The following is a 72,089-nucleotide window of genomic DNA, read 5'->3' on the forward strand; positions in this document are numbered from 1 at the left end:
ATTATTATTGAAAGATATACTCAGGCTATATATTAAAGGTGATGGTGCAGATTTGGCAAATTCTCTTTTAAAAGCTCATGGTTCACTTTATTAAGTTTTCAACAGTTATCAAGAAAAATAGCTCCGGAAGATTGGTCTGAAATTAAACACACAGTTTTTCAAGGGGCAAGTTGAGCTTAGCAACAAAATGATTTATGAAAACCATTCTGTCCCGGAACCAAGAGCAAGGTGGTTTCAGGAAACATGTTGAACTGAGATGATGGCACGTGTTCAAGCATCTTACAAAAGCTGCTTGTTGGTATAATGTCGGTGTAATTGGACAAGTGCCTGTCATCAGGTGTGGAGATACATCGCGTCTCTGATCATCAAGTTTTTAAAAAACGATTTTGAAGGAAATGCTAAAAATTTTTTGAAGGGGTGAGCAGCAGAGGACATTACTTTATGAAAGTCTCCAGTTTTATTAGGTTAGCACAGAGGCTTGCAGGTATGTGAAATGAGCATGGTCGCTTGAGTAACACCTCAGAGGTCAATAATTATTGGGTTGACAGCAAGGTATGCATGAAACAGGATTATGCAAAGTGCAGAACTAGAAGTAATAATGTTGTCGAGAAAACTTTGTTAACAGTACATTTACAGGCTTCATGCAGAATTTGGTTTCTAGCAGGGTGGATTTACTTTTGCTGATGCTTCCGATGGCATTATTGTAATCCATAAGCTCTGGTTTTATGCACTGCGCGTGACGATCTTGTTTTTTAAGGTTTATGTACTGATTAAAAAGTATAGCATAAAAAAACCTACATGCTGTCTTAAGGCTTGATCAGACTCATCATAGAGGTAATTGGTGACATTTTAGTGAGTTATATGTGGGAGGTCTGTGTACAGAACATCATAGTAATCTTTCAATGTTGTAGCTTTATTTGTGTAACGATTGAGGCTTCTTTTTCTGTTGAGAACTTCTGCCAAGCAAACAAGTTCCAACAGCCAGATTGGCCCTTGGGTAAAGCAGGTGGTGTGAGTGAGCTTATTCGCAAGCCCTTCAAGAGCACCCACTGAAGGAACTAGTACCTATAGGGCGAAAATCATCTCTTACCCTGGCGTGGTTTCTATGCTATTGAACTTGAAAACGAAATCTTCATGTGGTCCTGACAACCTTCCTAACATGTTTCTGAAGCGATATGCTGAGTCTATTGCAAAGTTTCTTGTTATAATTTACCGTAATTCTTTACTTCATGGTAAACTACCGGATGACTGGAGGGTAGCCAGAGTCGTTCCCATACACAAGAAAGGTGATCGATCTTTATTAGAAAATTATCGACCGATATCACTTACATCATCCTGTTGTAAACTTCTTGAGCACATTATCGCCAATCAAATTAATGAATTCTTAGATGAACATTCAGTTCTCTCTAATCATCAACATGGGTTTAGAAAAGGCTACTCGACAGTTACACAATTAGTTACCGTTATTCATTCACTCGCTTCATGTTTTGATAAAAATGGTCAAATCGATGCAATATTTCTAGATTTCAGCAAAGCCTTTGATAGGGTTCCGCATGACAAACTGATCTTAAAACTCAGAAAAATCAAACTTCCGGAAATTTTAATTTCATGGATTAGGAGTTATTTGACTAATCGATCCCAGTGTGTGGAAGTTAATGGGCGGCGGTCTGGCTATCTTCCGGTTGGTTCCGGGGTTCCTCAAGGGAGTGTATTAGGGCCATTGTTGTTCTTGATATACATTAATGATATCGTTACAGTCATTGATCCTAGCATTGAAATTAGATTGTTTGCAGATGACTGCGTGTTGTTCCATGAAATCACTTCACCTAACGATCAGCACCTCCTTAACACTGCTCTTGCTAACATTTCCGAATGGTGTAACACATGGGACATGAAACTTAATATTGGTAAGACAGTATATCTTCGTTTCTCTCGCAGAAAAGCTCCACTTTCCTTTGAATATAGGCTAGGCTCATTACCATTGCATGAGGAAACGGCATACAAGTACTTAGGTGTAACTCTTACTAATACTTTGTCGTGGAATACACATATAAATAGCATTTGTTCTTCTGCATACCGCAAGTTATATTTTTTAAGACATAAGCTCAAACAGTCTCCTCCAGCTGTTAAATTACTTGCTTATAACACACTAATTAGGCCAAAACTCGAATATGCATGTGTAGTATGGGACCCCTTTACTAAAACCAACATTAATCACCTAGAAAATGTGCAAAGAAAAGCAGTCAGGTTTATTTATTCCAAATTTTCACCGTATGACTCACCCACTGAACTGATGCAGGCTAACAACATTCCATACCTTGCACTGAGACGGAAAGCTGCACGTTTGGAATTTCTTTACCTCCTTTGGAATCATAAACTAGCGATTAACCCCTCACCATATCTTTCATCTTCTACATCAAGACTTACTCGCCACCATCATCCTAATTCTTTGACACCTTATTTTTCGAGAACAGATTTATTCAAATTTTCTTTTTTTCCCCGCACCGTAACAGACTGGAATGATTCATTGTAGCATTTAAGCGCATTGGGATCATTGCTCATTGCTAATTGCATGACTATACTTGTTTGCCCCGTTTTGTTGTTGTTTTATTCTTCCCCCACCCTGCTTGGATCTGTACAAGGTCTGCAGTATTGAATAAAGAAAAAAGAAAGAAAAGAAAGAAAATTCCAGCGCACCAAGAAGGGCAAGGGAGGACGGTGCAGATTAACATTTCAGGCGGGTATCTTCTAGACATCATCCTTCTCTAGCCACAAGCTTGTATGGCCAATGTTTAGCAGGTATAAATGTTGCTTCTCTATTGCAAGATGATGCATCATATACCTTTTGAGAGTCTCCTCACCACAAGCCCTTACATTAGCCTAAAGATATTTTTTTTCCGCGGTTCCCTTTTTTTGTCCCAAACAGTTGTCTCAAGCAGCAATATGAACATTGCGACAGTCTAGCTGGTGCCCACACAGATGGCTCCAGCCATCACGATGTATACTCCACTCAAAATGTAAGACACTGTAAAATCATAGTCGGTGTGCGTGCATAGGACCTTGAAAATGTAAGCAGTGACCACTTCTCTTGTGTTCTCTGCTCTGGCTCATGCTTGTAACCCACCTGTTCAAGATTGTGACAGAGAAATCAGTTCTGGCAGTGCTGTCTCAGAGGTAAAACTGTGTATACCCACAGGAACACCATGGTTGAGCGAGCAGAGGTTCATATAGAACGTAGTAATAAACTGGCAACACCATTGTGATATAAGCAGACTTTCAATAATTTACTGCATTATTTATTGCATTAATTTATTGAGGCAGACATCGCACCGTTAAGCCCAGCTGTGATCTTTTTTCGTTATTGTCTACATAGTTTGTCTGTTGGTCACAGCACAGGAAGAAAAAATTATTTGTGGGAGCACCATAGTTTAAGCTTGCATGACTCCAATGAAGCATTGTGCGAACAGATATAGTGAAAATATCAGTACTTTTTGTCCTATAAATGGTGAACTGGTTGTCACTTTCAGCCGCTCATCTTGCAAGAGATCTAAGATATACTCTAAGGTCATTTTGCATCATCAATGCGACATACAATAGTTTGACAATGTTGGTTAATGGGCGAGAGGGTGCATAGCTTCAGGGAGGTAATTAAGCTAAGGGGAAAAATTCTAGATGCCTAAGCACCACAGGAAAAATGAAAAAGCACAGGGAAAGAGCGTCACTTGCAGCTGAACTACAGAAAATACACCACGCCATACATTCGCATCGTCTATAATTTCCCCTAATAATATTATACCAACCAGCCCAGCAACAAGCACTTCCAAAGTATAAAAATGGAAAATGACACTCGCATAAGACAAGAAACACAGGACGCGAGTTAACTGCCGTATATCTTTATTTGTGGCTTTGGTAGAAAACATATAAGAAAACAGACAGATGTGCAGTGTAACAGTGTGCAATGTCACAGTCATCAAAAAACATCACTTACCATTGCCTGCTCAAGAAACTTTTCTGGTTTTCAAAGTTTCAACAGATGTGTCACTAATAAATACGGCACTTCTTTTCCAACTTGAACTGCTTCCAACAGTCCACATCTATCAGGACTGCTGCCTGTGACCTTTGTCTGGTATTTATTCTGAACTGACAAGCCCTAATACTAGCGCAAAAATCAGCCAGATTAGTCTATCTACCCTTAACAGCCTGTAAGTCAACGTCTAACAACACCTGCCCCACCCTTTCTGTGGTCATTGTCTATACAGGTCATTATGTCATTCCATTTGCTGCCGAACTATACTTTCATTCATTCATTCACTTCATATTTCTTGAAAATAAAGGTATGTGAACCCTATAACTGTTTTGCAAAAAACAAATGAAGTACAAGTATAACACTTGCTATGATGGCATAATTAAAAAAATTATTTCACGAAGATGGCCCAGAAGCTTTCTCTAGAAAACATGTAAAGCCCACATGGAGAAGTGTATGTGTTCCAGGGAAATTCTGAAAGTGCCAAATTCAAACCGTGTGCAAATATTCTACGATTTCACATACCAAATGGAGTACTGTTCTATTCAATTCAGTTGCTAATATTCATAGAACTGAATAATTTTTATAATTTAAGAATATTTAAATTGTTAAGTGCACAGAAGTAAATCACAAATTTGTAAAAGTATCATAAATTTCATCCCTGCTGGCAGATAATACGCACTAAACATGACAGCTTATCTAGTGTAGCTGGCTGCTTTGCTTTAAGAAAGCGATTTTGCTACCTATACAATAGTCACTTACCATTTCTTAACATTTATATAGATTTTAGGGCTTGGTTTTTTCTCCAGATACTCAATTCCTGTTTTAAAATTGCTAGGAGTCCGTATCATAACTGCAAAAGGAGATACAGCCAGTATTTTAGGTACTTGTTTTTATATTGCAATGGAAATAATACATCAACTGGGGAATAGCAATGAAACATTTTGTAATAAAATTTATTTCAAATTCAGTTTGCTGCACAACACGTGTACCAAACAGTGGCCGACAACCATTGGGTGTACTTGCACCACGCTCTGCCATAACAAAGTACATGCATCAAACCTGAGAGACACGAGCTCATGTATGCAGGTGCAATTGTTATGTAGTTGTCACTTGAAAAATTTTTGGTAATATCAAATACTTGGCTAGGCAGATGTCTGTTAGGTTCTTCTCGGATTGTCAGATTGAATACAAAATGAGCAATGGTAATAATGTTGTTGGCTTGTGCCACAAATTTTTTACCACTCATTCTTTAAAACTGTTTCCTTACGCTGTCATTGTGCGACCAAACAAAAATATGTGCATGCTCTTTAGCATAATGTTATTCACAAACTAAATGCCAATTTATTAAAACTCAAGATGAATAAACATTCATCTTTCATAATTACCATCAAACTGCAGGTGAGTTACCGCAACAGCCAATCTTGCACTTATGTCACTATATTATCATTATAAATTTACTAATTTGCATGCTTACTTCTTCTTCACAAGTTATGCATACCATTATACAATACACCACAACTAACTCAGTTTTAACTTCAGTATTTTATCACTTTCAATCAACCATCATATTGCAAAGCCTTGAAACAAGTCACTTTTAGGACCCACAAGTTTTCTTGTGCCCTTACAGTGCATCGAAGGCCCTGAAGTGTCAAACAGGCCAAAAGTCATTGGTAAGGCTTGTTCATGGGCATTGGACAAATCTGTTTACAAAACGTGTTAAAGGCACATGCGTGCATGTGTTTTGGTTTGGTTGTATGTAAACAATAAGAAAGAAAGGAGTGGTGCGACATTTCTGGCACAAGCGAAACATGTGGTTAGCATTGCTAACTTTATAGTTAGTATGAAAGTTTCAGAATAATTCAAGCCTACTTTTCCTTAGCAACATATCTATAACACGTGGTACAAATAGTCTCTGTTAGTAAATACACAAATGACAACACCAATATCAGCAAATTATGACGAAATTTATATGATAGCAAGGAAGGGGCCTCGGCAGTTCAATTGAGAAATAAGCTGGGCTTAGCTGAGCACAAAGTGAGTTCAATTTCATGCGAAGCGTCTAAAGTACTAAAGTTTGTTAGTGCAAAGGTCCAGATGACTTAATTTTAAAGTAGATGTTTATGACTGACATTGTCAGATGTGTTAGAAAATTCTAAACAATTCAGTCTTTGAATCACTGCATCAAGAGAATGGCACAATTTATGACTAAATAAGTGGAGTCTGACTTTGAAACGTATTTTTAAATCTATACTGTGTAGTGTAGTTTGAAATGTAAGGCGATGTAGATGTACTCAACTGCTGAATAGCTTTGTTAGAATATAATACTATAAGAGGTATTACAACATATGTGCAAGTTACATTGAGTGAAAAAAGTGATAAATTTTCTTAATTCCAGAAGAACAAAAAACTTTTAAAAAATCACAGCATATTCATGGAGTGATTGAGGATGGGTGGGATGAAGCATCCAACCGTGCATGCGTCTATGCGTCCGATCGTGTTCGAGAATGCATATGGCGCACGGGTAACACCAATGAGACGCGTGCCAAGGAGGCCGAGCGCAAGTGTCTTCAACGTGCCCGCCACTCTGCTTCGTCCATGCCCTACCAGCGATCCACCATGTACGGTGACTATCCAGAAGACTGAGAGATGCACTCGTTCTATGCATACCCAGGCACAGCTTGCACATGCAGTCAATCGGAGAGTAGGGGTACAGCACCATCTAGAATATCTTTACCCAACTGCAGTTTCTATGCACTTTTTAAGAAACCACCGTTTATTATACTGTTCCGCTAATACTACCTTCTTTTCTTGCGCGTCTCTCCTTCTCTCGGTTACGTGTGACATTTGTATCATACCTAAGGACACAGTGAAAGATGAGGGGTTATTACCAGAAGGACTTATTTGGTTTGCGGGAGGTATAAATATTTATAGCAATTTGATTTGGGAGTGTATTTAATAGGTGTTTGTTAGTGCCTGTAGTGTGTTAACTTAAAACCGAAAAAAAGTAGTTTTGACGTATCGATGTTTATGTCACTATGAATTGATTGGAACAATAACTTTGGTCTTGCTATTTCGCCCTACCTTGTAGTATTAGTGACACTTGTATCATACCTAAGGACACAGTGAAAAATGAGGGGTTATTACCAGAAGGACTTATTTGGTTTGCGGGAGGTATAAATATTTATAGCAATTTGATTTGGAAGTGTATTTAATAGGTGTTTGTTAGTGCCTGTAGTGTGTTAATTTAAAACCGAAAAAAAGTAGTTTTGACGTATCGATGTTTATGTCACTATGAATTGATTGGAACAATAACTTTGGTCTTGCTATTTCGCCCTACCTTGTAGTGTTAATAGACCTGCTTTGGTTTGCAACTCAATAGGAGAATTCGTTAGATTGCATTTGTTATCAATAAACCTCACTGCCTTCCTGTGCGCCCCCTTTTAATCCTCATGATTAGTTACATTTACACAGAAACCAAACAATACTATTATAAGTATATTAGTAAGAAAATTATTATTATTATTATTATTATTATTTTTATTACCATTGCATCGATAACATCGCACTTTATTTGCATTTTACTCATGAAATCTGTGTTCCACTCTCACACTGTTATAAGTGTAGTGGGGAATTCGCAAGGCACTGCCTAGTGGGACCATCTCTCTCTTAGTGCGAAGCGCGAGTGGGTGCACGGGCTGTAGACGCTGGACTGCTCGAGCATTTCTGTCTGTACCGGCTGCCTGCCTACTACCTGGCGTCGCTAATAAACTCCCTTGCAAAGTGATGGAAGTGTGCTGGGTACGCAAACCTGGAACTTCGAAGCCGGAAGCTGCCCACTGCATCAGCAATGCCTGATTAGACGACCGAGCAAGGTACCACCCTGCAAAGCACGGCGCAATCTCAACTGGTCATCGTACCTACCACCCTGTGCCAACGGGATCCCGCCTTCTTCAGCGGCACTGTGGACCAAGATGTGGAAGACTGGTTGCAGCTGTTTGAAAAGGTGAGTGCCGCCAACAAGTGGCACGACCCCTCTAAATTGAAGTACGTCCCATTTTATCTCAAAGATGTCGGTAGCCTGTGGTTCACAAAGCACCATACTGAATTTACCACTTGGACTGCTTTCAAGACCACCCTTGCAGCTGTGTTTAATCGCCCTGCAGTGCGCAAGGTGCGTGCTGAACAGCGCCTACGCGGACGAGCACAAAGGCAGGGTGAAAACTTCACTAGCTACATTGAAGATGTCTATAATTTATGCCGATGTTTTAACTCTGAGATGACTGAACAAGACAAGAGCCGGCATATTTTGAAAGGAATAGACGATGATGCCTTTCAAATGTCACTGGCAAAGGACCCAAGTACCGTATCTGAACTTGTTACCTTGTGCCAGAGCTTGGAAGAGAGTCGCAAGCAACGTGCATCAGTTCGGAGGTCGACGACAGCAGACGACTCTCTCGCTGCCCTGGCCATCGCCGGTGACAGCACCCTGCTAGAGCAGATAAAAGATTATGTTCGCGAAGAGGTCGCACGACAGCTTTCGTGTCTCTCGTATCTGCCGACTACCGAAGCACCAACAAACCGCCTAACGCCGACAATCAGACAGGCTATTCAGGAGCAGGTCTTCGAGGCGTTGCCATTATCTACGCCTGCCTCTCCGCCAACACCTGTTGCCGCGCCACTGACTTACGCGGCCGTCACTGCAAAGCCTCCGCCTCGTCCGCCATTGTATGCGCCACAACCTGTGTGACCTTCTACCGCGCCGTTTCCAGCTACACAGCAGCGCGCCGGAAATCCTTGGCGCACTGCTGACAACCGGCCGATATGTTATTCTTGCGGGGTTCCAGGTCACGTTGCACGTCTATGTCGTCGGCGATTCGCAGATAATGCACCAGGATACCCTGATTACTCGTTTAGGCCTCCATACCACGCGCCTCACGTGCCACCTGAAGTTCACGAACGCGATGCGCAAGCTGCTTCTGGTACCCGAACCTACGCTACTCGACGTTCTACTTCCCGCTCGCCTTCCCCTTCAACAAGTCGTCGTTCTGTGTCACCTATGCGTCGACGACCCACCTCCATTGAGACGGAAAACTAACTGCCGCAGCTCCGGAGGCAAGAGCTGCGTCATCGCCTAATCGTTTAAGTCCTCACCTGTCTCCCCCCAATCTTATCGATGTAATCATCGAAGGTGTACGAACACTTGCACTCATCGATACCGGTGCCGCGGTACCTGTGATTAATCAAAGACTCTGCCGCTCTCTTCGTAAAGTGACGATGCTTTCTCCCGTAGTTTCTCTTAGCACTACGAGCACCCAAAAAATTGAGCCCATCGCGGCATGTACTGCAAACGCGGTTATTCGAGACGTGTTGTACATCATTGAATTTCATGTGTTGGCTTTATGTTCCCACGATGTCATCCTAGGATGGGATTTCTTATCACGTCATCACGCCATCGTGGACTGTGCTCGGGCCGAAGTGGAGCTGTTACCGTTTCGTGATGCGCCTTCTCTTGATGCGGCCGTATCTAGTGTGGCTAAGCTTGTCGTCGCGACGGACATAGACATTCCTCCTTTCAGGGCCCAGTTTGTCCATGCCTGCGGCACTTCACTTTCTGACGCTACCGTCTTATTCGCGCCATCTGACATTTTTGGCAGCCACCACCAGACATCGCTGCCATTCGCCGTTCTTGCGCTTTGTCAAGACACTACCGGAATATTTATTTCCAATCCGAACTCGTGCGCCCTCAATTTGCGCCGCAATGAGACACTCGGCCACATTCAGCTTATCGATAAAGGTACTATTGTGCCTGCCCATTTCTTCGACACCAAGCCGAATATGAAGCTTAACGCGTTGGTTCCTCACTTTGCCTTGAACAGCGTGTCGTCCGATGCATTTCACAGTTCTATTGACCGCCATCTCGTTCCGGCTCAACGAGAGCAGCTTGTTACCCTGTTGCACGAATTCAGGCATTCGTTTGACTTTCCCCAAGCGGTGCTAGGAAGAACGAACACCGTTGTACACACGATTGACACAGGGAAGAGTACTCCTTTGTGCCAGCGCCCCTATCGCGTATCCCCGGCGGAGCGTCGCGTAATCGCAGAACAAGTAGACGACATGCTAATGCGTGGAGTCAACAAGCCTTCTTGTAGTTCTTGGTCTTCACCAGTTGTACTCGTCCAAAAAAAGGATGGTTCGATCCGGTTCTGCGTAGACTACAGGCGCCTAAACAACATTACGAGGAAAGATGTTTACCCTCTTTCCCGCATGGACGACGCTCTCAATTGTCTCCAAGGTGCAGAATCGTTTTCCTCGCTTGACCTTCGCTCAGGTTGTTGGCAGGTTCCAATGGCTGAGTCTGATCGTCCAAAAACGACGTTCGTCACACCGGATGGTCTCTATGAATTTACCGTAATGCCATTCTGACCCTGCAATGCGCCAGCCACATTCGAGCCAATGACGGACAGCGTTTTACGCGGCCTAAAATGGAACATATGCTTGTGCTATCTTGATGACGTTGTGGTCTTTCCACCCGATTTCACTTCGCATCTCACTCGTCTGCGTAAAATTCTACAGTGCCTTACAGACGCCAGGTTTCAGCTTAACCTGAAGAAATGTCACTTCGGGGCTAAACAACTCACCATACTTGGTCATGTCGTCTCGAAAGCCGGCATTCTTCCCGATCCTGACAAGCTTCGTGCTGTTGCCGAATTTCCTAAGCTGACTACAGTTAAAGAATTACGGAACTTTGTGGGCCTGTGCTCCTATTTTCGTCGGTTAGCCCGGAACTTTGCTTCCATCATCGCTCCGCTCACCAAACTCCTTGCTGGCACTGCAGATCTTTCGAATTGGACTGCAGCCTGTGACAAATCCTTCGCAACACTGCGCCAACTCCTTACCTCACCACCCGTACTGCGTCACTACGACCCTACTGCACCGACCGAAGTACACACGGATGCAAGTGGCGTCGGCCTTGGTGCAGTGCTCGCGCAATGCAAACCAGGTTTTACGGAGTATGTCGTCGCCTATGCCAGCCACGCCCTCACTAAGGCAGAAGCCATCTATTCTGTTACGGAAAAAGAGTGCCTGGTGATAGTGTGGGCGTTTCGCCCCTATTTGTATGGCCAAACGTTTGATGTGGTAACTGACCATCACGCACTCTGTTGGTTGGCTTCACTGAAACATCCTTCTGGTCGCCTCGGACGTTGGGCACTACGCCTCCAGTAATTCGACATACACGTCGTCTACCGATCGGGGCGAAAGCACTCTGACGCAGATGCGCTTTCACGATCACCCGTGAAATCTGATAATACGGAAATATCAGCCCTTGACCTTCCCCTCTGTGTCATCAGCGTTACAGACATGTCATTCGAACAGTGGAAAGACCCTTGGATTGTCTCACTCTTGAATATGCTTTCTGACGCATCAACTTCCGGTTACCCGCGTCTCGTCGCCGCCAAGCAACGCATTTCGCCTTACGGGATGGCCTCTTATACCGTCGCAACTACCAAGTGGTGGGTCGTAAATGGCTGCTAGTCATACCAGCCATATGCGGTCTGATATCTGCGAATATTTTCATGCTGAGTCGCAATACACTCACGCCGGTGCGCTAAAGACGTATGAGCGGATCCGCCAACGTTGCTACTGGCGGGGTATGTACACGTTTGTACGCAAATACATTCGCTCATGTTCCCTGTGTCAGCAGCGCAAGACATTTCCTCATTCACCCGGTCAACTGCAGCCTTTACCATGTCCTGCACGCCCATTTGGCCGTGTTGGGATTGACCTATACGGCCCGCTACCGTGCTCTGTTGGTGGTAATCGATGGGTGATTGTGGCTGCCAACCATCTGACAAAGCACGCTGAAACGGCAGCGCTACCTTCGGCTGGTGCTCGTGACGTTGCAACCTTCATCTTTCATCAGTTTGTTCTTCATCATGGTGCACCACGGGAGCTCCTGAGTGACAGGGGCCGCATATTTTTGTCCGAAGTTCTGCAGCAGCTCTTACATTCATGGCGTACAGTACACCGCACATCAACAGCCTACCACCCTCAGACGAACGGCCTAACGGAACGTTTGAATAGAACTTTCGGAGACATGCTCACTATGTATATTGATTCCGACCACTCGAATTTGGACGTTGTCCTTCCTTTCGTGACGTATGCCTACAATACGGCGATTCAATCAACAACGGGCTTTTCTCCATTTTTTCTTTTATATGGTCGTGACCCTTGCAGCACACTCGACACAATTCTGCCATACAATCCTGATGCCTCCGAGTTCAGCCCAGTCTCTGAAATGGCCGAACATGCCAAAGAGTGTCGTCAGCTTGCACGGTCCTTCACAACCGATAATCAAGCCCTCCAAAAAAATCGCCACGACCGTGATCTTGTTCAGGACACTTTCCCCGTCAGTTCTCTCGTGTGGCTCCAACTGCCTTTCCACTCTCCTGGCCTGACTCCCAAGTTTGCACCGAAGTGTACTGGCCCTTTCCGCGTCATACAGCACCCTTCTTCTGGTACCTATGTGATTGAACTGCTCAAGCCGTCCACGGACAAGCGCCGCCTTGGTCGTGAGACGGTCCATGTCAGTCGCCTCAAGCCCTGCTACGACCCTCCTGTTCTCTCGTCACCTTGAGTCGCCAGGATGGCTCGTCTTCGTCGCTGGGGTATTGTAGTGGGAAATTCGCAAGGCACTGCCTAGTGGGACCATCTCTCTCTGAGCGCGAAGTGCGAGTGGGTGCACGAGCTGTAGACGCTAGACATCTCGAGCATTTCTGTCCGTACCGGCTGCCTGCCTAGTACCTGGCGTCGCTATTAAACTCCCTTGCAAAAGCAGTATTTATAATGTCCTTACAGAGGCCTACATATTTTACCTGCATTTAATGGATTCAAATATATCAGCCAGTCCTGTGATTGTCCACAGCACATTCTTTCAGGAAATCTTGAGGGCGTTTCGGATTTTCGAAGTAGGTTTGTATTAGGGAATGACTGATACATGGCTACCTGTTCTTCATGCAGCCTTACTTTATCTCCAAAAGATAAGGAGATGGCAGTTTGAGGCAGAGCAGTTATACCTTTTCAGAGAAGCTTTATGCCTTTCTATAAATTTCAGTTCCTTGTCCTCCTCTGGCAGAGAGGTTTAAGGCAATATGAGGGAAGGGAGTGCCAGCCCCTTTAAACGTCGATGCAGTACACATAAATATTTGGTTGTGGATATGTCCTGTGCTTTATGCAAACTGTTTTTTAGTTGTATGCACTGATTGAAGTACCCTGTGCCTTTTTCAAATGAAACTTGTACTCGCATACAACGAACTGTTACTGCTGTCAGCATTAGATGTACAAAAAAAAATCATCGTGAAGGCGGTGAGCACTTATCACATATTTGCTTGGCACTACAGGTATTCTGGGATGAAGTGAATGACCATAATTAGGATAATAATAATAATATTAATAATAATAATAATAATAATAATAATAATAATAATACCAACAGTTCATTTTATTCTAATGCTACCCCGCTCCTTCAGGCTAACTGTATTCTTACTGTGTCTGGCTTATTTAATTTTCACTTAATCATATTGTTATATAAACAACTTAACAAACAGCTTGTGTTTAATTTTATCGATGCTAGTTTACTGACTAACATCAATAGCACTAGATTCGCCCACAGTCTCAACTTCCTTTTACCTAAATGTAACACCAATTATGGCAAAATGACGTCCTCCTTCATTAAATTGTGGAATTACCTGCCCTATACACTAAAATCATCATCATATTTTCATGCATTCAAACGTGAACTTAAAAACTTCATCTTGCATAACTAGGTTGACAACGATGATTACTTTATGATTGTTATGTATCCGGGAATGAAATTGGTAAGCCTTTGCAAATTTAGATTATTGCTTTATGGCGTGATTATGTTTTACTTGTATAACTTATTACTATTGTTCTTGTGTCGCATTCTGACTGCTTTTATGTTTACTTGATGTTATTTTATGTAAGTTCACTGTTTAATTTTCACTTATGTTGCGTATTTTACGTGTTGTTATAATTATTATTTTATTGTTATTGTTAACCGAGGGTCCCACTGCAGTCGCTTGACTTTGGGACTCTCGTCTGCATACTACATTCTACAAATTTTGTATTTTGAATAATGAATAAAATGAAACTGAAACTGAAACTGAATATTATTATTATTATTATTATTATTATTATTATTATTATTATTTCACACCAACTGGTTTCATTATAAGAAATGATTCCAGCTGGTTCCATTTTCAGTCTGCAGTGGTTCTTGCTGGAACCAACTGGATCATCTTGCTAAACTGTTGGTTTCCACTTTGTGCCAGCTGTATACAGCCATGGTTCCAGGTAAAGTGAACTGAAGCCATGGAGTATTTTCACCTAAAAACGAAAAAATGAAGAAATTGATGCATCGAAAGACAGGAAAAAATAACAAAGAAAAGATAAAACAGAGAAAATAACAAAAAAGACGAGCTTTCAATAAGAAAGAGAGAGGAAAAGAGAGAAAGAAGGAGGCACACGCACACCAAACTTCTCTCGCCCCCATTTTAGAGGGCTCCTCGTTTTTCTTTTCTCTATGCGTCACTTTTAAAAATACTATTACCTGGCTAAATTTTCGCTCCTAAGCACAGATCGACTGAATTGATGGCGCCCTCAGATTTAGCCTGATTGCTCGTTGTAACATCCTGTCCCAAACTTTTCATGCCTGTTGTGCCAGAAAACAGCTTTGCGATGCAAATCATTATCGTGCGGGTGAGGAGCTGGATCTTGCACAGATCATAATGACAGCCTTATCCACGAAGTAACGGTAATAACTTAGTAGAACGCCATGCATATTAGAAGCGTTGAGTGGGCCCTTGAGTTATCTCGTGTTAACTGCAGAAGTGGAAGGTGTGCTTTGCCAGCATATTCTTCAACTATGAGCCATGCATTACAGCTGTGTTTTGTATGAATATAAAAGAGAGTACCGCTTGAAATGTTAAGTACAGTGACTATACGATTCAAAATATGGTAATCGGCATTGCTAAGATTTACATTTTTTGTAGAAAACTGACACATACCTATGTCAAGATTCGTGTCGAAAGTACGTCTTGCCCAAGAATATTTTCGAAAAATTCAGCAGATTCCACGTAGCTTAGAAATTGACGTTATGCGAAGCATGCCTCTGGATGCTTAGAATGACAGTGTTGTAATTTTTATAGTGACTCGTCATGAAATTACACCAAATATACGTCCAAATGTTGCATGCACAGACATACATTGAAGAGTTCCAAGTGTTTATGTAACCAGTTGTTTGTACTTGTGCGATGATGAAAACATGAACTTGAGCATTAGGAACACCAGAAACAATAAGCTGATATGAAGCGCTGGTGCTAGCGAGGATGGTAGCCCTGGACGCTGCTACATAAGTCGAATTCACCGCATGAACCAGGGAACAATTGACGTTAACCCCACATCGTAGCTGCATCATAGGTGTGCATATGTAATATTTATAAAATTGGAAAGTCAGCATGGCGACCCTTCTCACCACAATTGACATTTCATGAGCATATTAGGGTATTAAGCTATTTGAAAAGTAGGCCAGAGATCTGGCGTGGCTTTGGGTTGAACATGCTTGATTGCCACGCAGAATGCTTAGGTTCGATTACTGTTGGGACCTTGACATTTAATCTTGGAATTCATCGGGTTAGCGCTGCCAATGTAAGGTATTTTAGATGCTAAGCATCTCTTTGACTCACGTGTGTAACGCTGTACGTACGTCCGTGCAAATCCACCGCGGCGCATTTTCCTCGCCGCAGGTATTGGAGCGGTGCCAAGTAGGTCAAATCGCAGCTGCGCGTTAACGTCTCGCCCGCAGCAGCTTCCGGCTCCTCCACCCACTCGCAACACACATCGCTCTTGCTTCACCTTTTCCACCGCCCACAACGCTCGACCGTACGTCAAGCCGAAACACTCTTCCAGCTCGTTATCTGCGATGAAACTTACATGAAGCCCAACCCACCTCCCATGTTTTTGCGTTTCGAGCAAGCGTTTACTCGAGTAAATGTTACACCGAGTTCGCTTCAAGCCGTTCTTCTAGCACCCGCGTCGATGCCCGTTTCAACTAGGTCAACGCCGTGCGCACAACTGCTGCTTCACATCACAGCAGGAAAATTATTCATAATTTCGTAATGCTCACGCGTCAAAATTTTCCACGTGTGTTCTCGTCATTCCTGGGTAGGTGCAAAAAAATTAAGTGTCAATTACTTGTGGCACATACCCGCACGTGGATATGTGTCACAATTTGGCAGGAAGTGTTTGACGACGCACATGACAGGAATGTGACCTTATTCATGTCTTAACGAGCGCGTCGTATTCGTAAAACTATGGAACCCTCCCATACTAATTTTGGTTCACACGAAGTTAAGGAGGTGATCTTAAGAGCACCCAGACGTAAGCGACTAGATAGATAGATAGATAGATAGATAGATAGATAGATAGATAGATAGATAGATAGATAGATAGATAGATAGATAGATAGATAGAGAGATAGATAGATAGATAGATAGATAGATAGATAGATAGATAGATAGATAGATAGATAGATAGATAGATAGATAGATAGATAGATTAACAGTGCATTATGTTTGGTTAGTTGGTACATATTAGGCTAAAATACGTGGCGCAAGGTTGACAAAGAGAAAAAGACGAGACAGAAAGAGCGCCAACTCACAACTAAGTTTAGTTTCATGTAGCATTCGCAATATATAGGCTTTTGGAGGACATGCGCAGACCGTTTCATTCACCGCACGTGCAGGCATGAACATTTTTATGACGTAATTACCGATTAATTGCAATCATGAAATCTGAGAACCACCAACAAAGCGATATGCCTAATGTAAAGACGTCGAAAAAAGCAAACGCACCCAAGCCTGCGCAAAAAATTGCGAGGAAAAGCCACCAAAAAGGACTGACAGACACTTGTAGCACCCAACTAAAGTACATCTAGATCCTACAGCTCAAATCCACTGTTATGCAACACAACTGAAGGCACGCTGACGCACGAGTCACCTTTCTTCATTATGTGAAAGGCTTCGAGTAACTCCCGCGCCAGCGCATCCCCGCTCCTCCCAAGTACTCGCGTGCGTTCGAACTCCGGCGTGCAGTCACACGAAGCACAGTGAAAGGGCAAATGAGACCCTGTTCTATTCCTAATTGATAAGGCATGCTCCCTTAGATGATCATTTGTACAGCGCCCTGTCTGGCCTATATAGACCTGCGGGTCAGCAGCCGAGTACCTTAGCCACTAGACCACCGCGGCGGAGCAATATTCATGAAAATAAACTTAGTTGTGAGTTGGCGCTCTTCATGTCTCGTCTTTTTCTCTTTGTCAACCTTGCGCCATGTATTTCAGCCTAATATGTACCAACTAGCCCAACATAACGTACTGTTAAGCTTCATTTCTTCTATAAGGGGCTCTTTACAGTCTGGTTTACCTTCTACTCAGGCTCAGGATTACGTGCACTTGATCGCTTCTGCTTTTTGCCGTGCTAGGTTTATTGGTTATTGCTTAAGAAAAGGTCTAATACCCAACTACGTCACATTGCTTTTTGGTCCTGTTCAACCCTCGTTTGGCCACGATACACGCATCTGAAAAATTCTTAAGTCGGAGCTTTGGTGGCAGGTACGCCTATACCGTGACCTGCTTCGACTGTGGTGTTTCTCGAGTTTCCCGGGAATAATAGCTGAAGAACAACTGCGGTTCTTTCGTCGCTCAGCAAAAGACAAAACAGAGTACTGGTGGCAGTGCGTCCTAATTCGACTTCCCAAGCTCCAGACCAAGCGACCAATGCCGGACAATTTAAGAGTTCTTGGGAACGTGGTTCTTCCTGAGAAGATTGCTTTGGGGCTCAAGAATGCACCAAAGTTCAGCGTTGTTCCTAAGGTATCAGCCCACGAATTGTTTGTCCTGAACCAACGCATTTCCCGCATGGCTGACGAGGAAAATCATGAGTGCTGCCTGCTTGAGGGTGTGGACTCACTTTTGCGGAACCGTAGAAACGACCGTCCCAAGTTGACCAAAGGCGGAGTTGTCTCGTACTTCAAGGAGCATGAACTTTCCCTTCTTCAGACAGACAAAGAAGGCGGATTTGTGGTGATGTCTACTTCCAGTTTCCAGGACAAAGCCAGTTCTGCTATTATGAAGAATTTTGAGTCTACAACTGTAAAAGCGTCAAAGGCAAAACGGCGGGCTGTGTAATTGTGCAAGAGTTTTAATTTAGCCAATCTGGCTAAAACAGCTTTTGAATGCAAGAAAATTTCCTTTGAAGTGTTTTTCAATGTAAAAACGCACAAAGTTGACATGCCGTTTAAGGCAATTGTGACCGAAAATGGTACCTGGCAGCTGAAAGTGAGTCGCTGTCTGTTAAAGTTTAAATACGTTAGCCTTTGTAGATCATTTTGCAACAAAAAGCTCCTATGACGTCATAGATTTCTTGAAAAGTAGAAGTGACATCAGTTATCTTTTTTCAGTTGACTTTGAGGATCTTTTCTATTCAGTGCCTCATAATGAACTTTTATCTTGTGTAAGGGACTGTATCGAGAAACATGGGGGCACAAATTTTATCAATACCTCTGGCGTATCAATTTCCAACTTCATGTCACTTTTAGAATTGTACCTTCGTAGCATCTTTGTCTCTTTTATTAATGGGTTGTTTATTCAACGAAAGGGCATTTGTATTGGCTCCTGCGTTGCACCTGTCCATTGTAGCATTTTTTGGCGTCTATTGATCGTGCTTTAGAAAATGCCGTTGATCCAGGAAAAGTCGCTAAAGTTTTTAGATATGTGGACGATTTCCTCGTGGTGTCAACTTCTACTAACCCTGTAACGCACTCTAGCGAGGTAGACTTGGTTTTGAACCTGTTCCGACCACATGGAAAAGGCTTGATTTTTACGTATGAACTGCGCATTGACGAAAGCTTGCAGTTTTTGGATAATAACCTGACTCTGGGCGAGGGAAGTTCAGCCCTAGAACGCGAAAAGGACTCCTTTCTTATAATTCTGTACATTCTAAGGTGAAGAGGTCTATAGCTGCTATGTGTTTTCGTTCTGCGCTGTCCAAGTCATGCCTGCACACAGTGTTTGATAGTTTTTACATTCAGGTATCGCGGCTCACTGCAGCCGGGTTTCCTTATTCGGTCTTAGTCAGTGTGTCTGAAACATCGCTGTAGAGGCTCAAGGGGGAACTCAGGAGGCCAGAGCCATTGCAAGGACAGAAGAAAAGACCGCATGTTGTACCATACATGCACAAAATCTCCCACAACCTGAAAAAGGTTGCAAATCGGCACCTTGTGCCAGTGGTTTTCTCTGCTCCCAATAAGCTTTCAAGGCTCTGTGCTCGCATTTCTTCAAGAGCTGCCAAGGTGGTGGCGATAAGAAGCACGTAAAGCTGTTCCTGCGTTGTGCTGTGGGCACTGTTTATGAAATTCCCCTGAGCTGTGGCAAGGTCTATATAGGGCAGACAGGGCGCTGTACAAATGACCGTCTAAGGGAGCATGCCTTATCAATTAGGAATGGAACAGGGTCTCATTGGCCCTTTCACTGTGCTTTGTGTGGCTGCACGCCACAGTTCAAATGCACGCGAGTACTTGGAAGGAGCCGGGATGCGCTGGCGCGGGAGTTGCTCGAAGCCTTTCACATAATGAAGAAAGGTGACTCGTGCGTCAGCGTGCCTTCAGTTGTGTTACTAAAATACAACTAAAATACATTGGCCTCCCCTCTTTCATCATTAATTGGATTTCCGCCTATTTAAGCAATCGCACCCAATCCGTTTCTATTGATAGTCACCACTCGCGTAGTTTGCCAGTTACTTCGGGGGTACCACAAGGTAGTGTACTGGGACCACTCCTGTTCTTGATTTTTATTAATGACATCGTTAATGTTATAAAAGAGCCGGTTCAAATTCGCTTATTTGCAGATGACTGCATATTGTATCATGAGGTTGTTTGTCAAGAAGATCAGGAACTTTTGAATACTAACCTCCATAACGTTCATTCATGGTGTAAAGAATGGGACATGAAGCTTAATGAAACGAAAACAGTATACATGCATATAACAAAGAAAATACATAAACGGCAGTTTTCTTACAGTCTTCCATCTAATCCCCTAATTCAGGTAAATGAATACAAATATTTGGGGGTGACCATTACTAACAACCTCAGTTGGAATTCTCATATCGCTAACATTTGTGCTTCTTCTTTTTTCAAGCTTTGTATTCTGCGACACAAACTTAAACAGGCGCCCCCCGAAACCAAGCTTCATGCATATACATCGCTAATTAGGCCTAGGTTAGAATACGCTTGCACCGTCTGGGATCCTCACACCAACCACAATACTAACGCACTTGAAATGGTTCAGCGCAAAGCTGTTAGATTTATTTTTTCTAAATTCCGTTCCACCGATTCGCCAACAGCGCTCATGCAAACTCATAGAATAAAAACATTGAAATTAAGACTTAAAATACTCAGGCTGAAATCTCTTTTTCTTCTGAAGAATAACAAACTCTCTTTTCATCCTGGACCATATCTGCGCCCGTCATCAACTAGAATAACCAGACATCAGCACCCTCAATCTTTAATTCCATATCATACAAGAACTAACATCTTCAAATTTTCCTTTTTTCCTCGCACTATTAACGAATGCAACTCACTGCGATTATCATTGATTGATTCAGTTGAGTCAATTGACCTGATCGATTTCTCATAACGTAACATTGAAATTGAAATGTAAGCGTTTGTTTTGTTTGTTTTTCGCCTTTTGAAATGCTGTGTTTTTGTTTTGCAATTTACCTCTCCTGCCTGGGCCCATGTGGGCCTGCAATATGTTGTAAATAAATAAATAAATAACAGTGAATTACAACTGTTGGATCTAGATGTACTTTAGTTTGGTGCTACGAAGTGTCTGTCAGTCCTTTTTTGCTGGTTTTTTTCTCGCATTTTTTTGCGCAGGCTTGGGTCTGTTTGGTTTTTTCGACGTTTTTACATTAGGCATATCTGTTTGTTGGTGGTTCCCAGATTTTATGATTGCAGTTATCGGTTATTACATCGTAAAAATGTTCATTCCTTCACGTGTGGTGAATGAAATGGTCTGCGCATGTCCTCCAAGAGCCTATATATTGCGAATGCTTCATGAAAATAAACTTAGTTGTGAGTGGCCGCTCTTTCTGTCTCGTCTTTTTCTCTTTGTCCACCTTGCGCACGTATTTCAGCAGTTAGATAGATAGATAGATAGATAGATAGATAGATAGATCGATAGATAGGTAGATAGATAGATAGATAGATAGATAGATAGATAGATAGATAGATAGATAGATAGATAGATAGATAGATAGATAGATAGATAGATAGATAGATAGATAGATAGATAGATAGATAGATAGATAGATAGATAGATAGATAGATAGATAGATAGATAGATAGATAGATAGATAGATAGATAGATACGCTCAAAGTCGTGAACGTTCGCTAAAAAGTGCTTCGAATTTCAAACTGAAAAGCAACATCTGCCTCCACAGGGGTGCGCGCACACGCACGTTTTAATGCTGGGTACCCCCTAGCAGCGCACGCTGTCGCGTTTCTTTGTACTCACCGCCGCACCTGTGGAGAATACAGAAGAACGCAAGGGCTCACGTACGCAAGCAGCTTGGAGCCCCCGCACTGAAACTGTATTGATAGCCTATTTCGCTCCTGCAAGGGCAGTGCGCTGCAAGGAAAACATGAAGGTGCAAACGTCCTTCGGCTAGCTCTTACTTGAAATTTTCAGTGACACCCAATGCAACGCTGCCTTTTATTTAATGCTGACGCCGCATCGATACCAGAATTCGCCATGAAAAATTACCAAGGAAGCACCGAACGACCCATCCCAGCTGCACAGCCATTCCCGTTTAAGGAGTTGTTTAACACTCAATTAGGAACCAAATATACTGCATTCTGTCTATGGTCGGTGGAGCTATCGGTATGTGTACAATGCGTGCTCACAAACCCGCGTTAGTCTTGCAACAACGCGTTCGCATGCACGTGCTACAACAGCGCAATACGCTCCCACACGCTGCAAGCAAGAGTGCAAGTCGAGCAGACGAAACTTCGGCGGCCGCAGCCCCGCAGCGGTTTGTGCTGCGCCTTCCCATACTGCCTTGCGCCCGCCTTTGGCGCGTGCGCACAAAGCATAGCGGCAAAAGCTCTCATTTCGAAACTTTGCTGCCTAGCACTGTGCCCTCGTTGTTCAGTGGTGGTCAGTTGTGCGGTTCACTGTGGGACAATTCTAACCATTGACAGCCGGCGAATTCTGCTACCGTATCGTGTTGGAGTTGACATGTGATCTTCCAGTTGTGCCTGTCAATTCTGTTGCACTTTTTGCATTGTAGTTTGTTCGCATTTATTTGTCTGTCTAAGTGTGCTTGAAGTGTTCGTGTGCGGCTGCTGAAAAGTCAATCCAACATGACCCGTGCACTCGTTGCCGGAGACTCAATGTTGAAGGACCTCGTAGAAACTGTCGCATTGAGCTCCAGGACACATTTCGAGGCTCGCTGATTCAGCGGTGTGCGGATCGAGAAATTGTTCTTCTTAATTGCTCATTCTCTGGCAGATGTGCACATGGTCGTTCTTCACGTTGGCACTAACAATGTCGGCAATGAACCCTTCACGCTGATTGCTAGGTTACGATCGCTGATCTCCAGAATTCTCGATGTCAATCCGTCAATCCGTGTGGTAGTGTGTGCAATTCTGCCGAGACAAGCGAGTTTGCGTAAGTGCCAGTGGGCTCTGTCTGTCGGAGAATCGGAGGCGTTCAACACGGATGCCGGGGAGTCGAATGTCATTTTGCAGGTACTGTGCCACAACAACGGCTACGGTTTCGTGGACGGCACACGCGAGTTGATGGGGATGCTGAAGCCTGACGGCATGCTCCCGACGAAACATGGTAGCCAGGTAAGCAATTAATGTGGATGTTACATAGGCGCTAGCTGCCTGGTCGGTAGCAGCTGCGGACGTTAAAAGTTACGGGTTAGCAACGAGTCAACGACACATATTGCAATTGTTGCGTTTAGAAACCCAAAATGAATCCTCCAAAAAAACGCATGCAGGCATGCTTGCAGCGCTACAGTGCACGTGCTTCATCGCAGGTACCCGCGCGAGATGAAATTAGGCGAAATTAGGGATGTGTAGCTGTGATAGCCGTCCTACGTATAATTTCCGTGCAGTTTGATACCGCGCGGCGAAGGCCACGTAGACGTCGACGTTTGAAAATTTTGTTGGCGGCATTTTGCCACGGCCTTTTTTGTTTTTTCCCGAGTTAAATCGTCATGTAGGCACTGCAAATCCACGGACGACCTTTGAACATAAGTTGCATGCTTAGATAGTAGGAATCGAGTGGCTGCCTGTTGGTCATGTTTTGCACGTGTAAAGCCCTCCGAAATGATTTGATTAGAGCGAAATGACGCGTACAGTGAGACTGTTTGCGACTTTGGCAACCAACGATGTAAGCGGGTTTTACTGTGTGTTCATTACCACGGTATATTTGAGAGGCGCCAACAGGTAAGCTTACTGGTGCAGCCATTGTTTCTGGTGCACAGCCCTTATGCAACAGCAGCTCCCTTACTCAGAAGCGCAGAATAAGCAAGCAGACAAGAACTACTAAAGAGGCCAGTGAGGTTACCTCCCTTATGTGCATTACCTCTTCCATGAGTTGACAAGCGTCTAGTGTAAATGTGAATTCCCTATTGTGCGTCACAGGAAATATTAATACTACGCTTACTGTTATTGGTCATACTGTTATTGGTCATACAAAGATCATATTGAGCAAACCCATTTTAGCCCATTTTATACTCTTAATTGGAATACTGAAAATTAGATGTCTGATATGTCTTGCTTTTTTCCAAAACGGGGCAGTAATTTCTGATAAATTGAAAATTCTGCAAGTCATCCTTGTAAGTGGGTCATCTAGGTAAGTCATTCATACACCGAACGTCCCCGCCATTTCGGCGACCATCTCAAATGTATTCGAAAAAAAAATCTTGCTGATTGACTGCATTGAAAACAATGAACTGCTAGAATTTTTCTGAGACAAAAAAATTTTCGGTCACGTGGCTGCCTTATGAGTTTCCTGAAAATGTTTCTAGGGGGCTGTTTGTGATTTTTTTTAATGTACCACTTCTGCTTTTTCTACCAAATTCGGTCTACATGTTAAACAAAGGTGCTTGTGCATGATGTTTGAAGCTCAGTAATATGATTGCAATTTTTTTAACGCATACGCCTCCAAGAATTTAGCCGAAATGTCTTATTCTTGCTGTTTTTTATTGCAATACTGAAGTTTCCCTCATGCGGATAAAACTTAATAGATGAAGCTATAAATTTCACAAAATTCTCAATTTTGTCTATATTCAGATGCACTTTCCACCTTGCGGTGGTCGAATTGAAAGTAACCTTTATATTTAAATCAAAAGCAAATAATCACTTCTTATCAAATGCCAAAGCTGATCAATATATTTTTTGTTTCAAGGAAGAAAATAATTTTGGAACTTTCCTATTGACGACAATGTGGAATTTCAATGCGGCAGCTGTCGTATGACCAGATGGGTAGATGGGCTCCAATGGGACAGTTCAAAAATTACTTTCTTCCCTAAAACAAAAAATGTAATGATGAAATTTGCATATAAAAATAACTGCTTATTCACATTTGATTTAGGTATAAAGGTGACCTAAACATAGCACCAGAAGGTGCAAATCGACTTTCAATATGGACAAAATGGACGACTTGCAAAACTTGTGATTTTTTTCTCGTAAAGTTTATCTGCTTGAGAGGATTGAAAATAATTTTTCCTAAAAATATACTTTTGTCGAGAAAGTATTCACTACTCAGGTATTCATACAAACTGCAGTATTGCAATAAAAAACTGCAGACATAACACATTTCGGCTAAATTCTTGTAAGCGTACGCGCCAGTAACCTTGTACTAACATTACTGTGCTTCAAACACCTTACACAGGCATCTTTGCTTAACATGTAGACCAATGTTGGTATAAAAAGGAGCGGTAATTTCAAAATAAACTTTTCAACAAACAACACCCAAATCGCATTCCAGGAAACTCAGAAAGCAGCCACGTGACTAAAAATTTTTACTCTCAGAAAGTTTTAGCAGTTCACTGTTTTCAACGCAGTGAGTGAGCACAATTTTTATTTCAAATACATTTGAGATGGTCGCCAAAATGGCTGGGACGTTTGGCATAGAATGACCCCATTGCAATTCTTTGATTTTTTCTGCATGCATAGTGTTTCGGCACTAGATATAACATCTGTAAGAGGTATGCTTACTTATGCTTAAAGGTGTAATAATGGCAATATGCTGAAGAGAAAGTCAAATTAGCCCAACAACAGGAAAGGGACTGCTATTTTTATTTATTTATTTATTAATACTGTAACCCTCACTTGAGGGTCATTACAGGGAGGAATATAAACACAAAACAAAAACAATACACAATGACAAAACAGACATTACGTTTCATGTTGCCGGTAGTACAATTCTAGCGAACACTCAAACTCTTTGACATTTGCGCTAATTACAGCGTACTCTGGAAGTCTATTCCACACTTCTATACTATACGGAAAAAAAGAATTTTTAAAGCCATCCAGACGCGCCCAAAAAGGCCTTATTGGGTGACTATGGTTCAACCGAGCTCCTCGTTTGGGTGCAGGTTGTATGTATGTGTCTTTGTTTATTTTGATTTCGCCTCTTATAATTTGAAACAGGAGTTTTAACCTTTGCTTTTCGCGGCGCACTTGCAGGGGTTCTAGCGCACATGATTTTAACAAATTTGTGACGGAATCTGTCCTCCGGTACCGCGAGCAAATGAAGCGCACTGCTAGCCTTTGAATTTTTTCTATTTTATCTCTCAGTGACTGCTGATGAGGACTCCATACAGAACACGCATACTCCAAAATAGGGCGAACAAATGTCTTATATGAAAGTAATTTGACATCTCTAGGGGCATCTTCGAGTTTTTTCCTCGAGTAAAACAACTTCCTGTAGGCCTTTGAACACACCTCCTCAACATGAGTACGCCACCCCAAATCGCTGGTAATAGTCACCCCCAGGTATTTAAAGCTGTGTGTTCTGGTCAGAAGGCTATTTCCGATCTTATAATCATATGCGAGTACGGATTTTTTCTTGGTTATATGGGTGAACGTAGTCTTTGAAAAGTTAATTTCCATCCCCCACTGGGTGCACCAATTATGCAAGGCTTGCAGACAGCGATTAATATTGATTTGGTCGTTTGCGTTAGTTACAGGAGCGTAAATTAAACAATCGTCTGCAAAAAGTTTGATTTTAACTGGGCTTTCGACAACTACGGAAATATCATTTATAAAAATTAAAAACAACAAAGGACCCAGCACAGACCCCTGTGGGACACCAGACAGTACTTTCAATGAACTAGATGTGCAATCATCTACACGTACTTTTTGTTGACGGTTCTCCAAATACGCGGCTATCCAATTTAGTATATCTGAGCTAAGTCCCAGTTGCTGAAGCTTAAAATTTAATTTGCTATGAGGAACTTTATCAAATGCTTTGGCGAAATCTACACAAATGACGTCCATTTGTTGTCGACCTTGGAGAGATAAATAAAACTCATGAACTGTTTCTACCAGTTGAGTAACAGTCGACAACGCCTTCCTGAATCTGTGTTGATGGGGATAAAAAAACTCTTTTGACTCAAGAAAAATAATAATGTGCCTTGCTATGAAGTGTTGTATGATTTTGCAACACACAGAGGTCAGTGAAACGGGGCGATAATCGTTCACATGAAGTCGATTGCCAGCTTTTTATATAGGCTTTACAATTGCAGTGCGCCAGTCTTGCGGTAATGAGGACGTTTCAAGAGATTTTCTGAAAATGATTGTTAAATAAAAGGACGACCATTCGGCATACCGTCGTAACAATTCACTGGGAATTTCGTCTGGTCCAGTTGCCTTTTTATTGTCAAGCCCTAGCAAGTGACTGAACACCCCTTCCTGCATGATAGCTAAGGGCTCCATTGCGCAGGCGCGCGGGCAGGCCTGGTCAGCATCCACCTGATCGGTTTCATCTCTAGTGAAGACCGACTGAAAGAACTGGTTGAAATAATTTGCTATCTGCGGTTTTTGCCTCACTGTCTCGGGTCCAATTTTTATCTGTTCAATTTCTTCTTTTTTATTCTTCAAGTGAAGCCAAAATTTTTGAGGGGAAGATTTAATGAAGTCAGCAAGGGTTTCGGTATAAAACTTTCGTTTGGATTCTTTTAATGCTGTCTTTAACTGTCCACGCAATTGTACGATTGCTACCGAGTTCGTTTTGTTTTTCCGCATGCGTTTTATTTTTTGTTTGATATGGAGGATTTCCCGGGTTATCCACGGACTGCGCTGTTTCGTTTTCTTTTTACGAGTTGGAACAAATTTATTCGTACAATGCTTTACAATGACTTTGAAACGTTGCCATAACTCTTCTACAGATTCTGAGACAGAAGCAAGTTCAAACTCATGAAGGGACAATTCTAGATAGTCAAGTATAGACGTGTCATCGGCCCGTGCAAAATTTTTAATCTGAACCGGAATAAATGGCCGCTTCTGCGGCTTTGCGTCTAGTTGGATATTAACAGTTATCAGCTTGTGGTGCGATATTCCCTCTTCGACCGATAAAGTGCTATGTGTCACTCTGCGTGATAGGAACACTAAATGAAGCAATGTTTCTGAATTAGCAGTTACTCGCGTATTTTCTTTTACAATCTGTGTTAAGTTATGAGAGAACATCATTTCCAACATTTTATCACCACTCAGATTATCTATATGTCCAGGTGTGACACTTTCCCAATTTATATGCGGTAAATTAAAATCGCCAGTCAGTATCAACCTCGTGTTGCCATTCTGAAATTTGCACAAGAAACTGTTCAGTTGGTCTACGAAATCAGGCGTGGTACCAGGGGGCCTGTAAATTGCTCAGACAATAAAAACCACTTTTTCAACGAATAATTTGCACCAAACCGTTTCAGAGAGGGAGGAATCAATTCTTTCTGTCGTAATAGGCGACTTCACAAGAATGGCCACTCCACCACCCCGTGAATCCCTATCCCACCTGTGTACAACATATCCGGGGGGAATAATACAATCGTCGGGAATTAAAGGACTCAACCATGTTTCGGTTATGACAGCAATTTGTGGGCTATGCGACAGCAACAAGAATTCGAGTTCCGTGACCTCATTTACAATGCTACGAGCATTTAGTACAAGCAGGCGTAGCTACGATTTTGTCGCAGAAGTGGAAGGGGAAGTGTTTGACGTAGATGCGGCATTCGAGCGGGTAGCAGGGGCAGCTCTGCCCTCCCTCTTGCCTTTGCTGTTCGAAATCGCACAACGCTCATTCTTGTTCTGATCCCAAGTGTAGAGCTTATCGTTTATTTTGAGCTTATCGTGATTCAGGTAAACCTTCATACCGCTATCATGCTCAGCAGCCGCACTTTGCCATGACTTCCTCCGCACTTCCACTGTTTCACTCGCATAGTCATTACTAATACTTATGGGACTTCCCTTCAGCTTCGGACAATTTTTCAACACACGCTCCTTTTCCCGGTAGTCATAGAATCTCATGATAACTGGCCTAACCTTCCCGGGCTGTACCTTTCCCATGCGATGTATTCTCTCGATCGTCTTAACTTCTACATCAAGTTTTTCCTTAAATATCTTGTCCACGACCGAAACCATTAAATCAGATTCTGATTCTATACTCTTTTCAGCGAGACCAAATACCAAAAGATTGTTTCTCCGGCTTTTGTTTTCGTATTCTACCAGCCTCTCCGCCTGCTTCCGGACAGTAGCTTCCAAAATATCAATTCTCAGGTTCATTTCATGGATTAAAGCAAGAGAACTGGTTAGCTTATCTGTTTTAACGTTTACTTCAGATATTTGGTCTCTAATAGCATTCAAATCACGTTCAGACTTGGCCTGGTTTTCCAAGATCGTTTGCAAGAGCTCTTGCGTCGTAGCAGGCCCGGGGTTTCCTCGACATCTCCCGACATAACAAGCATCATCACAGCAGACCAACAGTCAACTATAATACAGTAACATCTTCGAGGGCACGGAAGGATTAACAAGCATAAACCATCACTACGACAAGAAGCTATTTCATTGCGGTAACCAACCTGCAAAAGGAGCAGCAGCGGTTTAGCCATGCTGTCCGCAGGCCGGGTGCCGTGCCCTCTGAGGCGGCTCATGTCTCGTTGCTCCTTATATTCCGTTGCTGCAGGTGACGTCACTCGGGTCGGTAGATTATCGGTCTTTCCAGGTTCCAGGATTCCTTGAGGTGGCAGGAAGTATGCACTTCCATCGTCGCAGTTCGTCGTCATTGCAGTCAGACCAAAAAAACACGGCGCAACCTGCAAACGCCGCAGCAGCGGTTTAGCCATGCTGTCCGCAGGCCGGGTGCCGTGCCCTCTGAGGCGGCTCATGTCTCGTTGCTCCTTATATTCCGTTGCTGCAGGTGACGTCACTCGGGTCGGTAGATTATCGGTCTTTCTAGGTTCCAGGATTCCGTGAGGTGGCAGGAAGTATGCACTTCCGTCGTCGCAGTTCGTCGTCATTGCAGTCAGACCAAAAAAACACGGCGCAACCTGCAAAAGCTGCAGCAGCGGTTTAGCCATGCTGTTCGCAGGCCGGGTGCCGTGCCCTCTGAGGCGGCTCATGTCTCGTTGCTCCTTATATTCCGTTGCTGCAGGTGACGTCACTCGGGTCGGTAGATTATCGGTCTTTCCAGATTCCAGGATTCCGTGAGGTGGCAGGAAGTATGCATTTCCATCGTCGCAGTTCGTCGTCATTGCAGTCAGACCAAAAAAACACGGCGCAACCTGCAAAAGCCGCAGCAGCGGTTTAGCCATGCTGTCCGCAGGCCGGGTGCCGTGCCCTCTGAGGCGGCTCATGTCTCGTTGCTCCTTATATTCCGTTGCTGCAGGTGACGTCACTCGGGTCGGTAGATTATCGGTCTTTCCAGGTTCCAGGATTCCGTGAGGTGGCAGGAAGTATGCACTTCCATCGTCGCAGTTCGTCGTCATTGTAGTCAGACCAAAAAAACACGGCGCAACCTGCAAAAGCCGCAGCAGCGGTTTAGCCATGCTGTCCGCAGGCCGGGTGCCGTGCCCTCTGAGGCGGCTCATGTCTCGTTGCTCCTTATATTCCGTTGCTGCAGGTGACGTCACTCGGGTCGGTAGATTATCGGTCTTTCCAGGTTCCAGGATTCCGTGAGGTGGCAGGAAGTATGCACTTCCATCGTCGCAGTTCGTCGTCATTGCAGTCAGACCAAAAAAACATGGCGCAACCTGCAAAAGCCGCAGCAGCGGTTTAGCCATGCTGTCCGCAGGCCGGGTGCCGTGCCCTCTGAGGCGGCTCATGTCTCGTTGCTCCTTATATTCCGTTGCTGCAGGTGACGTCACTCGGGTCGGTAGATTATCGGTCTTTCCAGGTTCCAGGATTCCGTGAGGCGGCAGGAAGTATGCATTTCCATCGTCGCAGTTCGTCGTCATTGCAGTCAGACCAAAAAAACACGGCGCAACCTGCAAAAGCCGCAGCAGCGGTTTAGCCATGCTGTCCGCAGGCCGGGTGCCGTGCCCTATGAGGCGGCTCATGTCTCGTTGCTCCTTATATTCCGTTGCTGCAGGTGACGTCACTCGGGTCGGTAGATTATCGGTCTTTCCAGGTTCCAGGATTCCGTGAGGCGGCAGGAAGTATGCATTTCCATCGTCGCAGTTCGTCGTCATTGCAGTCAGACCAAAAAAAACACGACGCAACCTGCAAAAGCCGCAGCAGCGGTTTAGCCATGCTGTCCGCAGGCCGGGTGCCGCGCCCTATGAGGCGGCTCATGTCTCGTTGCTCCTTATATTCCGTTGCTGCAGGTGACGTCACTCGGGTCGGTAGATTATCGGTCTTTCCAGGTTCCAGGATTCCGTGAGGCGGCAGGAAGTATGCATTTCCATCGTCGCAGTTCGTCGTCATTGCAGTCAGACCAAAAAAACACGGCGCAACCTGCAAAAGCCGCAGCAGCGGTTTAGCCATGCTGTCCGCAGGCCGGGTGCCGTGCCCTCTGAGGCGGCTCATGTCTCGTTGCTCCTTATATTCCGTTGCTGCAGGTGACGTCACTCGGGTCGGTAGATTATCGGTCTTTCCAGGTTCCAGGATTCCGTGAGGCGGCAGGAAGTATGCATTTCCATCGTCGCAGTTCGTCGTCATTGCAGTCAGACCAAAAAAACACGGCGCAACCTGCAAAAGCCGCAGCAGCGGTTTAGCCATGCTGTCCGCAGGCCGGGTGCCGTGCCCTCTGAGGCGGCTCATGTCTCGTTGCTCCTTATATTCCGTTGCTGCAGGTGACGTCACTCGGGTCGGTAGATTATCGGTCTTTCCAGGTTCCAGGATTCCGTGAGGCGGCAGGAAGTATGCATTTCCATCGTCGCAGTTCGTCGTCATTGCAGTCAGACCAAAAAAACACGGCGCAACCTGCAAAAGCAGCAGCAGCGGTTTAGCCATGCTGTCCGCAGGCCGGGTGCCGTGCCCTCTGATTTATTTGAAGAAAGCGTGTAAGAATGGGTTACAAGAAATTTCTGTTGTGGGACGCTGTGTGACACATTACAAGAAACTAATACTGGGGAGTCCACATAGCCCCAAATTTAGATGATGAGAATCAGATAGATGAATCAACTTTTATTGAGCCCAACTATGTTGGTGGTGCACACGGGCACCAGACGAGGTGGTTCAGTGGTTAGAGGACCCATGTGTTCTCAGCAGATCCTGGCCCTTGTTCGTCCGTGCAAGCCGAGCTGGTAGGAGGGGGCTGGATATCAAGGTCTCTCATGCCAAAGAGGTTAGGTATTCAGGGTGTTTGGGGAAAGGGAAAAAAGGGGGGCCTTGAGCTCTGAGCACTCTGCCAAGATATGTGGCAGGAAGTCTTTTCTGTTTTGCAAAACGGACGGAGCATGGCATGTTTCGCAGGGCACATGCGGTTCATTTCAATAATTTAAGCTCAGGGCGCATAAAGGCTTTACAGAAGGAGTAGGGTTATTCAAAAACAAAAAAGGCAACAAACACAACATAGCACTACAACATAATAATGAAAACACATGCTGAAAATTACAATAGGCTGAATACGTAATTCGTTAGTGCCGCCTTGAATGATGACGCATTCTCCATATAGGCGATAGAGGGCGAAAGGCAGTTCCACTCAGTGCTCCTTTTGCTAAAAAAGAGTCTGAAAAAATTAGTGCAGCAATAAGGAATGAAAACGTATGAAGATGCCGAGATGAGTTCCTGTTTAAGTGAACATTTATGGTAGCTGATCTTTTGAAAATGAAATACATGAGAAAAATCTTTTAAAGTTTCAAATTTGTTAGTCCAAGGTCTGATTTCGTCAGTAAAATACTAAGTGAGAGGAAATGGTATGAGTGTGTGAAACACGCTGAATGTTTCTGAACTGATTCAATTATAGTTGTTAATACTTTTTAACCAGATCCCTAAGGTAAGCAGCATATTGCAGCTGGTTTTACTTATAGTTTTGTAGAGTACTATTTAAATGACATGAAGCCTCGGAACAACTTCTGCAAATGTACCAGAGAGAAGAAGGCGTACCAGCCGAGGGGGGGGGGGCAAGGGGGGCGCGAGCCCCACCATTAAGAAAACGTGGGGGGCCGAGCCCCCCTACTTTCAACAGTGGTCACTCATGACTGCACGCTGGCGAAACGAACAAGTAAGGTGTAATTTCTCATCACAACAGCAATTACTCAATTGTGTTTCTATAGGAGAATGAAATTGTTACGAGGATATGGTACAACATAGTGTAATTTTGCCTGCGTTGCCGCTTTGTTGATTTTACTTGTGGGTTCTTACATTATATATATATATATATATATATATATATATATATATATATATATATATATATATAAGGGGAAAAAGTGTATACTTAAGGGCTCGTTTTTTCGTGTTTTAACACAATAATAATGAGATATAACAAACAGTAATGCCAAGGAATGTACAGGGGAAGTTATTAGAACCAATGGAATGTAAATAAGAAGAAAGAAAAGTGGATGAAAAAATAACCAACAGTGAGCAGGAATCGAACCTACGACCATCGAATAACGCGTTCGATGCTCTAACCACTGAGCTACCACAGCGTCCTTCCCTCCATCCACTTTTTTTTGTTTATATGTGAATTTAGAAGTAGGAGTGACAGCCAGCGCAATCTATAAGCCAAACGACGAGTGTGAAAACACACTTATGTGCATGTTTGGCGTCACGTAGCACGTCAACCTATTATGAGCGGGAAGCTGATTAATTGTCCCTTTTTAAACAACCTAAACACACCAAGTCTGCCAATACGAGACCCTCGTTCAATGAAATAATGGACAGAAGTGTATACCTAAGGACTCGTTTTTCCGTGTTTTAACACAATAATAATGAGATATAACAGACAGTAATGCAAGGAATGTACAGGGGAAGTTATTAGAACCAATGGAATGTAAATAAGAAGAAAGAAAAGTGGATTGCAAAATAACCAGCCGTGAGCAGGAATCGAACCTACGACCTTCGAAAAACACGTTCGATGCTCTAACCACTGAGCTACCACAGCGGCCTTCCCTCCATCCACTTTTTTGGTTTTATATGTGAATTTAGAAGTAGGAGTGACAGTCAGCGCCATCTATAAGCCAAATGACGAGTGTGAAAACACACTTATGTGCATGTTTGGCGTCACGTAGCACGTCAACCTATTATGAGCGGGAAGCTGATTAATTGTCCCTCTTTATACAACCTAAACACACCAAGTCTGCCAATACGAGACCCTCGTTCAATGAAATAATGGACAGAAGTGTATACCAAAGAACTCGTTTTTCCGTGTTTTAACACAATATTAATGAGATATAACAGACAGTAATGCCAAGGAATGTACAGGGGAAGTTATTAGAACCAATGGAATGTAAATAAAAAGAAAGAAAAGTGGATGAAAAAATAACCAGCCATATATATATATATATATATATAATAATGAGATATAACAGACAGTAATGCCAAGGAATGTACAGGGGAAGTTATTAACATTAATGGAATGTAAATAAGAAGAAAGAAAAGTGGATGAAAAAATTTTAAGCAGGAATCGAACCTACGACCTTCGAATTACGCGTTCGATGCTCTAACCACTGAGCTATTACAGCGGCACTCCCTCCATCCACTTTTCTGGGGTTATCTGTGAATTTTAGAAGTAGGAGCGACAGTCAGCGCCATCTATAAGCCAAACAACGAGTGTGAAAACACTCTTATGCGCATGTTTGGCGTCACGTAGCACGTGAACTTATTATGAGCGGGCAGCTGAATAATTGTCCCTCTTTATACAACCTAAACACACCAAGTCTGCCAGTACGAGACCCTCGTTCAATGAAATAAGGGCAAGAAGTGTATACCTAAGGGCTCGTTTTCCGTGTTTTTAACACAATAATAATGAGATATAACAGACAGTAATGCCAAGGAATGTACAGGGAAAGTTATTAACATTAATGGAATGTAAATAAGAAGAAAGAAAAGTGGATGAAAAAATTACCAACTGTAAGCAGGAATCGAACCTACGACCTTCGAATTACGCGTTCGATGCTCTAACCACTGAGCTATTACAGCGGCACTCCCTCCATCCACTTTTTTGGGTTTATCTGTGAATTTTAGAAGTAGGAGCGACAGTCAGCGCCATCTATAAGCCAAACAACGAGTGTGAAAACACTCTTATGCGCATGTTTGGCGTCACGTAGCACGTGAACTTATTATGAGCGGGCAGCTGATTAATTGTCCCTCTTTATACAACCTAAACACACCAAGTCTGCCAGTACGAGACCCTCGTTCAATGAAATAAGGGAAAGAAGTGTATACCTAAGGGCTCGTTTTCCGTGTTTTTAACACAATAATAATGAGATATAACAGACAGTAATGCCAAGGAATGTACAGGGGAAGTTATTAACATTAATGGAATGTAAATAAGAAGAAAGAAAAGTGGATGAAAAAATTACCAACTGTAAGCAGGAATCGAACCTACGACCTTCGAATTACGCGTTCGATGCTCTAACCACTGAGCTATTACAGCGGCACTCCCTCCATCCACTTTTTTGGGTTTATCTGTGAATTTTAGAAGTAGGAGCGACAGTCAGCGCCATCTATAAGCCAAACAACGAGTGTGAAAACACTCTTATGCGCATGTTTGGCGTCACGTAGCACGTGAACTTATTATGAGCGGGCAGCTGATTAATTGTCCCTCTTTATACAACCTAAACACACCAAGTCTGCCAGTACGAGACCCTCGTTCAATGAAATAAGGGAAAGAAGTGTATACCTAAGGGCTCGTTTTCCGTGTTTTTAACACAATAATAATGAGATATAACAGACAGTAATGCCAAGGAATGTACAGGGGAAGTTATTAACATTAATGGAATGTAAATAAGAAGAAAGAAAAGTGGATGAGAAAATTACCAACTGTAAGCAGGAATCGAACCTACGAGCTTCGAATTACGCGTTCGATGCTCTAACCACTGAGCTATTACAGCGGCACTCCCTCCATCCACTTTTTTGGGTTTATCTGTGAATTTTAGAAGTAGGAGCGACAGTCAGCGCCATCTATAAGCCAAACAACGAGTGTGAAAACACTCTTATGCGCATGTTTGGCGTCACGTAGCACTTGAACTTATTATGAGCGGGCAGCTGATTAATTGTCCCTCTTTATACAACCTAAACACACCAAGTCTGCCAGTACGAGACCCTCGTTCAATGAAATAAGGGAAAGAAGTGTATACCTAAGGGCTCGTTTTCCGTGTTTTTAACACAATAATAATGAGATATAACAGACAGTAATGCCAAGGAATGTACAGGGGAAGTTATTAACATTAATGGAATGTAAATAAGAAGAAAGAAAAGTGGATGAAAAAATTACCAACTGTAAGCAGGAATCGAACCTACGACCTTCGAATTACGCGTTCGATGCTCTAACCACTGAGCTATTACAGCGGCACTCCCTCCATCCACTTTTTTGGGTTTATCTGTGAATTTTAGAAGTAGGAGCGACAGTCAGCGCCATCTATAAGCCAAACAACGAGTGTGAAAACACTCTTATGCGCATGTTTGGCGTCACGTAGCACGTGAACTTATTATGAGCGGGCAGCTGATTAATTGTCCCTCTTTATACAACCTAAACACACCAAGTCTGCCAGTACGAGACCCTCGTTCAATGAAATAAGGGAAAGAAGTGTATACCTAAGGGCTCGTTTTCCGTGTTTTTAACACAATAATAATGAGATATAACAGACAGTAATGCCAAGGAATGTACAGGGGAAGTTATTAACATTAATGGAATGTAAATAAGAAGAAAGAAAAGTGGATGAGAAAATTACCAACTGTAAGCAGGAATCGAACCTACGAGCTTCGAATTACGCGTTCGATGCTCTAACCACTGAGCTATTACAGCGGCACTCCCTCCATCCACTTTTTTGGGTTTATCTGTGAATTTTAGAAGTAGGAGCGACAGTCAGCGCCATCTATAAGCCAAACAACGAGTGTGAAAACACTCTTATGCGCATGTTTGGCGTCACGTAGCACGTGAACTTATTATGAGCAGGCAGCTGATTAATTGTCCCTCTTTATACAACCTAAACACACCAAGTCTGCCAGTACGAGACCCTCGTTCAATGAAATAAGGGAAAGAAGTGTATACCTAAGGGCTCGTTTTCGTGTTTTTAACACAATAATAATGAGATATAACAGACAGTAATGCCAAGGAATGTACAGGGGAAGTTATTAACATTAATGGAATGTAAATAAGAAGAAAGAAAAGTGGATGAAAAAATTACCAACTGTAAGCAGGAATCGAAACTACGACCTTCGAATTACGCGTTCGATGCTCTAACCACTGAGCTATTACAGCGGCACTCCCTCCATCCACTTTTTTGGGTTTATCTGTGAATTTTAGAAGTAGGAGCGACAGTCAGCGCCATCTATAAGCCAAACAACGAGTGTGAAAACACTCTTATGCGCATGTTTGGCGTCACGTAGCACGTGAACTTATTATGAGCGGGCAGCTGATTAATTGTCCCTCTTTATACAACCTAAACACACCAAGTCTGCCAGTACGAGACCCTCGTTCAATGAAATAAGGGAAAGAAGTGTATACCTAAGGGCTCGTTTTCCGTGTTTTTAACACAATAATAATGAGATATAACAGACAGTAATGCCAAGGAATGTACAGGGAAAGTTATTAACATTAATGGAATGTAAATAAGAAGAAAGAAAAGTGGATGAAAAAATTACCAACTGTAAGCAGGAATCGAACCTACGACCTTCGAATTACGCGTTCGATGCTCTAACCACTGAGCTATTACAGCGGCACTCCCTCCATCCACTTTTTTGGGTTTATCTGTGAATTTTAGAAGTAGGAGCGACAGTCAGCGCCATCTATAAGCCAAACAACGAGTGTGAAAACACTTTTATGCGCATGTTTGGCGTCACGTAGCACGTGAACTTATTATGAGCGGGCAGCTGATTAATTGTCCCTCTTTATACAACCTAAACACACCAAGTCTGCCAGTACGAGACCCTCGTTCAATGAAATAATGGACAGAAGTGTATACCAAAGAACTCGTTTTTCCGTGTTTTAACACAATATTAATGAGATATAACAGACAGTAATGCCAAGGAATGTACAGGGGAAGTTATTAGAACCAATGGAATGTAAATAAAAAGAAAGAAAAGTGGATGAAAAAATAACCAGCCATATATATATATAAATATATATATATATATATATATATATATATAATAATGAGATATAACAGACAGTAATGCCAAGGAATGTACAGGGGAAGTTATTAACATTAATGGAATGTAAATAAGAAGAAAGAAAAGTGGATGAAAAAATTTTAAGCAGGAATCGAACCTACGACCTTCGAATTACGCGTTCGATGCTCTAACCACTGAGCTATTACAGCGGCACTCCCTCCATCCACTTTTCTGGGGTTATCTGTGAATTTTAGAAGTAGGAGCGACAGTCAGCGCCATCTATAAGCCAAACAACGAGTGTGAAAACACTCTTATGCGCATGTTTGGCGTCACGTAGCACGTGAACTTATTATGAGCGGGCAGCTGATTAATTGTCCCTCTTTATACAACCTAAACACACCAAGTCTGCCAGTACGAGACCCTCGTTCAATGAAATAAGGGAAAGAAGTGTATACCTAAGGGCTCGTTTTCCGTGTTTTTAACACAATAATAATGAGATATAACAGACAGTAATGCCAAGGAATGTACAGGGAAAGTTATTAACATTAATGGAATGTAAATAAGAAGAAAGAAAAGTGGATGAAAAAATTACCAACTGTAAGCAGGAATCGAACCTACGACCTTCGAATTACGCGTTCGATGCTCTAACCACTGAGCTATTACAGCGGCACTCCCTCCATCCACTTTTTTGGGTTTATCTGTGAATTTTAGAAGTAGGAGCGACAGTCAGCGCCATCTATAAGCCAAACAACGAGTGTGAAAACACTCTTATGCGCATGTTTGGCGTCACGTAGCACGTGAACTTATTATGAGCGGGCAGCTGATTAATTGTCCCTCTTTATACAACCTAAACACACCAAGTCTGCCAGTACGAGACCCTCGTTCAATGAAATAAGGGAAAGAAGTGTATACCTAAGGGCTCGTTTTCCGTGTTTTTAACACAATAATAATGAGATATAACAGACAGTAATGCCAAGGAATGTACAGGGGAAGTTATTAACATTAATGGAATGTAAATAAGAAGAAAGAAAAGTGGATGAAAAAATTACCAACTGTAAGCAGGAATCGAACCTACGACCTTCGAATTACGCGTTCGATGCTCTAACCACTGAGCTATTACAGCGGCACTCCCTCCATCCACTTTTTTGGGTTTATCTGTGAATTTTAGAAGTAGGAGCGACAGTCAGCGCCATCTATAAGCCAAACAACGAGTGTGAAAACACTCTTATGCGCATGTTTGGCGTCACGTAGCACGTGAACTTATTATGAGCGGGCAGCTGATTAATTGTCCCTCTTTATACAACCTAAACACACCAAGTCTGCCAGTACGAGACCCTCGTTCAATGAAATAAGGGAAAGAAGTGTATACCTAAGGGCTCGTTTTCCGTGTTTTTAACACAATAATAATGAGATATAACAGACAGTAATGCCAAGGAATGTACAGGGGAAGTTATTAACATTAATGGAATGTAAATAAGAAGAAAGAAAAGTGGATGAAAAAATTACCAACTGTAAGCAGGAATCGAACCTACGACCTTCGAATTACGCGTTCGATGCTCTAACCACTGAGCTATTACAGCGGCACTCCCTCCATCCACTTTTTTGGGTTTATCTGTGAATTTTAGAAGTAGGAGCGACAGTCAGCGCCATCTATAAGCCAAACAACGAGTGTGAAAACACTCTTATGCGCATGTTTGGCGTCACGTAGCACGTGAACTTATTATGAGCGGGCAGCTGATTAATTGTCCCTCTTTATACAACCTAAACACACCAAGTCTGCCAGTACGAGACCCTCGTTCAATGAAATAAGGGAAAGAAGTGTATACCTAAGGGCTCGTTTTCCGTGTTTTTAACACAATAATAATGAGATATAACAGACAGTAATGCCAAGGAATGTACAGGGGAAGTTATTAACATTAATGGAATGTAAATAAGAAGAAAGAAAAGTGAATGAAAAAATTACCAACTGTAAGCAGGAATCGAACCTACGACCTTCGAATTACGCGTTCGATGCTCTAACCACTGAGCTATTACAGCGGCACTCCCTCCATCCACTTTTTTGGGTTTATCTGTGAATTTTAGAAGTAGGAGCGACAGTCAGCGCCATCTATAAGCCAAACAACGAGTGTGAAAACACTCTTATGCGCATGTTTGGCGTCACGTAGCACGTGAACTTATTATGAGCGGGCAGCTGATTAATTGTCCCTCTTTATACAACCTAAACACACCAAGTCTGCCAGTACGAGACCCTCGTTCAATGAAATAAGGGAAAGAAGTGTATACCTAAGGGCTCGTTTTCCGTGTTTTTAACACAATAATAATGAGATATAACAGACAGTAATGCCAAGGAATGTACAGGGGAAGTTATTAACATTAATGGAATGTAAATAAGAAGAAAGAAAAGTGGATGAAAAAATTACCAACTGTAAGCAGGAATCGAACCTACGACCTTCGAATTACGCGTTCGATGCTCTAACCACTGAGCTATTACAGCGGCACTCCCTCCATCCACTTTTTTGGGTTTATCTGTGAATTTTAGAAGTAGGAGCGACAGTCAGCGCCATCTATAAGCCAAACAACGAGTGTGAAAACACTCTTATGCGCATGTTTGGCGTCACGTAGCACGTGAACTTATTATGAGCGGGCAGCTGATTAATTGTCCCTCTTTATACAACCTAAACACACCAAGTCTGCCAGTACGAGACCCTCGTTCAATGAAATAAGGGAAAGAAGTGTATACCTAAGGGCTCGTTTTCCGTGTTTTTAACACAATAATAATGAGATATAACAGACAGTAATGCCAAGGAATGTACAGGGGAAGTTATTAACATTAATGGAATGTAAATAAGAAGAAAGAAAAGTGGATGAAAAAATTACCAACTGTAAGCAGGAATCGAACCTACGACCTTCGAATTACGCGTTCGATGCTCTAACCACTGAGCTATTACAGCGGCACTCCCTCCATCCACTTTTTTGGGTTTATCTGTGAATTTTAGAAGTAGGAGCGACAGTCAGCGCCATCTATAAGCCAAACAGAGCAGTGGTTAGAGCATCGAACGCGTAATTCGAAGGTCGTAGGTTCGATTCCTGCTTACAGTTGGTAATTTTTTCATCCACTTTTCTTTCTTCTTATTTACATTCCATTAATGTTAATAACTTCCCCTGTACATTCCTTGGCATTACTGTCTGTTATATCTCATTATTATTGTGTTAAAAACACGGAAAACGAGCCCTTAGGTATACACTTCTTTCCCTTATTTCATTGAACGAGGGTCTCGTACTGGCAGACTTGGTGTGTTTAGGTTGTATAAAGAGGGACAATTAATCAGCTGCCCGCTCATAATAAGTTCACGTGCTACGTGACGCCAAACATGCGCATAAGAGTGTTTTCACACTCGTTGTTTGGCTTATAGATGGCGCTGACTGTCGCTCCTACTTCTAAAATTCACAGATAAACCCAAAAAAGTGGATGGAGGGAGTGCCGCTGTAATAGCTCAGTGGTTAGAGCATCGAACGCGTAATTCGAAGGTCGTAGGTTCGATTCCTGCTTACAGTTGGTAATTTTTTCATCCACTTTTCTTTCTTCTTATTTACATTCCATTAATGTTAATAACTTCCCCTGTACATTCCTTGGCATTACTGTCTGTTATATCTCATTATTATTGTGTTAAAAACACGGAAAACGAGCCCTTAGGTATACACTTCTTTCCCTTATTTCATTGAACGAGGGTCTCGTACTGGCAGACTTGGTGTGTTTAGGTTGTATAAAGAGGGACAATTAATCAGCTGCCCGCTCATAATAAGTTCACGTGCTACGTGACGCCAAACATGCGCATAAGAGTGTTTTCACACTCGTTGTTTGGCTTATAGATGGCGCTGACTGTCGCTCCTACTTCTAAAATTCACAGATAAACCCAAAAAAGTGGATGGAGGGAGTGCCGCTGTAATAGCTCAGTGGTTAGAGCATCGAACGCGTAATTCGAAGGTCGTAGGTTCGATTCCTGCTTACAGTTGGTAATTTTTTCATCCACTTTTCTTTCTTCTTATTTACATTCCATTAATGTTAATAACTTCCCCTGTACATTCCTTGGCATTACTGTCTGTTATATCTCATTATTATTGTGTTAAAAACACGGAAAACGAGCCCTTAGGTATACACTTCTTTCCCTTATATATATATATATATATATATATATATATATATATATATATATATATATATATATATACAGAAGAATAACTTCGGTTGCCGCAAGGTTATAAATATGAAAGTAGATGCGCTTTCACATGTTAAATCATTATAGAAAATCTAGGAGAAGAAGCAAGGCCGACACGGCGTAATTAGAAAGGGGCAGCATCTCAACAGAGTAGCGCAGAGGTAGAGGAGCAACGCCATCATTGTGGACAATAACTCCCCCGTACCCACTCTTCCCCAAGTGGGAAGTGTGCCGCCGTTCTTGTATTTCACCTTTCCGTATAATCCGCTGGCGGCTCGTTCCTTTTTCAAGTTTAAGACAAGTTAATGGGGAGAGCTTAAGCGCTTCGAGTGCCTGCTGGTGGCGTCGGGAGGAATGAAAAAGCCGGTGATTGAGGCGCCGCCATCGATATTCATTATCTGCAATGGCTCCTTGTCAGTGAAAGAACAGAATGTTCGTTAAAAATTGAAGAAGAAAAAAAGAAGAAAAGGGCAGGGGGGACTGTAGGACATCCGGGACAGTCCTCGCACAGTTGTGGCTCGCTGTGAAGACATGCGCGCACGTATGAAAGTTGCGCGCATGTTGTTCTGAATAGATCGGGCTACAATGAGGAAGGCAAGCGACAACTAATTAACAAACAATTCTACAGACACCTCGACTTTGACCCTACCACCGAGCACAAAAAGATCATTGTAACAACCCTAGAGGATCTCACATGTGAAGCCGCCATTGATTCAAAGCCTAAAAAGGCAGTTATTACCGTACAACTGGCGCCTGGTCGTTTTTACATGCTGCCAAAGATTCATAAAGAAAATAATTCTGGCAGACCCATTATATTAGGCACGGGAACGTTAACGGAACCTATTTCCAGTTGACGACAGAAAATAGCGCGAAGAAACGGGGACACAAGACGAGGACACACGGCACAGGCGCTAAGCGCCTGTGCCGTGTGTGAAATACCTTTCACCCTAGAATGATGTTGCTGTTAGAAGTCATCGGTGCCTGTTGCACCTTCTGATGCCAGAACAAGTTTAGTGTTGACCGAAAGCATTTCATGATGCCATCTGTTAGGTGCAACGGGTTGCAACAAAAGACACGGTTGCATAGAATCAAAAGTAAGAATTTCACCCAGCCACGCCGCGACAGTTTAGTGGCTAAGGCACTAAGCTGCTCACCCGCAGGTCATGGGCTCGAATCCTGGCGGCCGCGGCTGCATTTGCGATGAACGCGGAAATGTTGTAGGCCCGTGTGCTCGGATTTGGGTGCACGTTAAAGAACCCCAGGTGGTAGAAATTTCCGGAGCCCTCCACCACGGCGTCTCTCATAACCCTATGGTGGTTTTGGGACGTTAAACCTCACATATCAATCAATCAAATTAATCAAATCAGGATTTCAGGCAGACATTTTTCACTCGACTTTGCGATGTAAGCTGCAAGTCTATCACTATGAGTATGGGTTATGTCAAGGCTTGCTTAATTTAAAGCCTGCTTTAACACTGTAGACATGAGCTACGGAGTCGCTGAGTGCGTTCATCGTTTAGGAACCTCACGTAGACGTGCAATTTCGCGTAGCGGTCTTCGTGCTATTAAATGCGAAGATGTATATCCACGAGTGGAGCTCTTGTGAAGGAATCGCTTATGGTGGAATGCTAGTTCATCAATTTTCTAGCTAGTTATTTGAGCGGTATAGCTTGTATGTCAGACACCTCCACAAGGCATTCCTGCAAAATATGGCTGGTGCATCTAACCACTTAACGAAATAACTACTGTCGTTCGAATGTATCAGCTATAAATTATGTGCACCAAAATAACTATCAAGTATGCCGTCTGGTGCATTATTAATGTGAAAACCTCCGATGCCTCCTCCAAACACTAATATTGGCCGTTGGCAACATCGCCGTCGTACGTCGGCGGCATCAATGCGAGCTGCTGCTTCTACTGACAGTCATTGTGCGTGCTCTCTGCACATGTTGTATGCCTTATGCGGCACTTCACAGAGCTCTCATTGGCCGACGTGACACTCGTTTAGATAATTTTATGGTGAGTTTGACAGCTGGTGTGCAAGTTCTCAGAGAGCGCCTCGCAAGCAAGCGCTCTCTCCACGAAAGGGCGTCTCCTATACAAGAACAAGGCAGGCGGCACCACAATCAAAAAAATAATGTAGAGAAGACTGCGTCGGAGCACTGTGAAGAGAGTGTGACACGCTCTCGCTGTAATTGTTGGGTTTCAATGATAGGTAACATCAGTTGCTTCCCAGTTATTTACCGCATGGTTTCGCGAGATTGGCCCACAGTCTGTAGTTCATTATTGGGTAAAAACGTTTTGTACCCTGCAGCAATGCACCCCGGGGTATAAGACGTGAGAAAAAAGTTTTCCTTGTTTTGTGCAACAAAGACGGAGATCTTCTGGACAAGTGGAGGCGGCCAGTCCTGATGAGCCATTAGGTCCTTCATTCAACTGATTTTGCCTGCGAAAAACATTTCGAGCTCAAACGCATGTGCAAAGAATGAGCAGCACTGTACAGTGAACACGTCCTGAGGCACATGCCGCAAAAAGAGACCTTGTCAAGGGACACTGAGCCGATAAAGTTTCCTGCCTGGCATACCGGAGCAATGCGAGAAAAAATTGCAATAACTGCCAAGCTGCTAGGTGCAGTGGACCAATTGGTTCTGCTGAGGTTTTAATAGTGTGTCGCTACCGCTCCTTTTTAGGTATACATGTATTTACTGTCTTAGTTGGCCATAGTTTTATTTCTCTGCAGTCTGTGCAGCCTATGTTACGTGACGTACTCTCCTGTGGTGCCTCATGCATGCTCACATAAGCAGTGACACAATCGCCAAAGTTAGAAATATATTTGTAACAGAAATTGCTTGAGCATGTAAGTAATGTGAGTGCAGCTACACCACTGGTCCCGAGAGGATGTACAGGCCTTCTTTTACAACTCAAGACGACACAAACCACTGCATCACAGGCCCTTACAAAAGGAAGTGTGGGTACCGCAGTCTGCAGGTGTCGACATACGTAAATAACACTTTCAGTGTTGACAGAGTACACGTCTAGAATACGGAGACTAAATTCTAATATTCAATTCAAAAACGAAAGCAAAATAAAAAATAGGTTTGACTCTCTCTTTAGCTTCATTGTAATACAGAACAAACCTATCCCTCTAGTGGGGCATACATGTTGAATGTGCCTAATATGCAAACGTTTATGTTGATTTTTGAGGCATTTTCATGTGACTGGTGTGCTCGTTTAAGTATCTGTGTATGACAGCCGTGCCTGTGGTGATAGCCTACATTCGTTTCTACTTTCACAGCATGAGCAGATGATCGTAAAAAATGTCAACAAACCCATTTTATTGCCCTCAATGGTTCAGCTGCACTTTCCTTATACTGATATGGCAAGCCAGCGAGACCCTGGTGCTCAGCTCACTACGTATTGCGCCAACTAATGCAGAAGGAGCACAGCCTTATTGATTTGTCTGTCAAATCTGGAGACCAGTTCATACACTTCTTATTTTTCCACTGTGACAGGTACTTCTGATGTTAGCAACATTGCAGAACTCCTCCCATGCGATCAGGTCACCATAAGCTCACACAAAGTCATGCAATCAACAGCACCTGGTGTCGCTTCATTGAGGCTGAAATGCCAAACAACCCTGCACGTAAGCAAATTATGCGAGGTCTTTGCATGCGTATGGACAGAACCACATCAGCAAGAAGTTAGGCAGTGTACAGAACATCTATCAAAATTATGGCACTTTATATGTCATGTGCTAACGTAGTTGCCAACACAAGCATTAGCAAAATGTATTCTCTAGAAGAAAAACAAGTGATTTTGCTATTATCAATATTCAACAATGCTCACAGCAATTGTTGCACCAATGCCTTTTGGCAAATACCCAAGTGCCTGACTTGTGAAATAAGTGGCACTGCAATTTTTTACATCTACTTTGTCACATAGTTTAAGAGTCTAAAAAGTCGCATATTACTAAAATGTATTGTGGGAGTGCTTTTAACTTTCTTCGTTGTTGAGAGAGAGAAAACACTTTGTATTCAAAGAATGTTCATCGTGGACGTTATATTTCTTCATTGCTATTCTTCAGGGCTTCCGTTATGGAGGGGTTCAACTGTAAATGTGCTCCTCTTTGTTCCAGCTGCTGGTGTGCCTGCTACGTGCGGCCTTCAAGAAAGCAAGCAAGGACCTTCAGGCAAGCCACAATGAAGCATTACAGCAGCAGCGCCAGAGGGGAAAGGACCACAAGAATCGTTGATTCCAGCGCGGTGATCAGTCAGAAGGGCCGGCGCAGTATTGGAATAATGTAACCAATTTCCCAGCTCTTTCCGCAGAACCTACGCTTGTAGCAGCCCTTGCATCTCCATGCAAAGAAATGTGGTCGGACGTAGCACAGAAGTCTGATTCCGCTACCATGCAAAGTCACAGTGCGATGTCAGTGACACCGAAGGTCGCAGAAACAGTCACTGCTCATGGATACCCTTCACTGCCAATAAGTGCAGTGGCAAGCACCAGGGCTTCATCTGTGACTGTTGTCGCTAAAATAAAACGGCGCCCTGTGCGTGATCCTGCACTTGACGGTGGTGCGGGGATGCAGCACAAAGTGAAGAACACTGGGCGTACTGCCGTGCCACTGTGCTCTGTTGCTTTTGAGCAGAGCCCAGCTTCTGACTGTGGACCACCCGACGCCTGCGGCGTAACATCCACGGTGAGCCCCCAGTCAGAAGGTGTGGTTCTGCGCAAAGTCTGCAGTGCAGCTGACACCAGCGCTTCCTCACCTCGTGGTGATCAACGTGTAGAAAAGGAGGTTAGGGCCGAAATTGAAAGGGCGCAGTAACAAGAAACCAGTTTCTCCTGATCTTGTCAGTGGTGCAAGTGTGCACCACGAAGTGACGAAAACTGGGCGTACTGCCGTGCCACTGTGCTCTGTTGCTTTTGAGCAGAGCCCAGCTTCTTACTGTGGGCCACCCTACGCCTGCGGCGTAACATCCATGGTGAGCCCCCAGTAAGAAGGTGTGGTTCTGCGCAAGTGCTGCAGTGTGGCTGACACCAGCGCTTCCTCACCTCGTGGGGATCACCGTGTAGAAAAGGAGGTTTGCACAGAAACTAAGAAAGGGCGCAGTAACAAGAAACCAGTTTCTCCTGCTCTTGTCAGTGGTGCAAGTGTGCACCACGAAGTGATGAAGACTTGGCGTGCTGCCGTGCCACTGTGCTCTGCTGCTTTTGAGCAGAGCCCAGCTTCTGACTGTGGGCCACCCGACGTCTGCGCGTAACATCCACGGTGAGCCCCCAATCAGAAGGTGTGCTTCTACGCAAAAGCTGCAGTGCGGCTGACACCAGCACTTTCTCACCTCATGGTGAAGAGCCTGTTCAGGAGCAGAAAGCAACATCAGCAAAATTGTCACACAGCCATATTTGCACAGGTGGAGGAACTTTTCTTGTAGGGAGCAAATTCTGCACTTATAAGGAGTTTAAAGCTATAGCTTTGAAGGATGGAAAAGTGAAGGGTTCCATCCGATCTGTATTGAAAGGACAGAAAAACCCATTGTGTATTGAGAAACATTTAAACAAAGCAGACTTTTCGTATGTTCGAGTTAAGTTTTTCTGTTGCCATGCAGGGTATTCAAACACGAGGGGACAAAATATTCGGCCCAATGAACGCTTCAATGGTACGTGTTGCAACGTTGAGCTTAAGCATGCACTGCGGGTTTCTCCACAGCCCTATCATGAAGTTGTAAATTTAGCGGATGTGCACAACCATAAAATAGGTCCCGAGATTTTTGTATGGTTCAATAGTAATCGTGCATTAAGTGCTTCTGAAAAAAGAGTAACTTCAGGACTTGATTTCTTGTAATGTGAAACCTAAAGGCCTAAAGGATGCCATTCTGAAGAAAATGGGAAAACACGTTACTTCTCTTGATATTACAAACTTGAAGCATAGAACAGTGTTAAAAATTCAGGACAATGCTCATCATGGAGCCCTCCTGTTAAAAAAATCAACGAATTGTTTTCTGGAAAGTCTGGGTGGAAGGTTCATAATGGAAAGAATACAGAAAATGGTCTCTTGTACGTATTGCTTCAATCAGAGCATATGACCCAGTTACTAGAAAAATACCCTGAAGTGTTGTTCTTTGATGGTACATATAAAGTTAATAAAGAAGGGTATATCTTGTTTTTGATTCCGTGTGAAGATGGAACAAGCCGTGGGATTCCTGTATGTTATGCATTTGTTCAGCGGGAGACATCAGAAATATTAAATTCTTTCCTTTGTTTGAATTCTGTTGTAAAGGAGAAGTGAAAAATTGTGGTAATGGACAAAGATGTGAATGAAATGAATATATTCAGGCAGCTTCTGCCCAAATGTAGAATCTCGTTGTGTTCGTGGCACGTTTTAAAGCATTTACACACCAAAAAGATGCAGAATTAGTCAAACAGTCTGGATAAGAAGTATGTTAAAGATATAATTACGAATTTGGGTTTTGCACATACTGTAGATATATATCAAGAGCACTTGCAGGACTTGGAAGAAGCACTCAAAGATGACAAAGCCCTCCTGGAGTACTTCTATAAAAATTGGCACAGCTGCAAAAGCATGTGGGTTCATGCTTATACTGCAAATGCATGTAGTTTAGGAAATAACACTAACAATCGAGTGGAAAGCCATAATAAAAAAATCAACTCTATTTTGGTTATTCAAAAATAACATGTACCAGTAGCTGCAAGTTTCTGGGCGTACACTTCCGCAACGACTTGAGCTGGTCTGATCACGTCAGTGATGTAAAACTGAAAATGGCTCGATCTATTTGTGTTATAAGCCGTATTAACCATCTTCGACATTCGGTGGCAAAGCAGCTACACTTTTCTCTTGTTCATTCGCACCTCACATACCGCAACTTAGTTTGAGGCACATGTAATAGGCCCAATGCACAAACAATAATTACCATGCAACAAAGAGCATTGCAGCTAATAACTAAAAGGCCAGATAGACATAGACATAGCAATTTATTTTCTGTTTTTCTTGTACTGTGTTTCACTGAATGCTACAAACTTAAAGTGATGGTTCTTATTTATAATCGTATAAAACAAGATTTTGCTTCATTCAGCGATATGTACCTCACTCGTCACATTGAATATAACTTACGAAGGACGTCACTTGTTCTAGCACGATCTAGAACCAATTATGGTAACCAAACCCTTGACCATCAAATAGTAGATATATCTAACAGTTTTCCTACTGTAGTATAATTATCACAGATAAGCAGATCTGTACATCATTTTAAAAAGAAAGTAAGATTACTTTTCGAACCAGCATGAAGTGCTTGATGCAATATGTTTTTCCACTTGCGATGTATACTTTTGTTCACCAGGTTTGTCACTGCATTTCAGTGTAGTGAACAACCTGCATTGTTACGCACATTGTTAGCTCCACTTGAATTCTGAATTATTATGGATACTGTCGTACTTCTTCATTCATTAAATCTATTCACAACTTTATTCTGATGGACATATGAACAAGAAATGGTTATAGGTTTTCGTACTTCTATAGCGAAATTGTTTGAAATTTCATGACTTCTCTACAGTGATGCTGATCAATTGTGCTGTACTGGATGTTTTTTGCTTTCCTCACCACTGGTCTTGTTTTTTGTTTTTTTTTTGTTTTTTGTTCATGAAACTGTTTACACGAGCATATGTCTCACTCCTTTTTTTTTGTTTACGAGCTGGGCTGTAGGCCTAGTCAGGAAACAGTTTCGTCTGTTTCCTTTTGCCTCATCTCAGTGGCATGTAACTGTTGCGTACACATGCCAAAATAAAGTATTATATATTATTATATATATTATATAAAAGTTAAAGAATTATCTAACACGTGACATGCACTTAGTGCAAGCAGTAAAAGCTCTGATAAGGTATGTGACCCATGATGCTCTCGCACTCAGCCAGATACTCTCGCACTCGCACAGGTAGGTAATTTGAGAAAACATTGACCCCCCCCTCACCTCCTCCACCCCCATTTTCGGGGGAGGATTGAAGCTAGCCATAAGTCTTGTCAGCGTCTCTTAGTTCAAACAATGAAATAGAGAGAACCAAGCTGCATTTCATACCACATTCGGGCGCACGTTAAAGAACTCCAGGTGGTAGAAATTTCCGGAGCCCTCCACCATAATCATATGGTGGTTTTGAGACGTTAAGCCTTATATATATAATTAAGAACAAAGGAGCACACTTACGAAAATTTGATAGTTGTTTACTCTACGTTTCAGCCGTGGCACGGCCTTCGACAGGATTAACAGAAATACGAGTATGTGGTCGCTTTTATGGGCAGGCATGAACACAGAATAAGAATGGGGTGGAGCACATTCGGCAAGCTATCTCAAATTATGACAGGTAGATTGCCACTATCCCTCAAGAGGAAGGTATATAACAGCTGTATCTTGCCGGTACTTAGCTACGGAACAGAAACCTGGAGACTTACAAAGACGGTTCAGCCTAAATTGAGGACGACGCAGCGAGCAATGCAAAGAAAAATGGTAGGTGTAACCTTAAGAGACAAGAAGAGAGCAGAGTGGATTAGGGAACAAACGGGGGTTAAGGATATCATAGCTGAAACCAAGAAGAAGAAATGGACATGGGCAGGGCATGTAGCGCGTAGACAGGATAACCACTGGTAATTAAGGGTAACTGACTGGATTCCCCGAGAAGCGAAGCGGGTTAGGGGGAGACAGAAGGTTAGGTGGTCAGATGAGATTAAGAAGTTTGCGGGTATAAATTGGCAGCAGCAAGCACAGGACCGGGTTAACTGGCAGAACATGGGAGAGGCCTTTGTCCTGCAGTAGACGTAGTCAGGCTGATGATGATGATGATGATGATGATGATGATGAACACGTCAGTACAAAACACGAGCGATCAGCATGTCAGTGTCACCGCAATTCTTTGAAACAGACGTGACTACATTACAAAACCATTAGGAATGTAATACAATAGACAAAATTGTGGGCATGTAAAAAGGCATTTGTACCATTCACCATTGACGACGAGGATCACGCGTGAAAAAAAATAATGAATAATAATAAATCAATAAATATGTGATAACCTTTAGAAAGTATGGAATACGTTAGGGATGCTTCTTTAAATATTTCGCCAAATTGCGGACGTCATGGCATCGTAGAAAGGCATGACACTCTCCCTACGCATTTGTTAATGCCGGGTAAAGGCTGTTGAACTTGTGAATCAAGAATGATTCTCAAATTTTGCGATCATGGTGTGATTTAAAGCCTGATTCTCATAGTGTCACCATAAATCATAATCTTGTCAAACGAATGACCTGGTAGATGAAAATGCTTGGACAATGGAAGATGTTGCAAACTATTTACGTGTGATTTGTGGTTGTTGCGGATGCGAAAACGGATGCGAAACTATGTCTCGGTTTGACCGATGTATTGCATGTGGCAGATTGAGCATTCAAGTAAGTAAATGATGTTGCTGCTATCGCAGTTTAATTCCTCTTTAATCCTAAGTAAAAAGTTAGACGCCGTGCTTTTAGCAACAGTCGCAGTGGTCTTGTGCGCACAAACTTTACATCGCATTTTTTTACAATGGTGACATTCAACGGATCAATGAATCTAGTCTTGGAAGAAGTTACCATGTCGCGCAAGTTCCTTGACCTCCGATATACAACCCGTGGTGAATCAGTGAAGATGTCCTTGAGCCGATCGCTCTGTTTCAGTAAGTTGTAATGCTTTCTGAGTATATGCGACACGTTAGGAATAGATGGAGAATGCGTTAGAACGAGGTTGGTTCGGGAAGGTAGCGCTAATCGTCTGTCCTTACTGATGAGCTCTTTGCGATCGAGACATTTGGCCCGTTGGAGAGCGTCGTCAATTATTTGTGAACGATATTGTTGTTCGGTTAATGCTTTACGGAGCTGGTCACAGTTGCGAGTGAAATCCCTGTTGTCCGAACAAATTCTTTTAAAACGGATAGCTTGGCTATACTTGTTTTGCAGTGTTTGACATGGCTACTTTTAAAAGGAAGATATCTTTGTCGGTCAGTGGGCTTCCTGTATAGGTTTGTCGTTAGTTTACCATTGCTTAAAGCTACATTGACGTCAAGGAAGTTTATGGTGACTGGTGAATAAGAGTGGGAAAACAAGATGGATGGTTCTAGTTTGTTGAAGTCTGCAATGAAAGAATGTATTGCCGCTTCACCATGGTGCCAAATTAAGAAAATGTCGTCAATGAAGCGTTTGTAATACAGTGGTTTAAGGTCACGAGTGGTGAGAAAGTTATTTTCTAGAATGCCCATGAAGATATTTGCATAATTGCGACCTATTTTTGTGCCCATCGAGGTGCCGGTGGTTTGAACATAATGTTCACCGTTAAATTCAAAGTTATTAAGCTCGAGTATCAGTGATAAAATAGTGCCCAAGGTGGAACCTTCGATGGATTTGTCATTTACCGAGTCATTGTATGCTTGCAGTACAGAACGAATCCCGTCCGCATGGGGTATATTTGTGTACAGTGACACCACATCTAGTGTGATCAGAAGAGCATCACTCGGAACAGCATATTCACAATGTCACGCAGAAAGTGATTAGTGTCCTTGACATATGAAGAAAAGTTAGGAAAAATTGAACTAGTTAAGCTGTCTGCATATTGAGACAGACTTTCCGTGATGGTTTCTATTCAAGAAATTATTGGCTGGCCTGGATTGTTTTGTTTATGAACCTTAAGAAGTAGAGAAAATCTACCAGCTACCGTACTCAGGTTGACTAAGGATTTAAGCGCAGTTTCTGGAATTTTGTTTTTTCTTACAAGCTCTTTTAAAGTTTCTTTTACTTTGGTCTTGAATTCCTCGGTTGGGTCGTAGCTCAAATGTCTGTAAAATGTGTGGTCTTTTAATTGCCTGTGGGGTTCACGAAGGTAATCAGCCTTATTCATTATTACGATTGCTCCCCCTTTATCGGCCGGTTTGATGACGATGTCGTCTCGGGAAGCCAGGGTCTGGATCGCTTGTTTTTCTTTGTTGCTTAGGTTGCGGTGAAACGGCGATTGCTTCTTGTATGCTTCAAGTACATCTCGCTGCACTGCTCGGATGTAAATACCGAGATATTTATCCCTTTGGGCAGGGGAAGTCCAGTGCTTAGTAGAAAAAAATGCTGTTTTATTAGATGGAGGCCGATTATGAAAGTATTCGCGTAAACGCATGCTTCTTTCAAAATTGTGTAGGTCACTGATTAGTTGGAATTCATTGTATCTACCAGTGGCAAGACAAAAATTCAAACTACGGGACTTCAGCCGATAACGTGGCACTAGAAATATTTACTATATTTCTAGCTTCTGCGGAGGACGAATGCACTGAAGACGTTGCGTCATCAGGAGTGCTGACGCTTGTGCAAGTGTTATCGCGCATCAACTTTTTATAATTTTTTCGCTGAGCTCGCTAATCTTTTTTTGCTTGTAGTTATCAAGCGACGCTCTTTCATCGGCAGTGAAATTCCGCGTAGCAAAGATGGTTTTTTTTTTCCTTAGCCGTTTTCCGGATGACTCATAATGGTTAGTGACAATGCGCGTGAGTTCCAGAGACGCTTGTTTGAGTGTGTTCTCCAACCTGGAGAGATTATTGCTAGTCATTTCAGACGTAGCAGGCCTTCAGTTAAGGCTTAAACCTTTAGGTACTGTATGCAGCAATATACATTTTTAAGGTGGAAGCATGCAGGTCGCAGCGAATACGCTTTTCGATTGCTTTTCTAAGCTTCAAAAATGCACTGAGGCATCCCCAAAGGGAGTCTTACCCCGGCTAGGTGGTAGTCATTCGGCTGCTTGGGTAGGATCAGGCCACTTGCTTCTGAATCGGTACCTTGACTTGGACGACGTGGCACCGCTGGGAGGCGGAGAGGTGGCCGGTGTTGCCTTGCTGCTCACTAGATTGTTCGTAACCCTGTAGAAAGACACAGCTTTGTCTATCATCGTCGTGGTAATTGTCCTTGCCGGTGCCTTGTTTCTCGTTGTCAGGCAGGTCGATGCGTTGGTTGAAGGAACGCAGCTTGGCGATGTCTTTTTTGTAGGTGTCAACATATTCACTGCATCTCTCGCCGTAACCTTGTTCTCAGAAGCCCTGCTAGTCGATTGCCAGTGACTCCGACAACCTGCGTAAAACAATCCGAGCGATCGTGCGGGAAGAGCTGCGCAAACTGTTGCCTTCGGCGCAACCTCAAGTAGATTCGATCGCCGACATTGTGCGAGAAGAAGTTCGGCAATCGCTTCGAATTCCCCAAACACCACTGCCCGAGCCAGAAACTATGAGCTACGCCGCTGCAGTGCGCCACAACGCTCCTACCCGTCCACGCCGAAACGCCGCCCCGTCGCACTTCCGTCGCCAGACACCACCGCCGCCACCACCCCCACCGACGACCTACCGTTCGCCAGCGGGCCAGCGCAGTGCGCCGAGGAAAACCGACGTTTGGCGCACCCTTGACCACCGCCCACTGTGCTACCACTGCGGCGAGGCCAGGCACACTTACCGCCGTTGCCAGTACCGACAGATGGGACTGCGTGGCTTCGCCGTCGATGCACCACGTCCGCAGCCAGGGGAACAGCCACGTGACATCGCCGACTACCTGACAGGAACTCAATGGACACCACGAAGTTCTTCCCGTTCGCAGTCGCCCAGCCGCCGCATGTCACCGCACTCCGGCAGTACACCGGCCCTACGCGGGGCCGGTCTCCTAGCCCGTATCCGGGAAACTAAGGGCAGCAACCGATGGAGGTGCGGTTGCTGTGCGACGAACTACCGAAGATCCTCCGACGACGACGATGCCACGACGGAGCTTTCCGAACACAACGCCAACCAGGCAAAACCCTGACGGCGAAAGCTCACTTACCGAAGGTGGCCTGACGACGCAACATGGAAGGTGCGGAACAAGCCGACGCAGCCGTGACCCGACGCCACGCCCTAACTGTAATGCGAGACGGCGAACTAGCGACCTCGACGTTTTTATCGACGGCCACAGTGTTACTGCTCTCGTCGATACTGGAGCTGACTATTCTGTCATCAGTGGGTTGTTCGCCGCGAAGTTAAAGAAAGTTAGGACAGTTTGGAAAGGCCCTGAAATCCGCACAGCTGGAGGTAATCTCGTAACGCCTGCAGAAATCTGCGCAGCGAGAGTCACCAATAACGGCCGTATTTTTCCTACAGACTTCGAAGTCCTACAGCGTTGCTCGAGAGATTTCATCCTTGGCATGGACTTCTTATGCCTCCATGGTGCTGTCATCAACCTAAAAACAAAGTCGATAACGTTATCCACAGAAGAAGCACTACCGCCGCGCATGCCGTCAGGACACCATGCCTTGAATGTGCTGGAAGAACAAGTCACCATTCCGCCTCGCTCAAGCATCATTATTTCAGTCGGCGCTCCTAAATCACCTGACTTGGAAGGCGTCGTTGAAGGCAGTCAGCATCTGTTGGTCACCCGAAATATTTGCGTCGCAAGAGAAATTGCAGAGCTGCGGGGAGGCAAAACAACGGTTATGCTCACGAATTTCAGCAATGATTACAAACATGTGAACAAAGGAACAACGGTCGCATACATCGAAGAAATTGTCGAAGCCACCAGTGCTTTCACCCTCGCGGATTCTGCGGAACCTGCTCAGAAAAACCAAGCCCCTCCCATAGCTTTCGACGTCAATCCCAGACTTCCGAATGATAAGCAAGAACAGCTCAAGGCCCTGCTCCTGCAATACGAAGATTGCTTTTCGTCGTTATCGAAAATTCGGCAGACCCCAATCACGAAACATCGCATCATAACCGAAGAAAATGCCAGACCACTCCGTCAGAGTCCGTACGGGGTTTCGACGCGAGAACGTGAGGCCATGAAGAGACAAGTTGATGAACTGCTGCGAGATGACATTATCCAGCCGTCCAAGAGCCGATGGGCATCCCCTGTGGTGTTAGTGAAGAAAAAAGACGGGACCCTACGTTTCTGTGTCGATTATCGCCGCCTTAACAAAATCACAAGAAAGGACGTGTATCCTCTCCCACGAATAGACGACGCACTTGATCGGCTCCATAACGCCAAGTACTTTTCGTCAATGGACCTCAAGACTGGCTATTGGCAAATCGAAGTCGACGAAAGAGACCGAGAGAAGACGGCGTTTATAACACCGGACGTCCTCTTCCAGTTTAAGGTGATGCCCTTCGGCCTTTGCTCAGCGCCTGCAACTTTTCAATGCGTTATGGATACAGTATTGGCAGGATTGAAGTGGCAGACTTGCCTTGTGTACTTGGACGACGTCGTCGTGTTTTCCTCGAGTTTCGACGAGCATCTTCGGCGCCTTGAAGCTGTACTTCAAGCCATCAAGACGTCCGGACTCACACTAAAGCCAGAAAAGTGTAGATTTGCGTATGAGGAGCTCTTGTTTCTGGGGCACGTTATCAGCAAGTCTAGAGTTCGTCCCGATCCACGGAAAACAGCTGCCATCGCCAACTTCCCGCCGCCCACTGATAAGAAGGCCGTGCGCCGATTTCTGGCCTGTGCGCCTATTATAGGCGGTTCGTGAAAAACTTCGCCCGCATCGCCGATCCTCTCACTAACCTTACCGAGGCCGAACGTGGAATTCAAGTGGGAAACGCCACAGGAACACGCTTTCCAGGAGCTTAAACATCACCTCCAGACGCCTCCGTTACTTGCCCATTCCGACGAATTCGCTGAGACAGAAATACATACTGACGCAAGCAGCGTAGGTATTGGCGCCGTTCTTGTGCAGAGGGCTGACGGACATGAAAGGGTTATTAATTACGCCAGCCGATCGCTATCCAAAGCAGAAGCAAATTATTCCACAACCGAAAAGGAGTGCCTCGCCATCATCTGGGCTACGTCGAAATTTCGCCCCTACCTCTACGGCAGGCCCTTCGAAGTTGTTGAACGAAGGCCGACGCTCTGTTCGCCGCTATCAGTCCGAGAGTGCTATCTGTGCAAGACTGCTGCTGTAATCGTACTTTTCGTTTACTGAGCACAGGTTCGCCCAAATAAACAGTTAAATCCCAACACGAAGTCTCCTGTCTTCGGCCACGTCACGACCCCGTGACATCTGGCCTGCAAGCCCTGCTAGCCCTGCTTGTCGCTGCCCTGCTTCCATGTGGGTTGTTTGCTGTTGTCGCACTTGATCGGCCTGTCTCTGAGCGAATTTTTATCGCTTCGATACCACTTGGTGGCATTCTCGCAGAGGGTGCAGCCACTTTCTCGGATGACGGAATACTGTCGTGAGAACAACCTTTCGTGGCACGAGGCACATTACAAATTGTTCCGCTGCTTGCCTAGTCTTCCCAAGCAGCCGATGACGCATCATGTGGATTTTTGAAGCACCACTGTCGAAAGTGACAGGCAAGTAGCGCAAATTCCTCGAAACTTGGGTGGAGACTGTTACTTGCGAGCACGCGAGACGGCGGGAGCCATTCAAATCCATGATCGACGTAAAATACCAGCTTTGAACGTTGGCCAAAGTTCCGAAGGAGCTGGTTGAAAAATTTTGCAGACTTGTTGCAACGTTGCACAAAGACTTTGTTTCTGCTACCTTGATGGCGGTTGCAGGATCGTGGCAGGACCAGGCTTGCGTATATTCGACGTATAGCAGGGCGACGTTTCGTTACGATATCCAGCATCTTGCGGTACCTGGCAAAAGCCACGTTGCCGGAACACTTTGGGATGTCATTGCTGCCAACGTGAAGGATGAGCGTTTCCGTTAACGGAGGCACGAGTTCCAATAGTGAACCTACATCACTGGTGGTAGCACCACTCTGAGAGATGAAGGCTGGCGTACCCGCATGAAGCGTATCAAAATGCTGGTATAGGTATTTTGTCTGTGAGTCACCCGAAATAGCTGTCGATGTGGCACTCTTAGGGTATTTGCAGTCAACAATTTTCATAGTGGCTTTTCCGGGACTCATAGTTATTACTATGAGTCCCGGAATGATTCAAAAAATAAATTCTGTGGGTCCAGTGCAAATATAATTAAGAATAAAGCAGCACACTTATGAAAACTTGATAGTTGTTTACTCTACGTTTATATTATGTTATTATATGTTATAATTATATAATATATAATTTATAACATTATAATTATAATATATATATAATATAAATAGTTCATGTAATTATAATTATTATAAAATATTGTATAATATATATATATTTATAATTATCAACAGTACCAAAAGGTTTAGGCCCTAACGTAAGGCCTGCTACGTCTGAAATGACTAACAATAATCTTTCCAGGTGGGACAACACACTCAAACAAGCGTCTCTGGAACTCACGCGCATTGTCACTAACCATTATGAGTCATCCGGAAAACAGCTAAGGAACAAAAAGAACCAACTCTTTGCTACGCGTAATTTAACTGCCGATGAAAGAGCGTTGCTTGATAACTACAGGCAAGAAAAGATTAGCCAGCTCAGCGAAAAAAATATAAAAAGTTGATGCGCGATACCATTTGCACAAGCGTCAGCACTCCTTATGACGCAACGTCTTCAGTGCATTCGTCCTCCGCAGAAGCTAGAAATATAGTAAATATTTCTAGTGCCACGTTATCGGCTGAAGTCCCGTAGTTTGAATTTTTGTCTTGCCACTGGTAGATACAATGAAATCCAACTAATCAGTGACCTACACAATTTTGAAAGAAGCATGCGTTTACGCGAATACTTTCATAATCGGCCTCCATCTAATAAAACAGCATTTTTTTCTACTAAGCACTGGACTTCCCCTGCCCAAAGGGATAAATATCTTGGTATTTACATCCGAACAGTGCAGCGAGATGTACTTGAAGCATACAAGAAGCAATCGCCGTTTCACCGCAACCTAAGCAACAAAGAAAAACAAGCGATCCAGACCCTGGCTTCCCGAGACGACATCGTCATCAAACCGGCCGATAAAGGGGGAGCAATCGTAATAATGAATAAGGCTGATTACCTTCGTGAACCCCACAGGCAATTAAATGACCACACATTTTACAGACATTTGAGCTACGACCCAACCGAGGAATTCAAGACCAAAGTAAAAGAAACTTTAAAAGAGCTTGTAAGAAAAAACAAAATTCCAGAAACTGCGCTTAAATCCTTAGTCCACCTGAGTCCGGTAGCTGGTAGATTTTATCTGCTTCTTATGGTTCATAAACAAAACAATCCAGGCCAGCCAATAATTTCATGAATAGAAACCATCACGGAAAGTCTGTCTCAATATGCAGACAGCTTAATTAGTTCAATTCCTCCTAACTTTTCTTCATATGTCAAGGACACTAATCACTTTCTGCGTGACATTGTGAATATGCTGTTCCGAGTGATGCTCTTCTGATCACACTAGATGTGGTGTCACTGTACACAAATATACCCCATGCGGACGGGATTCGTTCTGTACTGCAAGCATACAATGACTCGGTAAATGACAAATCCCTCGAAGGTTCCACCTTGGGCACTATTTTATCACTGATACTCGAGCTTAATAACTTTGAATTTAACGGTGAACCTTATGTTCAAACCACCGGCACCTCGATGGGCACAAAAATAGGTCGCAATTATGCAGATATCTTCATGGGAATTCTAGAAAATAACTTTCTCACCACTCGTGACCTTAAACCACTGTATTACAAACGCTTCATTGACGACATTTTCTTAATTTGGCACCATGGTGAAGCGGCATTACATTCTTTCATTGCAGACTTCAACAAACTAGAACCATCCATCTTGTTTTCCCACTCTTATTCACAAGTCACCATAAACTTCCTTGACGTCAATGTAGCTTTAAGCAATGGTAAACTAACGACAAACCTATACAGGAAGCCCACTGACCGACAAAGATATCTTCCTTTTAAAAGTAGCCATGTCAAACACTGCAAAACAAGTATCCCCTATAGCCAAGCTATCCGTTTTAAAAGAATTTGTTCGGACAACAGGGATTTCACTCGCAACTGTGACCAGCTCCGTAAAGCATTAACCGAACAAGAATATCCTTCACAAATAATTGACGACGCTCTCCAACGGGCCAAATGTCTCGATCGCAAAGAGCTCATCAGTAAGGACAAACGATTAGCGCTACCTTCCCGAACCAACCTCGTTCTAACGCATTCTCCATCTATTCCTAACGTGTCGCATATACTCAGAAAGCATTACAACTTACTGAAACAGAGCGATCGGCTCAAGGACATCTTCACTGATTCACCACGGGTTGTATATCGCAGGTCAAGGAACTTGCGTGACATGGTAACTTCTACCAAGACTAGATTCATTGCTCCCGTTGGTTGTCACCACTGTTAAAAAACGCAATGTAAAGTTTGGGCGCACATGACCACTGCGACCGTTGCTAAAAGCACGGCGTCTAACTTTTCACTTAGGATTAAAGAGGAATTGAACTGCGATAGCAGCAACATCATTTACTTACCTGAATGCTCAATCTGCCACATGCAATGCATCGGTCAAACCGAGACATCTTTTTGCATCCGTTTCAACAACCACAAATCACACGTAAACAGTTTGCCACATCTTCCATTGTGTAAGCACTTTCATCTACCAGGTCATTCGTTTGACAAGATTATGGTGACACTATTTAAATCAGGCTTCTAATTGCACCATGATCGCGAAATTCTAAAATCGTTCTTAATTCACAAGTTCAACAGTGTGTTATCCGGCATTAACGAATGCGTAGGCCAAGTGTCATGCCTTTCTACGATGCCATGACGTCTGCAATTTCGCGAAATATCTAAAGAAGTATCCCTAACGTAATCTCTGTTTTCTAAAGGTTATAACATATTTATAGTTTTTTTATTTTTTATTATTTTTATGCGTGATCCTCGTCGTCAAGGTTGATTGTTACAAATGCCTTTTTACATGCCCACAATCTTGTCTATTGTATCACATTTTTTATTGGTTTTTTATTGTAGTCACGGCTGTTTCAAAAAATTTTGTTGACACTCACATGCTGATCGCACGTGTTTTGTACTGACGTGTTCATGCCTGCCCATAAAAGCTGCCATATACTCGTATTTCTGTTAATCCTGACGAAGGCCGTGCACGGCCGAAACGTAGAGTAAACAACTATCCGATTTTCGTAAGTGTGCTCCTTTATTCCTAATTATATATATAAAGCTTAACGTCTCAAAACCACCATATGATTATGGTGGAGGGCTTGTGATATGGTGGACGGCTTGTGCAACTTGTGCAATGGAGCCATGGTCTAGAAGGGTTGCCAAGGCAAATCATGTTCAGCGTAGTCTTCATGACGGTGGCCGCAATCAGTAGGCGCGCACGAAGCGACAATGGCGGGAGCGTTCGATGCCACGCAAACTTGAAGGCATCCCGCTATCTGCATGAGCAAACGCAAGTTCTAAAGCAACCGTCCAACGATGCTGTTCGCAGGCCCACCTAGCACGCCCACCTAGCATAGCATTAGCTCATGCTCTTTTAAGCGCACGTTTATATAACGCCCCATTTCACGTGAATATTTGCAGCCGCAAGACAGTAGAATCCCATCAACCACGCCAGTAGTGCAAGGAGGATATCTGTGGACATGACTGGTGACACATTTGTTCTCTTTCTTGGCTGCTGACAAAACGCTCTATCCACCAAAGTACACACACTATGCATTTTATTACGTGCTGAGAAAGACATGTTTATGCAATAACGAGCACCAACATTTTTCAAACCATGTGCTATCCTTTGTATGTATGGGATAACTGCCTGCCTCTTTTTCTTGCAAATTTCTGAGGCACTAGAATCACAATGATGAAACTTCTTGATCTTTGAAATAAGTTTTTCCGACTAGGAGCAAATCACGTCACTCGGAAAGCCAGAATTTGCAAGGCGAGCAATTTGTGTATCAAATGCTTGTGCCATAAGGTTCTCGCGTAACTTCTACAGAGCGGTACCCGGCACAGACGACGCAACGGCTCCCTGTATGGTTTTGAGTGGCCACAATTAAAATTCAGAATTGCCTTTATAATCTAGGTTGGCATTGGTATAAATGTGATCTTTGGCGAAAGCCTGTCTTAAATCGAGAAACTGTAGCTCATCAATTTTAGCAAATCCAAAGTGAAATGTTGACGTCCCGTTTTCCTTAACATCTTTCTTTATATTAGAAACCAGTACAGAGCAATTGTGACTGTCCAGTAAAACTAAAAAGTCATGGACATATCAAACAGCGTGTCATGATAACCAATTCAAATGCTTTTGCAGCTGCCCTTCTACATACCCAAGAAAAATATAACTAATTACAGGTATATTCATAATTCAATGCAGATGCCAGATTTTTGTACAAAATTATTTCCCTTCCAAGACACAACGGTAGAATTTAGGTGGACTGCATGAGCTCTAAAAACGACGCAATAGAGTTGCTACGCTAGCACTGAAACAACAACGCATCGTTGTCTTGTCCTATGCACAGCCTACTTCAAATCTTCACATTAGGGCAAACAATAATATAAATCTTTTACGTCTATACCGAATGCGTTCCGGCACAAAGAAGGCACTTAGTGATAAGATGACAGATTTTGAGTTCGAAATTCTTGGCGGATCACAAGTCTTCAAAGGCTCCAAATTTTTTTGAAGATACTCTGAAACGCTTATTACCAAGTGTCTTTTTCTGAAACAACAGCTCTTAGTGGTAACATGAGTCTTCACTGAAATAAAAACTGATAGCTCTTACCTTTTTGCTTTTTTTACACTTGCCGCTACGCGTTCCCGATTAAGCGTTAGTAACAGGGCATAAACTTATTCCTTCAGTCGCCCACTTTTTGCATCAACACTTTTTTTATTCAAATATACCCTAAGGGCTCATTCGGGCATTATATAGGGGGCTTTAGTTATACAATAAATTTTCAAATCAGAATATTGCCATTATGAAATCAAAATGCTAAACAAAGTAAAATATAGTTCCATAGACAAAGATGCAACAGGGAAAAAAATGTGGCAGGAAGGAAATCGCAATGAGAGACACAGCTCAGTGCGAAAAAATATATATACCGAAAATTGCCATGAAAAAAATTGGCCCCATATCTGCATGTTTGGCTAAAAATGTCATCGAAAGACTATTGTCTTTCGCCTGAAAAGAGTGAATAGAATGAAATATTTATTTGATGTTTTGCACGAGAAAACTGGTGAATGGGATCCTGGAGGTGTTGCGTGAGACATGAGCGTCATCTGGAGGTAATCTCAGAAAACGAAAGGATGGCCTTTGTTATAGCGAGCACGCAGCATGCGTGCAATCTTGGAGGCCATATTTTGCAGATTTCAAGATAGGTAGCAGCACAGTATCGCCTTAGCAAAGCGTAGGAGACTCGTCTTTTCGTGCGAAGCGTCGCATTGTCAGCTGCAGTGCTTATAATTACTTATTTATGCCTTTTCTAGTATAAAGAAACACAGTGCAGAATATCGACAACTTATATTGTGCCTCAAATAGGCTCAATACTTGCTTTTTATTGACAATCGTACAAGAATGAACACATAAACTTGAGCAATACTGGTTGATGCTGTGGATGTGGTCGTACTTGAGCCTTTTTGCTCACAGATAGACCAAAATTTTTGCGTTGAAGTATCCCAAGCAGGACTATCATATTTAAGGAGAAAATATATTTACAATTAAAGAAGAGTAAAAATAGGCACATACATGCAGCTACAATGTCACACAGATAGGTAAGTGATATGTCCTAGGAAATATTGAATTGGTTTACAAAAGCGGCACGATCAATGAATCAAGCAATGTCGCCCGGCAGTGGGTTCCAGTGATGTATAGCTCGAAGTAATGGTGAGTGTTGATACGTGATTTTGTGTGCCAAAAAAAGGCTGTATTTTCAATTGGTGATCAATATGTTTCAATATATTATGAGGTGTGTTCGTGCAAGCTTCACAAAGGCAGATTTACTATGATACAATGCATGAAAATGCAACAACGGTGACGACAGTCGGCGTTTTTCAAGAAGGTCAATCGATGAGATATGATTGATGTGGGTTCAAGAAGATCGTTTTTCAAGAAGATCGATAAGATATGATTTATGTGGGTTCTAGATGATGGATGCATATTCTATCTTTGAACGGACAAGTGTAGTGTACGCTAGCATTTTAGTGGTACAGTTCACCAAGTAAAGGTTTCTGTTAATGAATCCAAGCGCTTTTGACACCTCAAAAGTTATGATATCATGCACTTATTTTAAGATAGGTCAGCAGATAAATGAATTCCAAGATATTTAAACAGGGATACTTTTTAATGGGGACAGCTTGAACCTAATATTGACTAATTTCTGTTTTATGTGCTCTTGTAAATGTCATAGCCTTTGTTTTCGAAGTGTTAATTTGCATTTGCCACTGGTGACACCAAAATGCGAGTTTATTAAGGTCCATTTATAATGACTCGTTAGCTTGGGTGATGTCAATTTTTTTATAAATGATGTAGTTGTATGTAAATAACCTGATAGTAGATGATAAACCATGTCCAATGTCGTTGATGCAAATGAAAAACAAAACTGGTTTCAGAATTGATCCCTGGGGAACACCAGACTTTACATGTGAAAGTGAAGATGCGTGTCCATTCACATAAATTGATTGGCTGCAGTTGCTCAGAAAATGATTTATTCAGCTTTTTCTCTAAACCAGTGGCTACGTTATCAATATACATGGAGCCATCTAGAGTTAAAAAGAAGCCTTCCTTGTGAGCAAACAAAACACGGAACTTAGCTTCCAGATGCGTCTCATACAGCATGAATACTGTTGTGAGGAGTGACCATGCTATGCACAACAAAGGCAAGCTGAAAAAGCCAGTAGGCTTTTTTGTGAAGATAAGTTGCGCGTTTTGGTTACCTTCGTGCTACCCTCGTTTACGTACTATTCTATGAACATAATGCTAAAAACTACTCATGAATTTAATAACACCATCTCAAGAAACTGAAATGAGAAGAAAGTGTGCTACTCTTGAAATATCTGCAATATATGCATAACGGAGGACGTTTGCAGCTGCATCGCCAATAATAATAATAGCAGTAGTATAGTACTAGCAGTAAAAGGCAAGACATAGCCGAGCACACCTCTTGTGATGGCAGTTCTAACATAAGCACCTAACTAAAAGGCCTTCAAGCCAAGTCGAAATTGTGGCCACGACAAATATGCACAAATTTACCGATGTGAGAAATGCTGTGCATCGAAAGTCAGATATAGTATGTGATATGTAGAAGCAACATACATCAAAATAGTGCATGTACCATCATGGAAGTTGAATAATGCTTAAGTCAATGGGAAGAGCAAACTGCCGAGCGGAATTTTCCGTAGTCTTGTTTACACTGTAGGCTGCCACGAGTGTAACATTATGTCAGTCTATGAGACCTGTGATTTCAATGAAAGAGTTAAACAACACGAATATGAGGTCACCAAATCATGGGCGGCCTTGAGTGCCTTCGCTGAACAAGTAGAATATACAGGCTTTCAAATTGACTGGTCAAGCAACCGCGTTCTTGTCGAAGAAACCAAGCTTGCATCATGTCGGCACCTCGAATCCCGGCACATGCACACATCTGCACATATCCTGAATGAGATTTATGGAACTCTGACCATATACGTTTGGTGCTTACAACACGCCCCTAGTAATACTTAAATACGATGTACTTTTCTCATGGCTGTCATTCAGAACAATATCAGGTGCCCAACGTCAATAAACTTTGCATTATTTTAGTCGGTGTATCCTTTTGTTTGTACACTAAGAAGAAACAGTTATGCATTGCCTTTTTTTAGGCCTCTTCTAGCTGTTCACTGTAGTTGCAGTCGAAGGAGTGACGTTTTGGGTATTGATCAAGGGTAATGCTTATTTTTGTGATGGTGGCACAGACTGCCGTCAGTTTCCATGAATTGGCCAGGTTTTACCAAAGTTACCCAAGTTTTCCAGCAAGGCCCCGATTCCTCGACTTTTCCTGGTTGGTAGACACCCTGCACAAATAAAGATAAATGGCAGTTAAATCGGGTCTTGTGTTTCTTGTATTATGCGAGTGTCATTCTGCACTTTAATACTTTGGAAGTACTTGTTGCTGGGCTGGTTGGTATAAAAATTAGGGGAAATTATAGACGATGCGAATGTGTGGTGCGGTGTAAATATTTTCTGTAGTTCAGCTGCGAGTGACGCTCTTTCCCTGTGCTTTTTCATTTTTTCAGTGGTGCTTAGGCATCTACAATTTTTCCCTTTGCTTAATTACCTCCCTGAAGCTATTGTGCACCCTTTCGGCCATTAACAACTATTGTTAAACTATTGTATGTGAAATAGTTGATGCAAAATGACCTTAGAGTGTATAGAGTGTATGCTAGAGCTCCTGCAGGACCACTGGCTGAATGTGACAACCAGTTCACCATTTGTAGGACACCAAGTACTGATATTTTCAATATATCTGTTCGCACAGTGCTTCATTGGAGTCATGCAAGCTTAAAATATGGTGCTCAACAAAGAAATTTTTCTTCCTGTGCTGGGACCAACGGACAAACTATGTAGACAATAACTAGAAGATATCACAGCTGGGCTTAACTGGGCGATGTATGCCTCAATAAATTAATGCAATATAATAAAGCAATAAATCAATGCAAGTGTGCTTATATCACCATGATGTTGCCAGTTTATTACCACGTTTGATATGAACCTCTTCTCACTCAACCATGGTGTTCCTCGGGTATACACAGTTTTACCTCTGAGACAGCACTGCCAGAACTGATTTCTCTGTCACAATCTTGAACAGGTGGGTTAGAAGCATAAGCCAGAGCAGAGAACACAAGAGAAGTGGTCACTGCTTACATATTCAAGGTCCTATGCACGCACACCGACTATGATTTTACAGTGTCTCACATTTTGAGTGGAGTATACATTGTGATGGTCGTAGCCATCTCTGTGGGTACCAGCTAGACTGTCGAAATGTTCATATTGTTGCTTGAGACAACTGTTTGGGACAAAAAAAAAGACAACATGGAAAAAATATTTTTAGGCTAATGTAAGGGCATGTGGGGAGGACACTCTCAAAAGGTATATGGTGCTTCATTTTGTAATAGAAAAGCAACATTTATACCTGCTAAACATTGGCCATACAAGCTTGTGGCAAGAGAAGGTTGATGCCCAGAAGATACACTCCTGAAATTTTAACCTGCAGCTCCCTTGTCTTTCTTGATGCGCTGGAATGTTTGCCCTGTAGGTACTAGTTCCTTCAGTGGGTGCTCTTGAAGGGCTTGGGAATAAACTCACTCTCACCACCTGCATTACCCAAGGGTAAATCCTGCTGTTAGAACTTGTTTGCTTGGCAGAAAGTTTCAACAGAAAAAGAAGCTTCAATCGTTACACAAATAAAGCTACAGAATTGCAAGATTACTATGAGGTTATGTACACAGGCCTCCCACATATAACTCACTAAAATGTCACCCATTACCTCTATGGTGAGCCTGATGAAGTCTTAAGAGAGAATAAGCTTCTTGATGCTACACTTTTTAATCAGTACATGAACATTGAAAAAACAAGATCGTCGCGTGCAGTGCATACAACTAGTGCTTATGAAGTGCAATGATGCCATCGGAAGCATCAGCAAAAGTAAATTCACCCTGCTAAAAAGCGAATGCTGCATGAAGCCTGTAAATGTACTGTTAACAAAGTCTTCTCGACAACTTCATTACTTCTATTTCTGCAATTTGCATAATCCTGTCTAATGAATACCTTGCTGTCAACCCAAAAATTTTGACTTCTGAGGTATTACTCAAGGGACCATGCTCATTTAACATACCTGCAAGCCTCCGGGCTAACCTAATAAAATTGAAGACTTCAATGAAGTAATGCTCTCTTCTACTTACCCCTTCAAAAAACTTTTTAGCATCCCCTGCAAGCTTGTTTTTAAAGACTCAACAGGCACAATGACGTGACTCATGAAAATCACTTCCGGAGTTTGTGGAGCAACTAAAATCTTTTTGGAGCAGCATAAAAGCCGCCTGAAGCACTTAAGCAAGAGCTGTTGCACCCCACGTCACAGGAAATTAGTTCATGAATATATGCATACATGTTCACTTGGATTTCTGCTCAACATAAACGTAGGCTTTTTGTTTTTCTGCGGATATCCCCAATTTATATCAAGCTATCTAGCACTTTCCGCGAATTCACATGGTATTTGTATATGACTGTGGTTTTCAGTGATTGTTTAGCTACAATAATGAAGCACGGACTGGTAAGAATTTTTGTTCATTGTATTTACTTTCCAAAAAAATGAGGTTTGATCATATTTACTGCATTTATTAGTACAACCTAATCGTCGAATGCGGGGAGAAGTGTTTGCTGTCATAGTTTATGTACAGAACTGTTAGGTTCCTGATTAATGAGCACTTAAAAAAAGGGTTTTGTAACTGGTCCTTACTGCCCATTATTTCTTATGGCTCGACAAAATTTAGAGTTATGGGGCAGTAAGTAGTCACACTTGCCGAACTGTTTGATATGTACAGTCGTAGAGGTCGAGAAGCGCTGCCGAGGCATACCGGAATAGTGGAACACCATGCTTTCTAGGAGAAGTAACAGTGATTGCACAGCATGCGATACTGCTGGTAAAATTTTCCCACTGTATGGACTTGAAACTTAACCACCCTGTATGAACTATTTTGAAAGTAAACTGTAACAAATAGGACCACAAATTAAAACAATTGACTAAATAGTCAGTTGTATATGCAGGTACTAATTTACTCTATTTTAATTCAGTCAGTCAAGCAAGACTGTTTTCCAAGCACAACTAGCTTATTATTACTTTTATCTGAGAGTAACCACAACAGTTAGAAACTATTTGACTGAAGTCACGTGGTAACTTTTGTAGTATAGGCGGGTTCAAATTGTAAAGATAGTTTGTGCCCAGCGACGTTTTTAACTACATTGCACGTTCACGTCTACTGTGATGACATCTCCAAATCGCAGGCATAACGTATGGATTTCAAGCGCATGCCATATACTTGCTCTCTGAGAGAACACAACAACGAAGAGTGCACGTGTGCTTCACACTAATAATGAAATTTTCTGAAATATGTAGCAGGTTTCGCCTCTTGGTGCAGATCTCTGCAGGCACTTACCAAATTACCACCCCATTTTGCCAACAAGCAGCCCGTTTGAGACGTTCGAACATGCGCTATCATGTCGGGTCATCACCAGTTTCCTCGAACCACCTTGCTCTTAGTTCTGGCACGACATAGGTTTCAAACATTTATTTTCTGAAAAATGTGCGTGTTATTGTAGACCATTCTTCAACAGTTATTTTCGTGCTTACTCGATAGGAAAATATGAGCTAGAAGTTTTTTGAGTTTCTCAAATATGAATGGTTATTGAATTGTGAATGGTAATCTATACCCAGCCTTATAATAAATTTCCTTTATAATCATTTTCAATTTGAGGCATGCCACAAATTTTGAAGTACGACTGAAGCTTCTCATATGCATGTTTCGTTTATTTGAAGGTGCCATGCAACAATTTTGAATTAATCCAGCAATGAACTAAAATCTGAATGCCTTGCGAATTGCCAGCCACAAAATGTATTTTACTAGATAAATTGTTCTGGGCTTGTTACACAAGCTGAAGATGATGACGAAACTGACTGCCGCATCGTAACTGATGAGACAGAGGATAGCGCGCGTACAATTTAGGTGCACACACGAGACCCAATGTCAGTGCTACATTTCCAATTTACACATGAGCGCGCGCAATATGTATGCTTTACCGCAATACACTCCATGAACTTCACCGCAACGCACGACTGCCTTGCGGCACATTTCAATTCTAAGAAGACGCCTAAGGTGGCAATTTTGAGCGGAGATTTATAGTGCTCCCCACATATTTTCAATTTTATTTCCTTTGTTTTCTTTGTATACACACACAAGAACAGACATAGCTTAGAAAACCGATTATCGTCATCGGCGACAGCATATTTAAGACATTTGGAAAATAACGTCGTGTGAACGCCTGCTAATATTCCATCGCTTCCAACTTGTGCATTTCGTATCTGACTCATGCAGTTACGCAAGACTAAGCTTCAGTGAAAGTTTTGGCACAAGCATACACTTCACCCAAGCGACACATCGATCCTTACGCAACACACGCACTTACCAGACATACACGTATGGCATACATCCACAAATAGCATAACACACGGTGTTCATGATCGGGCAAGACGTTACCACATTGATTATAGACAGCATTACAGAACGAGACCACGTATCCATGCGCAAAGGCGGTTCTCGCGTATGCGTACAGCTCCCGGCCAAGGAAAGACCACGGAGAAAGAACCACCGCACGGTAAAGCATGTGGTAAAGATCCTCACAAGTTAGTGAGGAACCTTACGGTAGACCTTTCGTTCTCACCACCTAAACGTCCCCAAATAATGTCCAACACAGCGTCACCGTCTATTTATACATTTAAGGCCAAGTCAAGACGGTTTTAAGCGGCTATTGGGTGAACGGAGCGTTTTAGCCCTGAAAAGGTTCGTGCTACCCAGTGGCAGCAGACGCGGCCATCAAAATAACGTGCAAATACCTAGCGGCGGCGTACTGAACTGCAATACCGCGAGGCGAGATGGCACTGGTTGTACTATCATCATCAATAAAACAACGCATTTTTTGTTGCAGGTTGGGGCTTGCGGCTGGATCACGCTGCTCGCTTTTTCTGGATGTTTTTTTTTTTGTTCCTAAGTCGCACTTCGCGTCTGTAGTTATTGCCAGGTGACCTAACTGGTCTGGACTGGCGAAAACAACATCAATCAAGTAAATTTTGCATCGTTTATTGCGAGTGTCCAAGCCGGTACAACCAATGTATACGGTCGGGTCCGAACGAAACAAGTCACTCATACATGTCGTAAGTTTTAACCCCATGTGTAAAGACTCTTAGAAGCTAACGAGCATATGCATATCACAGAAGATCGAGATCGCTAAATGAACGTCGCCCTCATTGTGTTACGGCACTCGAGTTTAATAGCGTGGCTTCAAGACAAGGATCCGATGCCGCCGTCGGATGCGGCACTTGCCCTGTAGTGTTCATCGTGAAGTGAATGATGTGGAATCGGGAAGGAAACTTACACATTGCCGATAGATAGCTCGAAAGTGAGGGCAAGGCAGTTCTGCTAAATTTGTTAAACAAGGAATTGCATATGCGTGCATTTCTGAATATTTCTCCCTCTCCAATGCTACATTGAGTACATTACAGTTGTGAAATGTTACCTCGTGTCGGCAGGATAGGCACAAGTTTCAATTCTTAGCCATGAGCCCATATTATTGGTAATATATATTTAGGTGATGGGCCGAAACCTATTTCAGGCTTGTTACATTTATTGTTACAGTTATGTTACACAGTTACTAAAGCTAGAATTTCTCGTCGCAAGTGATGGCTGGTCTGCTGAGTATGCAGCGAACATGTAAGCTAAAGGAACAGAGTTATGAGGTATGTGCTTACAGACGAAATTGCCCAATTCTAAGAAAATAAGTTTAGGCACACATTGTACATTTTTTGTTGTTTGTACATCTTTGTTGATGCTCTTACAGTACCTTAAACAATTGATCAGCTCTGAGCACATTCTCTTTTTTGCATAGACATATTGATAGAACTTGAGCACTCTCTCGGAAGCAAGCACTCCTGAAATTGATTGGTTGCACCTGATGTGAATCTGTCCAAATACTGGATCAATAAAGATCACATTTACTACGCACTTGTTATTGTGTTTACTTTTTCAATATACTTGTGCTTGAAAGCTAAAGTTGTTTTCTATTTGCTACTTTCAGAGGGTAGGAGTTGAAATACGTTCTGTCTTGCAGTGTGACTGGATAAGTGAAGATGATGTATGTTTCAACTACTTGTGCGAATTCCTAGATTATTTTCGTGACGGTAGTGCAAAAAATTTTTCTTTGTAGTGTAAGACACTATAGCTATGACAACTTAATTTAAACAGAAGCAGATGTGCTCACGGATACGTGGAACTTTTTTCTGCTATATAAA

The 72,089-nt window shown here is 42.9% G+C and overlaps 13 non-coding genes across 13 annotated transcripts; 2 read left to right on the plus strand and 11 right to left on the minus strand.

The window, feature by feature from the left end:
* Positions 1-33,646: 33,646 nt before the first annotated feature.
* On the minus strand, positions 33,647-33,719 carry TRNAT-UGU (transfer RNA threonine (anticodon UGU)). The gene has a single exon. It is a non-coding gene; the product is annotated as a tRNA-Thr (tRNA).
* A 964-nt stretch (positions 33,720-34,683) lies between these two features.
* On the minus strand, positions 34,684-34,756 carry TRNAT-CGU (transfer RNA threonine (anticodon CGU)). Its single transcript has one exon. It is a non-coding gene; the product is annotated as a tRNA-Thr (tRNA).
* Positions 34,757-35,140: 384 nt separating this feature from the next.
* TRNAT-CGU (transfer RNA threonine (anticodon CGU)) lies at positions 35,141-35,213 on the minus strand. Its single transcript has one exon. It is a non-coding gene; the product is annotated as a tRNA-Thr (tRNA).
* Positions 35,214-36,054: 841 nt separating this feature from the next.
* TRNAT-CGU (transfer RNA threonine (anticodon CGU)) lies at positions 36,055-36,127 on the minus strand. Its single transcript has one exon. It is a non-coding gene; the product is annotated as a tRNA-Thr (tRNA).
* A 1,297-nt stretch (positions 36,128-37,424) lies between these two features.
* TRNAT-CGU (transfer RNA threonine (anticodon CGU)) lies at positions 37,425-37,497 on the minus strand. The gene has a single exon. It is a non-coding gene; the product is annotated as a tRNA-Thr (tRNA).
* Positions 37,498-38,484: 987 nt separating this feature from the next.
* Positions 38,485-38,557, minus strand: TRNAT-CGU (transfer RNA threonine (anticodon CGU)). The gene has a single exon. It is a non-coding gene; the product is annotated as a tRNA-Thr (tRNA).
* Positions 38,558-38,941: 384 nt separating this feature from the next.
* Positions 38,942-39,014, minus strand: TRNAT-CGU (transfer RNA threonine (anticodon CGU)). Its single transcript has one exon. It is a non-coding gene; the product is annotated as a tRNA-Thr (tRNA).
* Positions 39,015-39,398: 384 nt separating this feature from the next.
* On the minus strand, positions 39,399-39,471 carry TRNAT-CGU (transfer RNA threonine (anticodon CGU)). The gene has a single exon. It is a non-coding gene; the product is annotated as a tRNA-Thr (tRNA).
* Positions 39,472-39,855: 384 nt separating this feature from the next.
* TRNAT-CGU (transfer RNA threonine (anticodon CGU)) lies at positions 39,856-39,928 on the minus strand. The gene has a single exon. It is a non-coding gene; the product is annotated as a tRNA-Thr (tRNA).
* Positions 39,929-40,312: 384 nt separating this feature from the next.
* On the minus strand, positions 40,313-40,385 carry TRNAT-CGU (transfer RNA threonine (anticodon CGU)). Its single transcript has one exon. It is a non-coding gene; the product is annotated as a tRNA-Thr (tRNA).
* Positions 40,386-40,769: 384 nt separating this feature from the next.
* On the minus strand, positions 40,770-40,842 carry TRNAT-CGU (transfer RNA threonine (anticodon CGU)). The gene has a single exon. It is a non-coding gene; the product is annotated as a tRNA-Thr (tRNA).
* A 532-nt stretch (positions 40,843-41,374) lies between these two features.
* On the plus strand, positions 41,375-41,447 carry TRNAT-CGU (transfer RNA threonine (anticodon CGU)). The gene has a single exon. It is a non-coding gene; the product is annotated as a tRNA-Thr (tRNA).
* Positions 41,448-41,831: 384 nt separating this feature from the next.
* Positions 41,832-41,904, plus strand: TRNAT-CGU (transfer RNA threonine (anticodon CGU)). Its single transcript has one exon. It is a non-coding gene; the product is annotated as a tRNA-Thr (tRNA).
* Positions 41,905-72,089: the final 30,185 nt, after the last annotated feature.

Source organism: Rhipicephalus microplus, chromosome 3 (genome assembly GCF_043290135.1).
Source record: "Rhipicephalus microplus isolate Deutch F79 chromosome 3, USDA_Rmic, whole genome shotgun sequence".
Taxonomy (NCBI): Eukaryota; Metazoa; Arthropoda; class Arachnida; order Ixodida; family Ixodidae; genus Rhipicephalus; species Rhipicephalus microplus.